Here is a 69,645-nt window from a genome sequence, read left to right as displayed (position 1 = left end):
AGAGTTTGAGTGATTATGGAGCCACTGAGGAGAGGTTCTATGCAGGAAATATGCCGAGAAAGAACTTCATTTTAATGGCTTTTTGATTTGTTAGTCCCTTTAGGCCCTATATTGATCCTCTTTCGCTTTTGTAATTATTTTGTTGTGCTTTTCGGTTTAAAATTCGTGGAAATGTTTTCATAATTATTTAATAGATTCAGAACAGCGTCCAATGCGGGACGGATAGGATCGGGATCGGGTTTGTTGCCTTTTTTGGATCTCATTAGCATAACAAACACTCGGCGAGGACACACTTTTGTCGGTGTCTGTGCCGCAGATTGTTTCTGTTTGCTGTTCGTTGAATTACAAATGTTATTTGCACAAAGGCCCAGAAATATTGCATAAATTCACTTTTATTACAGAGGGATATATGTACAGTGAGAGAGGGAGAGAGAGGGCGAGAGAGGGTTACACATACACGGATAGCAATGGCATTTATTGCGCGTCGACGCCATTTTGTTTGAACCTTTTGAAATATTTATGCGTTGAAATCAACACGCAGCACATACTCAGGAGAAGGAGGAGGAGCAGGAGGCACCGAACAGAGAAAGCTCCCAATCCTCAACCTCAACCCACTCAAAGACCCATACCCAGACCCCACATAGCCCATCTGTAGAGCCCCAGAACCCCCCCGACCAGTGGCAGTGGCAGCAACGAACCAACCAACCGACATGTTGGTTATCGTTATCCTTTCGTTCCTTGACGTTGGCGCTACGAAATGCGCGCTCTGTTGGGTACTTCAGTCCTTCGCAACACAACATTCCCTCAACCTCAGCCCCAGTCACCGTCCCGCCGTCCTGCCGGCCTGCCGGCCTGCCTGCCTGCCAACCTGCCACATACCCTGCCCGTCGCGTCGACTGCCAGCGCTTTCGTTGTAATTACAATGCAGTTTAGGGTGTTGAAAGCTTTTGTGAAAATGTGCTTTATGAAATTATGATTATAGCTCAACAGCACACACACACATACTCTCGTACACAGAGCCATGCAAAGGGGCTTTAGAGGGAGCCTCGTGGCGGGGGCCGGACGGGGGGGGGTGGGGGGGATTGGGGGGACGGACTGGCATTTAAATGTGTGGCAGCTTGTGCAAATAATGAAAATGAAACAACACTTTGGCGCATTAAAAGCATTAAAAACAGTTTGCCATATAAATGTGTCGCATCCTCTCTTTCTATCAAGACCGACCTCTCTTTGTGGCGCTCTCTCTCTCTCTCTCTCTCTCTCTACCTCTCTTTCTGTCCGCCTCCCTCTATGGGTGTGCATCAGTGCGTATACATAATGCGGACTCAGAACATACGCATACGCCGCATAGGCCGTCGCCCGCTTTGCCTTTGCCTCTGGGGGCCATTGTCCAAAAGCAGAAGCTAAGAGTTTACAAACAACAAACAAAAAAATATGTATGTATTTATAGGATATATTTTTTTTAAGGGTGCCTAAGAGAAATTTCCTGCAGGGGAAACAGAATTAAATATAGAATTAAATATTTAATCCCTTAAGCATTTTTTATATTAAATCAACATTTTTTTCAAGAGGCTTGTAATTAATGGATATTCTTTAGATATACTTGGTAGATTCAATCGGAAATTTAAAGAACATTTTGGTCTCAATAAAACATAAAGTAAAGGTAGAATTCATGACTATAAATCACTCTTATCCGTTTAGGCATTTTGTAGCCCCTTATCGTACAGTAAATACTCGTTGAGATGGAGCCCTGAATCGGGTATCGCCTAGTCGGAATGGTAGCTATAGCTTTCGTTGCAGTTAAAGCTGATGTATGCTTTTATTGTTGGTTTGACCTCACACTAAGCTACAGACCACACAGTCCGTGGGGAGGTGGCCCCTTTATGGCATTTACTCCTCCCTCCAGCCACAACATCTAACATCCAACATCCAACGGTTCCCATTTGCCCCTCTGTTTACCCCTTTAGGACCTACCCACAGACGGGGCAAATTGCATTTTCAACACTTTTGTTTATGCAAAAAAAATATTTATGCATGAGTTTCTGTACTTTTATACCCCTCCCGCTACCCTCTTTCCCGCTTTCCCCCTCTCTTTGTGTGTATGCTGAGGGGCTTAAAGCCGTGCCACATGCCTCTCCAGAACCCTCTCTCTCTCGCTCTCTCTCTCTCTCCTGCTATATGCTGCTGCATAATGCAATGCAAACATGATTAATGCAAATGTTTTGCGTGGTGGGCGTGGCAAAGAGGTGCTGCTGGTGGGGCTGCTGCTGGTACTGTGTGTGGATGAGGTGTTGCTTTACATTTACATTTTGGCTTACGATGTTGCAAGGATGCACAAATGCGGATGCCGCATCCCGCATGCCACCACAAGCACCACGGCAACCAACCAACGAGCCACACTTAGTTGCTATCTAAGCAGCAGGCGAAATTTCATTTCTCCCCTCAGTATTTTTGCATTTTTGTCGCATATTTCATGCACTTTACGATCCTGCCTATAACTTGGTAAATTTATGACAAATTGCACGGCCTCTTTCATTCGATAAGAAAGTGAAAGGCTTCCCTCACGGCATGGCCTATGGACCAGGGACCAGGGACTGGCTGGCATAGCTCAAATGATTTTATGCCTTGCCAGTGTCTGAGATGCCTCTCCCTCTGCCGCCATTCAAATGATCCTTTGCTCTGGCAAAACCCGTTCCTCCAAGCGGGAACGGGGGGGGGTTGGGCCAGGAGGAGGAGGCGGATGCCCTCGTACTCCCCATCAACATAAAGATGGCGTCGCTTTCATTGCACACAAAAGTGTAAAATGTTTACGCTTCGCTTAGGTTTCCTTTTGCCGCTTTTCCTTTTGGCTTCTTGCACTGGGCTTTGGACCTAAACAGAAGAGGCACGGAAGCGGGACCAGGACCAGGACTGGGACCGGGACCGGGACCGGGGACCTGGCTGTTCATTCGTGCGGAATGAACCGTTTTATGCTCTATTTCTTGCGGTGGGGTACATCAGCTTGGTAGCCACCCAGGCCTGGGGAAGAGCCTTGTTTGTGATTGGATAAAGCAGAAAATACATATGAAAAGGGGCAACAGACTTTGAGCTGTAATAGAGTTGTGTTTACTGAAGTTCTCTGGAAAATCTGATGAGTGTAGAGGTACAAAATACCCCATATAATACCATATAATAGCGATTTATATAGAGTTACTGTAGATCCTTTCCTTTACTTTACTTTCGATTCTTTCTTCTTCGATTAGAAGTTATTGCAATCTCTCTCTGATATTAAATACAGTTTTATATCATCTGTTGGAGCAAAGCGAGTGAGCCCGGGGTTGGCCGTAGGCTCTAGGCCTCTTCTATTAGAGAATCTCCTAGGAAATTTCTAAGATATTTCTGATCTGCTAGGGATTACCTTTATTTTGTTGCTGAAGCAGCTTGTAGTCTAATCTCCTGCGGAATACATTTCTATATATATTCTTTCAGTCTTCGGATGAACAAATTCCTGGTTTCCCCAAGTGTACCCCAAAAACTTGTTCTAATATCCTTCGAAACTTCTTATTCAACCAAAAGTACGAGGAGTTTCTGGCAAACTTCTACACTTTCGGGAAACTTGTAACTCCCTCTAATGCGCCGCAAACTTCATTGCTTCCACATACGTTTTCTATTGCTCGATCCCCGCCCGTGTGTCCCCGCCACTTGAGTGAGTGTATGGCAAAGTTCTGCTATGCCCTGTCCTGTCCCCATCATTTAGAACTTTCCCCAGAGCTCTCTGCGCCGGCATTCATTCGGTTCTCACATTCTCGAGTTGAGCTTTTCATTTGTCTGGCTATTGACTTTGTTTGCCATTGGCGTGTCTGGCAGTGCTTAAGCTGCTGCAAAGTGTCTGCCAGCTGGAGCTGGAGCTCTAGATGGTAGCTGGTGGCTGCTCGAAGGTGTCGCCGGTGCCCTCCACACATATGGATTCTCAGCTTCTCAGACTAAACGGCAGATTTGTTGCGTGTTCGTTTGCCCTTTGCCAGATTCTGATTTTTCTTCATCAAGAGTTTTTCCCACACAGTCCAGGGTTTGGTTCTCTCTCTTTGCTTCTTCCGGTTAGAAAGAGGAACTGACTGGAAGAACACTCGTCTCGTAGTATTATCCAACGAAAATGCTCAATTTCCTTATCTCCGAACCGAACCAATTGAAAATTTCTCTTCTTTTTCCTCCGCTGCACAGCAAAGAAAAGAATAGTCTGTGGTAAGTGGTTCGGTTCGGGCCCGTTCAAGTGTTTAATTTATGGCGTAAAATATGGAAAACACAAAACGCCGACAATGAGACAACATTTCTCATCTGTGACTCACTCGATGACTCTCCCCTTGAACTTCCCATTTCCAGGGACATACATAGATGGAGCTTCCCTTCGCCGAGAGATAGATAGATGGAGCTGATCACCGCACACGCAGATTTTTATTGATTTTCATGTAGAAACAACACTGGGATCTAGGGATATATAAGTAGAGGAGATATATGGGATATATGTTGTGTTAATGGAAGGGCGCGGCATGACAAACGGGAGGGGCTACCGTTGCCACTGCCACACGACGCTAATGGAACCAAAACGATGACGTCTTCTTCTGCTCCGCTGTTTTGCTGTTGTGCTGCATCTCCACTCACCTCTCACCTTGGGCCAACAACGGGCCAGACATCAGGCATCAGACATCAGAACAGAACGTCGGCGATCAGCCGCCTAATTTATGCCCCCGACTGCGCCCCTTCTCCTTTGAAGTTTCAATTATGCGCCTCATATGTCATTTTGTGCAAGCTGCCTCTGTTGCTGCCACCTCTGCCAGTGCCTCTGTCTCTGCCTCTGCCTCAGCTCCAGTCTCAGAGAGGAGACGCTAAAAGCCGCGACATGTTAATTGTGCCGCTTGGCCCATAAACACGCCAACTTGATGATGGCGAGCGCCAGGCTCTGCCTCTGCCTCTGCCACAGACTCAAGCACTGGCATTGGCACTGGCACCCTCTCGCCATAGGCATCTCCGTCTTCGTCTCCGTTTGGCCAGTTCCAGTTGCCAGTTGTCAGTTTTGTGGCATTGCCAAAACCGGGCTTTGCACACCATCATCGACCATCATCGAAGAATGTGCGTCTGTGGCACATTAGAGCGACATAGAGCAGGCAGCCTTCGAGCATTAGAGAGGGGTTCGGGCAGCACTTGGGAGGGGGAACCATTTCGATTATCATGCTAAACGATTCAATGGATACACCATCAGCCATATCTACTTAACTCCGCTAAACAAAAATCTCTTAAATGCTGCCTGGGAAATGGAAAATGGAGGGGAGCCATAAACCCAAGGGAATATTTTTGGTGTTTTATGGTACATTTTTATACAGATTTTTGATCATTTTCATAATGCAACATTTATGGTTATAGATTTTTGTCGGGTTTGTGTAAGAAATATTACAAAATGATCAATTTGTGATAGAAGAAAATGAAGCCCAGGCTTTACTTTCAATAAATTGCATAGGCCAGGTCATAGAAAAATCCTCGATACAGAACGGAAAGAACGCTGAACCTTTTAGAAGTAGAAAATATAGTCCATAAAGTTCCGCAAACGAACAAGACAAATCGAATGCCAAAACTTCCTAGGAAGAACAGCCAACAGAAGGAGCAACAGATCACCCATAAAGACAGGCCTTAAAAGGTCTAATCAGACATTAGTTGAAACCATTTCCTGCCTCTCCAAGAACAGCCTTTACCTCACCATTCCAAAAATCAATCCTTGGACATGATTTTCTTTTCTTTTTGATTTCTTAATCGGAGCACCCACCTCCCTTGATCCCTTTCAACCCAAACAAACGCTAAGCTCCATAACAATTTCAATTTTCTAATGAGCATACTTTCAGTTGGCTGCGAGGATTGTATCCCCCATGCCATGTCCAGGGACATGTGCGTTGACCAATTTCGTGCATTTGAGCCATTTAAGCCACTGGATGGTCGTGTGTCTGGCATTTGAGGGGGTCTCCGAAGGGGGTCCTGGGATAAGCGGTGACCTTACAAAGGTGTGAAAATTAAACAGGCAGCGTTTCGGGATTACAAATTATGACACCCCCACGATGCCATCAGGGAAATGAGGATGGAGGGTGGGGTTCTCGCACTCCTGATGGATGGGAGAGACTGGTGTTCCGGGAGAGAGTGCTTGACCTGCACGCTGGTCAACTGGTCAAGTGTCAAAAGGGGATTTGCATGCACCAGGGACGAGGCTAGCGATAGCAGCGAGTGTAAAGCTGGTAATCTTCTGGCCGAACTGGACAAAGGACCTCGAAAAGTGCGGAGAGAGGGGGACGGGGAAATGTGTAGTGGATTGGATTGCAGAGGCGGCGGCGTTGACAGCTCAGTTTTGGTTATGTTCCGAGCTCTCGACAGGGGGGGGGCTTACTGTGCGGCTCTCTTGCCGGCTGATTGGCGGATTGGCTGACATTTGCTTTGAAATGCACCGCAAACTGCGAGCCAGAAGAAGAGTTGATTAAAGTGGCTTTGGAAATGGCCCGGACCCCCGACCCCCCTACCGAATGGATCTCCTGCATGTTGCACACATATACATTATTTATGCCTCGCAGAACCACCCCGCAATGCATGTACTATCCGCCGCACAGCCTTGCCCCCGTGGCCCACGGATTCTGCTGCATATTTGCATTATGAATGAGCCAATGCTTTTTGCATTTTTAATGTTTTTCATTCTTCTTCTCGTTAATGTTGGAAAATCACTTGCAAATTATTTTATGCCCATGTACCGGACAAATAGTTGGAAAAAGTCTGCTTTCTGCTACCCCCCCCCCCCACCAGTTGCCACAAATCCTGCAAAAAAAAAAAAGAACCGGTGGCAGCAAAAAACATACAAGTCAAACAAAGGCAGAGTCGCACAACAAATGGACATCCGAAGTGGGGGTTGGGCAGGTAAAAATAAGGGGTAAAAAGGGGGGGTACAGTTGATTCAAATGGGCAAAGGCATAAGGTGGTTGAAGGGAAGGTAAAGGGTAGTGGTTCTAGTGGTTTGTTTTTTCCTGTCCGCTCCTAGAACAAACAATGCTCGCGTTAAATCAACAACAAAGTACAGTCTCCACCCTCCTTTTACACACACACACACACACATACATCACACGCCTACACCTGACACGCCCCCACATGCACGAGTATGTGTGTGTGTGTGTGTATGTGCAACCAGGCATTCAGCCATGGCCAATAACAATGCAAAATGCAAATATGCAATAAAAGCAAATGGCACAACAAAACCAAGAGGAACCACAAAAGAAGAGAATCAGAGACTGAAACCGACGCAGAAACAGAAACAAAAGTTAGGGAATAAATTTATAAAGCCAGCACACAGGGCAAGGAATGCTCTCTCCAGAGATCAGCAGGTACAAAGATCAAAGCCTGTAGCCACGTTGAAAAGCCACTCTGAAGCCACCGTGTACCACAAAAATGTATGGGCGTTACTATATATTGGCTTTGGCTTGATTGAACGATAAAACAAAGGTAAGACAACACCGTCTGTTTCTGCAAATCGATTAACGAAACTAAGTACTTAAAAAATTCAATCAGATATAGCTATAGATTCTACCCTGATCGTATCCTACCTCTCAAGACACTTTCTCACCCTTGAGGCATCCAATAGGTAAAGGAAACCCCTCGGAAAATGCCAATAAGAATATTGGCAAGGTGTGCCAAAGGGATGTAAGATGATGCAGGATGTAAAAGCTAATACCCAGTACCTATGCAACACAAATCGTTCTCAAATATCATCATTTTCATTAACTAAATTCAAACCATGAATCGAGAGACTTCCATGGTCATTCCAAGAAAGGTTTTCACTCAATCTTCACACCATTTAAAGATCTCTCTGTTCTCTATCATCCCAAGCAAATCTGCAACCCGGACTGCAGTTCCACAAGACCCTCTCTCCCTCATAGGGCATCGAAATAGTTAAAAAGGAGCGCTCGGAAAATGCGAATTCAAATTCCAAATGCGTTCCCCATAGCGCAGCGCTGCAGCACAACAATAACCATGACCAGAACCAGCAACAGCAACGGCAACAGCAACACAAAAGCCAACAACAAATGCAGTGGCAACAATGGATGATGGCCAACAATGTAAAAGCCAAGTTTAATCAAAATACAGCATGGTCTGGTGGACAAGGGGCAGGCGACGACACAGGCCGCAGTTGCTGGCATGTGGATGGGGGATCAGGGGGGTGTGGGGGTGGGGTGTGGCATTGTGTGGTTTTTTTCCCCAACGAGGACACAAGGCAGAGATTTTTATTTTTAATTTTTTATAAACACGCAAAAATGTTGGAACTATTTGCGGTGCGGCAAAGGATCAGGCTCTGTTCTGTATCTGTATCTGTATCTCTGTGTGTCCTCTGTGTGTTCATTTCCAATTCCAATGAATGATTATTCCACTCTTTCCGAGCGTTGGCCAGCATATGGAATACGGGATTTACTGTCATTACTATCTGTCCCTCCATCTATCTATCTATCAGAATGCCCTACACCCGAATCGTGCCTTTGGCCCATAAAATTAAATCAAAATCATATTGTGCTGACACTGAACATGATAACTAATTGACAGACTTGTCGTTTTCATTGTGTTGCCTCGATTTCGAGTGCTCTAAAGGATTTCCTGGTTTATTGATGGAGTTGTTTTCGGTTGCGATGGGTTGCTCCACCGATAAGCCCTGTTGATTACCAAAGCATCTGCACAATTGGCCAGCAAACAGACTACAAACTGTACGAGTTTTATGTCAACTGGCAATTATGGTGGGAGAGTTTTTACCAGGGAAACCCCTTCTAAATTCCAATCGAAATATTCAAGATCTATACTATGTAGGAGACCCTTTTAGGATTATCCCAATACTTGTGGCTACTGTCTTTCAGTTTTTTGCAACGAAGGGGAGGGAGAGAGGAATAACTTCCAGCAAATGCAAATAACGCAAGAGTTGAGTGGAGCAACGGCTTGGGGTTGGTATTGGGGATTGGTGTGGGGGTGGGGGTGGTGGTGCGGTTCTGGCTGTTTCCCCCTCTCCCTCAGAAATAGGGGCGTGGCATACTGCATGGCTTTCGATGATTAAATGCAAACACGCAAATATGACGAGCGCTGACTGACGGACACAGAGCCCCCCCTCCCCCACCCAACTGTATATCCCCCACTCACACGAGTGTGTGTGCCGACTGCCAACTGTCTTCAAATATGTAAAAATATCTTTATGTATGGGGGAGGGGGGAGGGTAAAAAAGAAGGAAAATATGGGAATAAATAAAAGTTGGCATTAATAATTTATGCAATATTGTACAATGTACATATCCGAACCGAACCGAACCGAACGAACGCATATTTGCATGAGAGACCAAAAATATTTCCGAGAAACGAGGGGCACCAGAAAGCCGGCACACAGAGATGGGGATATGATGAAAATTGAATGCCTTACAACATTCCCGGCCCCCTCCACTCCGACTACAGAATATGGCATTTGGAATCGCATCTCATCTTCAGGCAATTGCCGAGCATTTTGCAATTTCCACAAAAAGCTGTCAACGCTTTTGCCTGGAGCTCTTGCCAGAAAATAATAAAAAGAAAACATAATAAAAATGTTGTCTTGGTGGCTCGTTTGTGCTCTCGGAGAAAGGTATTACAATCCTGCGGAGATCACAGAACACATAAATGTTCGTGGTTTTAATAAATCTTTTAAAATGTTATATGCATATTTTATATCACGAGAAATATGATCCAAACAAATTGAAATGGTTTTCAGAATCCTTTTTACTTTTCTTTTATTTTCAGAAAATATTTATACTATGGAATCCAAAAGAAAACCACCTTTCAGTGTCCCCTTTCGTACCTTGTGAGTATTTTATTATGCTATCCAGCAGCTCATAGAACAGACCTTGCGGGAGTAGTGCGGTTTTTTCGATATGATCTTCCTATGAGAACATTTCCCTAGACTAAGCCCTGATTCCGCTATCCATAGTGTTGGCCAACCAAAGCAGATTTTCCTGTTTATGTTGCACTTTGTGAGTGTCGCCCCAAATGCCTGCCACTCGAACTGGAATTTGTATCTGTTTCTATCTTATCGGATGCGCCCCGCAACATATGCTATAATTCGTGAGTGCGGGTAAAACGCGTTTAATTAACCACTTACATGGTTTTAATTTATCTTTTTCTCTCGCAGAAAATTCCACAAAACAAAAAAAAAACAAAAAAAAAGTGCACGAGAATGAGCTGATAACAATTTAGTTACAACAAATTGTTGTTATCGCCTCTAGGGGCCTTATCGGGACAGCAGCAGCAACGGCAGCGCCGGAGGCAGAGATACCTAGCCACATGGCACATGGCATTGATTTATGCCCAGAAAACTGTCATGATTTTTCCCCCAGAGTCCCCCCAGTCCCCAGTCCCAACAGTCCCCGGGCCCCCCATCATGACCTCAAACTAGTTTTTGGCTGTGTGGCATTTTGGCATCAAACAAACATTTTCGCTGTTCATTTGTCGAGTTGATATTTATTTATGCATATTTAATGTTTATCGAATTGAACTATGCACGTACGTTCTATGGCTATACTATGTACATATGGATAAATATGTAGATATATCGTAGACGGGGGGACAATTGCGTAGCTGGGCTTCCTTCTGTTGCTGTTGCTGTTACGAGTATCTGTCTCTGCCCTGCCCTGCCCTGCCCTGCTCTGGCTAGTTATTAAAACAAAAGAGAGTGGCAAAATTTATAGCCATATTATTTGTTATTTATTTAAGCTATAAATATGCATACGAAATGAATGAATGCTAGCAGCAGGTTTTTTCACCATACCCTAGAGGCTCTTGAGTGACAGCGTCGACGGGGTATGATGGAACTGCTGGTTGTATATGTTCTAGGGGTTTTTTAAGGATTTATATTAGTACTTGTTCTAAAGAAAAAGAGTTGATGGATTCGTTAATAGATTATAGCATTTATTTCTAAAAATTTCAACATTTTCTTTGAATAATAATTTAGCGTATTTTCTATCAGCGGCTTTGAGGTTCCAAATTGCCTATTTAGTGATATTGTGTCCCCACAATTAAGGGATAAAGACCAGCTGCGAGTGCTGTAGTTCTGGTCTGTTTATGATTATAATTCTCATGTGATTTTAATGCGGTTTGCTTTCATATTTCCAGATGAAGGTAAATTCTATAAAATTAAAGTATATTTCGGGGGATATAGTAAGGTAATTGGCCTTAATAGCTGATATCACAAACTGTGAAGTTTTGACCACTTTCCTTGAAGTTTTGGTGCTTTTTTAGGAATTTTTCCTAAAGAGTATATGCATTTATTCCCTTTGATATCTTGAAAAAAGGTAAATGTCCTCTAAAAAGTCAGTAAATTTCAAATCCAGAGAATGCGCAGGAGCTAGTCCCATTATTAAATGGCTACTGCAATCCTGTTGAAGATCTCTTCTTTAAATACTTTTTGATAGTACAAAAGAAGTATCCTGATGTCGAAAATTGCTGCTGGTTTAAGAGGCTCTTAAGAACTCGGACTCTTTGTAACCCTTTATATTATATACATAGTGTACTCAAAGTTATCCAAGAATCTCTGCATAATATAAAGCCTACAAAAATTCGTTTTCCGAAATACTTCAGAGCCATGACCAGACCGTACCTACGTTGTCCGTTCTCCACCAAATACCGTGCTTTTTCCAGAGTATTTTCCAGGTTTATCTCCGTGTTTTATCTGGTCTCGTTGCTCTTGGGGGTTTTTCGGGTTTCCCTGCTCCAACCGCCTGCCCCCTCGCCCACTCTGTGCCGCACTCTTTCTGGCGGCCCTGTCTGCCACTGGTTTTTCTGTTATGTTATTTATGTGGTCATAAATTTGCAGCTGAAAGCAAAGCTCCGAGAAATTGTTCGGCTCGGTTCGGTTCGGGGACAAATAGTTGCACACAGAGAACCAACAAACACCCATAAATATATGTACAAACACATGAATGTACGAGTGTGGATAGTCACAGTCACAGTTCCACTCGCTCCAGTTCCAGTTCCATTCCCATTCACAGTCACAGTCACAGGCTTGGGCCATAAGCCTTGACGCTTCGCTGCCTATGGGATGCGAGACCGAGACCGAGTCCGAGTCCGAGTCGAGTCCTGTTTGAGTCTCTCTCGACTTACGTGCAAATGAGCATTCGGCCCAAAGCCGCTTAAGGACATTTGGCCATGAGACATGGACGTGGGACAAGGGGCTTAGCAACTGCGCTCCGCTGATTTTCAATGAGAAACTGCCACAACCCTCGGCCACCGTCCACTGTCCACCGTCCAGCGTTGTGCCTCGTCCTGCCTCGTCCTGCGTGTGTTACATAATTTACCGTTGCTTGCAAACATTTCCGCTGAATTTGAGTCGAACACGCCACCACACTGGGCATCAGGATATTTCTTTATAATCAGCTGGGTGTCATCATAAGGTCATCACGCAATGCCACATCATATCCAGTCCCGTTCGGAAAAAGTCGGTAAGTCAACCACCCCCCCCACCCCCCATCACGCGGCTCCCGATTCCCATGTCCAGCTGGCGGCCCGGCCTTATCGTACGCCCTCCATCGTGCATAATGTCCATGCGGCACGTCAGCGTTTCCAACACCGAGGAGCAAACGCCGAACGCCGTCGAACGCCGGAGCGCTTGTAAACAAATTAGGAGCGTATCCTGGCCGGAAGTCGAAGCGCCCAAAAAGAGACACAACAAAAAAACTGGACAGTCAGGAGCGTCAACTTTCCCTTTTTTTTTTTTTTTTTTTGTTGCCTTTCGAACGTCCGTGTCTCTCTGTGGGTGCTCGAGCCCTGCTTTGGGTCAACATTTTGTGTGGTCGCCGAAATTTGTTTGTCCAGGACCGCACCTTGAAATCAGTTTGGCTTTCTGCTCCTCTTTAAGTTGCAATTAACTTTTTTATGCTCTCGAAAATGGGTATTATAATTATGCTCAAGTGTTTGCCATGCAGAGAAGGTGGTGTTCAGGGCAGGATAGTGTATTTAGAGGTGGATTGCAAATCGAAATCCACAGCAGAGTCGATATATTATTCGGTTTTTGGACAAACCCCGTTCGAGTGGCCTCAATTTTTGGAATACCGCAGTATCTGGGTGTCAAGGCACGTGTGCTTTTGGCCTGTTTTTGAAGTGAATGCAACCCACACTCCACACTTTGGAGTCTTATATCTATTTACAGCTGTGCAAAGTTATCTCCTCTAATGCCTATCCATAGGGTATCCCAAACTTCAGCTATCGAACTACCATTCCTTCCTTGTTGAGCCTTAAAGCTGGCCACAAGGATACCCAACCCCTGTCTGCCTTCTGATCCCCCTCCCCCTCCCCTCCCCTCCGGGCCGTAGTTCTTCCTGAACCTTATGCGTTCATTGCACGCAATGCTCTGTTCCCCAACACTTTTTCATTTTAATTGCCCTGCTGTGGGCATACTTATTTGAGAGACTATGCTAAACTAATCTACACAAAACGCACCTCCCTCGGGGGTTGCAGCTTGCTGTTGCTTTTGTTGCTTTGTCATAATTTTGATTGAGAAGGTAAAATTGGTATTTTGTGATATATTGACATAGCCGTTCAACGATGTCGTCTGCTTAGTCACTTGCTCGATGGCTGGACAGCCACCCACGACTGTCCAGCAATTAGTGGAGTGGACGGGAGTCGCATCTACATGGCTATTATGACTTTTTTGTGGATAGTCACTGGAAGGGTTGATTGACGCACTTTCATTTGCGGCAAGTATCCCACTCCACTTCCTTTTTCCGCCCCCCTTCCTGCTCGTGCTCCCCCCGCACACCGAAAAATGTCCTATTCTTTGTGCTCAAGCACTTGGCTTCTGCTAACACCAATTTGTTCATTGCTTTTCCGGGCTTCAAATTAAAAATAATGTTTAACAAAACAATACAAAACAGGAGATGTTGAGCGACAAAGGAATGTAGGAATGGAGTATACCCTGGAAAGGAAAAGAAGCCAAAAGAAACCTTTTTCTAGTAGATAAATATATGAAACACATATACAAATTATACAAACCAATACTTTATGGAACGATGTCTTCATTTTCGAACTTTACTTTCTTCAAAAATTACATAAACTCATAGCTTCCTTCTTCATTCAGTTGGCTTTAGAACATTCCACCTCGAATGTCGCGTTTACCTTCCTGTTTTTTTTTCATTTGGGATATTCCAGGATATCCCTTGCATATTGTCCCCATTTGATTGTGCAACTGTTCAACGCTGTCGCATTTTATTTCAAGTTGAGTGACTTCAATCTGTCGCCGGCGAGAGAAAGAGTCTTGAGGCCTTTTATTATTATTATCCATGTTGTCGTTGTTCGAGTTCTTTCAATTTGGAAACCCTCTTCGTCCAGGCCAGGGGTTGTGCATATGGCAGCATTAAAAAACCCACACGTACAATGTCCAAAGAAATTAGATGTCGTCGTTGCTGCTGTTGCCTCTCCGTCTGTGCCACATCGTGTGACATACATAATACTGAGGCTAGGTGCAACGACGAGGACAATCGAGACAATGGACAGCCCGACACATGCCCAGGTCCACGCCCACGTCCACTGCTCCCGGGGGCAGGACAAAAGACGCTCGGCTCGGCGATGTCTCCGTCTCGACGAAGCCGTCACTGATGAGTTTTGCTTTTGTTTTCGGTTCTCCACTCTGTTTGTCAGCGATCCCCCCCCACGCCCACTGGAACACGCCCACAAATGATTAAGGCACATTATTTTTGTCGTTTTTAATTTGAGTTTTGGTTGGGCGGAAGGCAAAGAAATTGCCAGGTCTCCGTGTCTCCCTGTGTCTGCTCTCCATTGTTTGCAGCACTTCAAACGTAAGAGTTTTCTCTGAAAGGTGGAACTGGGCTTTTTCTCAGTGATTATAATATATTACATGTTATTTATCTGAATTATGGAATGCCAAAGTGCCGATGGAAGACAATTAAGTGTACAAGAGGTGGCAGAGAGGGGATATTTACTGGAGGAGGCTGAGAGAAGATATATAGTGTGCCCTAGAACTATGTAGATATACCACAAGAAAGGCTATTCCGTTTAGTGTTTAGAAATATCTATGCGACCTCCTCTAGGATGGTTCGGTATATATACCACCACCATTCATTAAACAGAAATCAATCCCATTAATCCCTTGCTACCAAAGGGTGCTTGGTCCAGTGTCCTGTTACACTCCAATCTATTCGAGACCTGGCTCTTAGCGCGTTGCCCTTTATAGAACAGCTTTTGCGTTACATTTTGTGATGGGAAGTAGCCTTTGAACTCTCTTACCCTTTTAGTCCCTGTAGAAGTCATCTTCTTGGAACCCAAAAACCACCTTAGAAAACCCCAAACATTCTAGACAAATTTTCATTGCATTTTTTCACTTCTTTATTTCATTTATATGATTTATGATAATTGTTTCAGCAACAAAAGGTCGACGTCTATAAAAAATACATTAGGTTGTCTTAATTCCTGCCATTTCATGCGCGTGTGTGTGTGTGTGTGTGTGTGTGAGTTCTTTTGATAACCGAGAATTTTGGAAGATTGTTTGTCGTGTGGTTCTGATGCAGGCGATGCAGGTGGTGGTGAGAGTGTTAATACTTAGCAGGGAACGTCATACAGACTACAATGAGTATTTCATAAATATATATGTGGGCTATATGTGAATGTGTATGCGAATGTATGAGTGTGAGATGAGTGTTTTATTAGTAGTTTAGTTTAAGTTATCCTTTAAGATTACATAAAATATATTTAGAATATTTTGTGATCTCAATTATTAAGTATTCCTTGTGTTTCCCCTTCGTTTGTTCATCTCTTTGCGAATGTTTCGAGTTGTTTGCTCAGCGCTTGCTTTTTTTTCTAATTTTCTATGAAAATTATATCACGTTGCTCCCTTGGGCAATGCTTGAGAATGAGTAGTGTTCGTGTTTAAGGATAGTCTATATATATAGATATATATAGGATGTGTAGTGAGAGAAAGCACAGACTTAACCTCCTTTGAACGGCAGCTGTGGCGGAATGACTTTGTCTTTGCTCCATATGTTGATGAGCTTGATCAAGCGATTGCGCTTGGCCACATCCGACCGGCTGTACTCATCGAGGAACTGAAAATACAAAGCCCCTATAGTAAAGATCAAAGGGGTAACTCGAACAACTTACTTGCAAGTCGAAATGTTTGCCAATGAGCTCTCGGGCTGCCGGATAATTGAAGCTTGCGGTGACCAATAATGGATAGATCACTGGATTGAACTGCGTGGAGAGTTTGCCGAGATTCTTGAAGATCGCGGAATATGGCTCGGATATCAAGAGCTCCTGATGCCGACGGTTGTTCAGTGCGAAGAAGGCTAGCGAGGCAACCAAATCAATTAGCATTGTTGTCCGCTCACTGGTCCTAATCCATGGGGTGTTTGTCACACAATTGTCCAATATTATCATTATCACATCCAGCAGCTTCAGCGACAAAGGACCCTCCACCGACAGAGCCTCCTGTGGGACAGCACACAGCACACAGCACACAAAAGGAAAAAGAAAAGAAAAACACATTTAATTGGCAACACAATTGAAGGGAGGATAACGATGGCACAAAAAAAATCACTGTGCAAATGTTTTAATTAAGTCAAAGCAAATATCAAAGAGTGGCACTTGTTTAGGGCAGGATATGAAGGGGCCGGCACGTCCGTTTCGACTTCTGTCCGACTCTTCACTCGATGGTTTATAGCCATATACGAGTATACATTTATTTGCATAAAGGAATGAGAGGACAGCGAGAGGACGCTTCTAATTTGTTTGCCCTGCCCGACCAGGCCAAACCAATCCCAAAACCCAATCCCAAAACCAAACCCAAACCCAAGCCCAAGCCCGAACCAAAACTCAACTCAATTCAACAACTGAAACTGGCAACTTGTACGAGCACTAAGCAAATATTTAGCCAAACAATTGACATGCCTGGCTGGCTAGAACAACGCCAGTTCTGGCAGGATATGAGCGAGCAAGGATTTTCAAGCCGGCCAGCAGCAAAACCCAAAAAACCCAGTACCAGTAAGAGTGTAAACGACTATGGGATATCCATTAGAAATATGTTTTTTGATGGCTAAAAGGAAATTAGCTTTCAATTACCCTGGAATCTCTCTCAAAAGAAAGATTATGGCACTATTGTGGTTTGAATAATACTCAAATTGGAATGATTTTCTATAGATCGGAAGACAATAACTTTATTTTTCATTACAAACTTCCGTACAACGAAGTTTTCTATATAACGAGTTACTTTCCAGAACACTGCAATGCTAAAATTCTGCAAAAATTAATTCTATATTACGAATGTTTCGTATAACGAATTCCCTTTGAGACTCGCTATATGGACTGTATATCCGAAAAGAGTTCTGCATCTTTAAGGGTGTTCATCTAAAACATTATCGGATCTGTTTTATCGGAACTCTAGGCTAATGTTTCCGTCCCTTAGTTCTCTTCCGATTATTGCTTGAATTTATGAAGCCAGGGGTTTCTCTAGCATTAGAAGCTCTCCAAATCTAGGACTTCCAACTATGCCAAATAGTTCTACTATAGTTTAAAGATTAAAGCCCCCTCTTTGCGCCTCATATATCAGACTGTCTCATACGCCTCAGCCAACCCAACATACCCCTGAACTTTCAACAAGTGAGGGTCATCAGAAAGCAATGAAAATTGCGTGGCCTGGCATTGGCTTGGGTTAAACTTGAAAATTTCATTTTACAAAGTCAATATTTACGCAAAAACAAGCAGCAGCAGAAGCGACGGCAGCGGCGGCCCAGCGAAGAGCAGCGGCACTCGAAAATTGAGTTTGCTGATTAAAACCGAATCAAATTATTTGCCAAAAGTTGTGCCAGCAGCAGAGTTAAAAAACAAACTCCCCTCGTTTGTTGGAAGAAAACCTTTATCTATTTTTGTGGTAATTTAAAACAAATAGAACTGTTCAACCCACTAATCCCAGATGCAATCGGGGATGGGATGACGGTGGAGAGAGATGCTCGTGCTGAGCCCGGGTTTGCGGCAAAGTTTGTCTAACAAATTAGTTTGTCAAGTGCGTAGACTTGGGCAGGCTGCACGGCTAAATATTGACACGTGCAACAAACACACACACACACTCGCACACACACACACGCACAACACAGGAAATGAAATGCAGATGACAGATGGATGGATGGAAGCGATGCGATGCTATGCGATGCGATGGTTGTCTGAGAGATTCTCGATGGCTCTCCACTTCGATATTCCGTTTCATTTGCGCGGTTTTTGGCTGCCAGGACAAATCAGGCAGACTCTTCAGCAGCTCCTGCCAGCCATAAATATTTCAGAAGGAATGGGGCCAAGACGACACTCGGCAATCGGTGGCACAGAAGCAGCTGTGGCTGTGGCTGTGACTGACATTTGCCCAAAGTAAAGTGTCAAAATATTTGCGTACTGCCACCCATCTTCTATTTTATCATGGCCCTGTGTAGAGTAGCGCCGCCTCTTCCACTATTCCCCATGACTTTTCACACAGGTACCAGAGCCAAATGTCATCGCGGTTCAATGGCGTTTGCCTCGTGTTCTGTTTGTCATTTGGCGCTGTGTTGTCTGTTAAGCAAATGTCACTCTGCCTGATGCGTATATGTATCTGTATCCGTATCCGTATCTGTATCTGTATCTGTTCCTCTGTGTCTCTTACCCACAAAAACCCCCCACACAAAATATACTATTCTCGTGGCTGTCACGACATTTGGCAATATGCAAATCAGACTGCTGAAATTTCGTAGCAAATTGCAGGCCGCAGCAGCAGCATTTGCGAAAAGTTTTAAACGTCTGCACTAACTTTTGTTCTTGGGTTTTCTCAATTTTCGACGGGCGATTTCACGTTCGACAAAGTTTACAAGTGCAAAGCAAAGAAAAGCCAAAACGCACACACAACGCCGCCCCAACAACAACAACAACAACAGCAACAACAGCAGAAAAAACAAAACCAAAAAGGAAAAATTCTAATGAAATTTTCGCTGCGCTTCGCTGCTCGAGCAGGAAAGACACAAGGCACAGACAGCGGGCACAGTGGTTCGGGAATGGCCAGAAATGTCTATACAGAAAGGTTAGTCAAAGATTGTAGACTGCAGCAGGGGGACAGCTAAGAAGGCAGGGAGGGTATTTTGCAGAAGCAGAAGGATCTAGCTGGAACGTGTCTCTGGGAGAAGGAACGCTAAACGAGATGGATCTGATGTCAATCTACGAAATATGTCTATGGGAAACCATAAAAATAGCAATCTGTCAATTGAAAACCATCAAAGGGGTTCCTTAAGATCGATCTAAGTTGCTTGTAGGAACACTGACTGAATTTTGGGAGAAGGTTTGTTACAATTTTGAAATATTTCATGGTCTATAGGTTTTGTATTTAAGAGAAGTGTATGTCCTATATCGAGTTTGTATTGAGGAAGAGTTATGAACCACTCAAATTATTCCTCGAATATATTTTCATCTTTTCAAAATGGTTTTAAAGAAACCAATAGGAACTCCTTAATTCTTAAATTCTAAACATCAAATTATGTGTTTATCTCCCTCTCGCAACCCTAATCTCCCTCTCTAAGAGTCGAGAGAGTCTCCACATCCATGTTCTACTTGTCTCAAACCACTGTGCGGCAGGGCAGGGCCGCTTTGGGTTAAGGGCTGACTGACTTTTTGATTTGTTTAAACGACGACGTACGACGCGTCGTACTCCGTCGTAGTTCGACGTTTGCCGTTCAAAGTCCTCCAACTCCATCTCCAGCACCGATGCTGGCCGGGTGGAAAGGTAAACTCTCGACTCACCTGAAAAGTGTTCACATCCAGTGCGGCCAGGGACACGTAAAGATTAAACGTAGCTGCCGCCAGGGCGGTCGTGCGCTGTGGAATGCAATCACCTGCAAAAATGGGAAAATACAACAACAACAAAATTGAAAAACGGATAAAAGATTGTAAAAGAAAAGTGGTTGGGCGACGGATGAGCAGAGATAGCGGATATTCCCTCATAAAACATTCGAGTTTCTGAGCAACTGGAAGAAAATCAAAACTAATTTCCGCTCTGGCCTGGAAATCACGTTGCGTGGGATGTTGTGTCCATGTAAAGTGTATTGAAATGTAATTAGTACTTTCCAGAGTGCCCTTTCAGAGTGCCCTTCCGTTTGGGATATACAGCTACTGTTTGGTAGGGTTTCAACATCTTACCAATTGGCACAATGCTGCCACTAAGCATGGTCAATGTTCCGAAGAGTTCCGTGCTCTTGACCGCGCTCAGCAGGCGTGTCGGATCGGCAGGACCTACAGGAAGCGAAAGGAAGAGAGTGCGTTATTTACCATCAACCAGGTGCGAACTTCCGTGCATGACTCACCCGGCTTGCAGATATCAATGAAGCGACTGATGAAGCCGATCGACGTCAGCAGGTCCAGCATCATGCTGTTGTTCTGCTCGATGGACTCGCGTACCTTCTGGTTGCGACGCGACAGGAGATCTATGAGGCCCGTGATCACCGCATAGCTGGAAGCGATACAAGAATGATACAATCTTCATTAGTTTTGAATCAATCAGTTTCAATTAATTTTTAAACTTTAAATTAAAATCTGGAATATTCTTTCACAATTCGGAGCAGAAAAAACCCTTTACGGAATTGTCTTCTAGAACAATCTCTTTATAAAGCAAATTATAGAAGATTATTTCTCTACAATGCTTGTTGATTTTCAAGAGATACATAGATAGATACAGATAGAGATTATACAAGTTTTCGATAGCCGAGTAAATCTTTTGAAAGATCTCCAAAGAGTCATAGCTCTCACAACATTTTGGGCCTTTTGTTTCTTAAGAAATGTCCTCATTTAATAATAAATGTTCCATGAAAGTTTTATTCAATGAAGCTATGGTTTAGGATGGTTTCAATTGTTATCCAACAAATTGAATGCAATAATATTCTATAATAACTTTTTGAAGCCAACCCATTAATATTCTTCGCAACATTCTGCACAACTCAAAACCGAAAGCCATAAAAAAGCACACACTTCAGAATCTTTGCACATTTGTTTCAGCCGCAGGAGAAGGCCGATTGAAAATTGTGTTTTAAGCCCCCGAGAGAGGCGACACCCCACCACCCCGACAATGGCCATATAATTCTTTCATATGCTAATCAGGAGCACGCTTCTAGCATTAAAAACCGATTAGCAAAAGATTTTGTTCGTTCATAAAATGCTGCTAAATGTTTGTAAGCAAATACGAGTGCGAATCCCCCTCATGGCAGAGAAATGTGATTTAAAATGAGAGAATTTCGATGTGGAACGGAATAAAGAAGCTTTCGAATGAAGGAGAACTGTGACATGGCATACATTGAAGAGATTTTTGTTTTAGCTTCAATAGTCCTTCTGACCTTTCGCTTTCATTCTTGTGTTTTCGATAGAGAGAAAGAGGGAGAGAGTATGAGTGGGGAAAATTGTTGTGCAAATATATTTGAAATTGTTTTGATTTCAATTAAGCGAATTCTGATTACAAACACTAAAAATATCACACACACAAATGGGACAAACAATTGGGACTCCCATTCGGTCTCCCATTCGTGTGTGATTTATCATAATAAATGAAGGAGTCCAGTGCCAGTCCATGGCCAGTCCAGGCCAGTGCCAGTCCATGGCCAACCATGTTTACAATATAAATGAATGGCATACAGATTTCTGCTATTTAAGTGGGAGTCCAGCCAGTCCCATAAACATATACGGATCTTGAAATGAGTGATTGATGTGCCAGGACAATGTGCCTCCCTCGAAGGAGCGAGCAGCGTCAAAAGGCAAACAAGAGCAGAGCAAAAATTTTTATATGGCCGAAAAATCCATTTTGACCCCTTTTGACACAGCCAAAAGTCCTGTTCACAAATAAAAGCGTCCATTACTCAAACGCAGACGCACACACAGATATACAGAGAGGACAGGACACACAGGACGCAAGCTGAAGAGCAGAGCAGAGCAGAGCAGACCCCATATCACACATGGGAGCAGGACAAACAAAGCCCGGGAAGGACTACGTGCCTTTGCCCGGATGAGTCGCAACCCCGGGCCCCCGGATCCCCGCCCTGATCCGGATGGACTCTGGCATTTCTGGCGTTGTCAACTGTAAACATACTTGAGCTTCCTGTTTTGCTATTTGTGCTCCACATCGCACACAGGACACTTAGCGGCGACACAGGACGAGAGGAGAGCACAACCCACATGATGTTTGCTCTCCTGTCCTGGTTGGTCAAAACTGTGGCCGGGGTGGACAAAAAGTACTCGGCAAACTCATCAGCACCACAAAAATATCCTTAATAATTTTCTTAAACCAACAAGCACCAAAGCTAGCAGCGCCATGAAGGATGCTTTTACCCCGACCGCCCCCCGAACCCACCGAACCCTCAGCTGTCCTGTCCACATCTCGCTGTGTGTGTCTTTCCCCCACCCGCCTCTGAACTGTCATCGTTTGTCATGTGTCCTGGCTGTAGCTGTGGCTGTGGCTGCGACTCCTCTCTGGCAGGACGTAGGACGCTTGTGCCAAGTATTTAGTTCGTTGGTCGCATCAATCCAAACACAAAATGGCCAACACCCCGGCCGGCGAGCGTATCGGATGTGGCTGAGGTTTCCTCTCCATCTCTATCTCTCTCTCTCTCTCTCCCTCCCTCTGTCGCTGTCCGGGAACCCTGGTCCGGGCTTGGGACATAATCGTCAGTGCCGTAAAATAAACAGCAGCCAAAAGCAGCAGCAGTAGCGCCAACGATGGCGACGAAATAAAAATAAAACACAAAATGATATATAGCCAAGAGCCGAGGGTGTAGATACCCTTTACAAGAGCCTTGATTCGAAGAAAGATTTTGATTTAACAGTATGGAAATACAGGAATCAGAGTTTTGTTGGATTATCTTTTAAAAAGAAGCTATTTTTTGCTACTCAAACTTGATTTTCCAGGGCTTTTTCGTATGATAAATTCATGATATGGTGGTATAATTTCGACAACATTTGAATTGAGTTATGTAAAAATATTTTATACTAAAATTTGTATAGTTTCAATAATCTTTTGATGCACAAAAGTTTTTATTACAAAAAGTTCTTAAACGACCAAGTTTTCAAATGAAACTTAAGGAATATAATCTTCCGATTAGGATCAAACTTAGAAATGTATAATTTGAGTAGATTTTTCATATAAAAGTCTTCGGATTTCAATGAAATTTCACGGAAATATCAAGATATCAGCAATTCCTGAAGGTTTGCTCTGGATTTCTATACTAAACCATGTTTTACCACAGACTGTTCCCATAGTTATAGGATACAGAGGTCTGATGTGTATAGTTTTTAGGTACAAATTCTGTAATCATATATATCTGTCGGATATTTACTATGAAACAACTCTTTTTTCTCTGCATTTTCCACCTTTGCAACAAAATCAAAGTACACTCTCTTTGAGGGTAAAATAAAATACAGACATGGACGAGGTTTTTGGGTGTGAAAAGGCATTTGGTGGAAAGCTGGAAATAAAAATAAGGACGCAAAAAAAGAATTAACATCCTTGTTAGTTGTGAAAACACGTTCGCTAAATACGCGACAGTTGCAACATTCTACCCCCCAAAGGACCTCCCTCGAGTGGACTGCTGTTTTGTGTGTCTCTGTCTCTGGGTGTGTGTGTGTGTGTGTTTGAGGCAGGCGCAAATATTTTAACAAGTGTCAAATGCACACGCTACTTAACTCGTCCTCGTCCCCGTCCTCATCCTCGTCCTGGGGGCACACAGCATCGCATCGCATCGCAGCCGTGCTCTCCTTCACACAATTGTTTAATAAACAAAATAGTTACAATTGCTAGAAGGAAGTAAACAAAAAATCCACCACTTTCCGGGCCTTACCGTACTGCAGAAAAATGTCCTTTGCCTTTGCTTGTAATTTGGGCATTTGTGTGCATTGATTTCGGCACTTAAGGCGCATAATCAGGATGCTGGGACACGGGAACAAGAACATGGACAGTCGCTGGAACAGGAGCCATATCGACATCAGCGGATTTGCGTGTGTTCCGACAACAAGGAGCACAGTTCGCTGAACAACAATAGAGATAGAGACGGAGAGACAGAGAGAGAGTGAGAGGGAGGGAGAGAGTCGGGCAGGGAGGACCCCCTCAAGGACCAATGGCATGCATTTCGGGTTCGCCTCGCATAAGCAGGATTAAAATCAAAACAGATTTACGTTGACAATGACGACACGGGCAGCGCGGCAGTGGCAGTGGCAGCGGCAGCAGCAAGGACATGGACACGGACACGGCCCCGGAGACGGGCAGGACATGTTAATGTTCATGCCACGGCAGAGGTTAAACAGGACACTAAGCCCCCCTTCCTCCTGCTCCGGACCTATCTCTAGCTACAACTGTTCCCTCCGTGCCCTGTGCTGTGTGTCCTGTTGATATGTGAAATGAAACACCTTGCCACGAGAGCAAATGAAATGTCATTTGGCTGTTGATTACTCGAGCCACCGAGTCCAGGCTCCAGGCTCCAGGCTCAAGGGTCGCGGGTCCAGGGGGTGGGAGTACACTAAGGATATCTCCTGGAGAGGGTTCATGAATTTAAATCGTTTTCAAATGATGTGACACATGGTATGGTTCTGCTGCTGGTTCTGCCATTGTCCGTCCCCTGATTTACCCCGTTTTGGCCGGAGCGGAATTTCGGTTTGCCTTTGACCGCTCCGGGCGCTTAACAAGTGTGGGTTGTCTCTGGAGCACAAAAGGAAGGCAAGGGAAAGGGCTGGAGGCAACAAAGGTAGGAGGATACACCCAAACAGACAACATATGGACACTAACGACAAGAAAATGGGCGAATGATTGAGGCTTATTGGCAGTCAGCAATGGGGGAAGAGGAAGGGGAAGGGGAGAGGGAAAGGGATACTTCAAGGAATCAGAATCGGCCCTGGAGGCAATGAAGGGCCCTTAACGGATTGAAGAGTTACTATGGTTCCTTAATGAAATTCCGTGAATAAAGCAAATGATAGATAAATAGTAGTAAAAGATATATGGAGTATAGATATAGAAATAGCTCCAGTAATGGATACAATCTTCTATAAGCAGAAGATTTTTGAATCTTGTTTGGAGAGATCTATATAAAGAATACTCTAAGTACTCCTTAAGTCCTGTGGAATTATATACACAATAGATGTACACCTTTTAAGTATTTTTGCATTATTTTATATATTTATTTCCAGACCTACAAACGATCCTAAAAGTTTCTGTAGGTTTCAGTACATAAATCTCTTCGATAAGTTTTCAAGTTTTCCAACTTTTAAGAATCATCAAGAATCTACATACTATATATGTTATTCTCATAATATTCCAATCAAAACTGTTTCGAAATAAGCTTAAAAATTCAAAGTCGTTGAAAATAGGCACCTAAATAATGTACAATTATTAAGACTTTTGAAAAGATTCTTATACAATCCCCCCAAACCTTTTTCCTCACTTTTCAAAAACGAAAATATTCTCCAACTATTTGAGTTTTCATTGTCCTATCAAAAAACTACATCCCAGCACACATTCTACCGGAAACCATGTCCTGTATGGGGACACTATTTAACCCTAACATTCATGTGTTTTCTCAGCATCAAATCTGCTTAGCAGCTTTTCCAGCAGTAATTCAATTTGAACACGACGAAATCATTGAAATGCATCAAATTCAAATTCATTCAATCAAAATAAAGTCAACAACTGAGGCTGGAACTGAGGCGGAGGCTGGAAAAATGCCAGCTGGCAGTCGGCAACCCATTCATACGGCAATACGAGTGCAGAAACCTGAACGGAACGGAACGGAACGGATTTCAGGTCAGGGAAATACAGCCTTGCGGTGGGCCTAAAACAACATTAGGAGATTTCGATTGTAGCGCACGGAAAGCAAAACAATCGCCAGGCAGACGACAGACAGGCAGAAAGGTGTTAAATGTGAAACTAAACCAGGAATAAAAGATATGCATATATATATATGTGTATTCAGGGGTTCAGGGAATCCCCTAGCACGAGCCGCGGGAATGGAAAGTTGATTAAAATGCAATTGGAAATTGTTTTCTCTGCTGGTTGTCAGCACTTGATTAAGAGCAACTGTTTCCTTTGGTGGAGGGCTGAATGGCTGTCGGGCCATGGCTCCTCGCACGCTACTACCCTCTAGCCTCCCGTGGTGTCATGTCAAAACAATGCAGACCGAGTCGAGGAGGATTTTTAGGGGTAGTCCAAGAGTCGAGAGCGCACTGATTGCCCACAAGTGGCAGCAGGCAACCCTCTGCTCGACTGGAATGCAATTTGAATAGGATATGGGGTGGCGTAGGGTAGGGTAGGGTATGGTCTGGTCTGGGGAGGAGAGGAGAGGTGTATCCCATTGATGATACTCACACACACCTGGTGCTGGCGAGGCCAGAGCCAACTTTGTTGGCCATGTTTATGCATTAGACCGCGTGTAAAATAATTTCATGCTGCAAGTTTTTCGACTGCTTCCTTTATGGCCCTAAAGGGAGACACCGAACCGGGGGAGGGTGCCCTCGAACTTTTAATGTTTCGACTCGGAAAAATGTTGGCATGTGGAGTTAAGTAACATTATCAGTGGGTACAGCGGCAGCAGCAGCAGTGCCATCGTTATCATTAACAGCCAGTGTGACATCATCATCATTATCATTTTATCATCATAATTATTGGGTTTATTAGGGCAGCACGTACAGCAGCTGCTGTCACCAGACGAGCAGGGAGGAGGAGAATGGGTAGTATCATATAAATCTCTGGCAGGACTAAGACAATCCGTCATGCTGTACAGATTCTCCACAGAGAGATCTCAATTCGAGACGGCTAATGGGGCTAAGACCTCCGCAGTAATGTCCTTCTGATGAATTTCAATTGCTGCTGCCGCCCCCTCCTACGGGAGGATGTTTACATTACTAATATGAAACGCCTCCTTCACATCCACGGCAGCACAGAACAACATTCTCATTGAATCGCGTACGTGACTCTCTAATGCCCAGCAAGGAGCCCTTTTCGGATTGCTTTCCGCCCGGCAGGCGGTCCTCCCGGTCCGCTCTGTGTCCTTTTGCCACTCTGGACATCCTGCGGTGCTAATAACCCACTTACTTAGACTTATCCTTTTGTTGCTCTCCCCCTGCGCTCTCCTCTGACCATCAATTCTGGACTCTGGAGGAGTCCAACGGAACTGCCAGCCAAATGCAATTCCAAATTGATATAGAAATTGAAATCGGAATTGAATCTGACCGCATTCGGGTGCAGTTTTTTTTCGTGGATTTCTGTTGTACAGCAAAACGAAATGGTCAATGGTTAAACCCCTATATTTTGATTAGATTTATGGTTTCCTATGATGGTCGGAATGCTTGAATGCTTTAATTGCATTTGTAAATGTTTTGGTTGAGGCTTCGATTTGGTTATGGTTCCCTGCTGGGGTCTGGACAGGAGGTTGTTATGCTTCAAGAAGGGATATGCGAATTGTTGAGGGTTTTGGCACAGGAATATGACTTATATATGTAGTACTTGTAGGATGTAATAGATGTGGTATTGCAAAAAGAAGTTCTTATCATACATGAAAGATATTTTCTGCAGACATATACGATAGAAATCTTTGAGGAAAATGGTTTATATATCAGGACAATAAATGACGAATACTACGAAAAATATTCCTGGTGGTAAATCATTAAAAAGATTCAGTCTTAAATATATATAACTTTCTATAAAATCGTTCATTAGAAGATGGAATACACATAGAAATCATACAGCACATGGATTATCCATAAGAAATGGTTCAACAGAAATTTGTATCCATTAAACTGATCCCTAGCCCAATAAGTATTCCCTCCCCAGATATTTCTTACATTCATTACTCCACCAACCACAAATCAAACTCATTTATAGAGTATTCCCTATTCTACACCCAATAACCACACTTTTTCCTGGGTCAAGCCTCTGCCTGAAGTTCACTTTCCAACATTTTTTAAAGGATTTTCTTTATATAGTTTTTCAGAATTTATTTTAAGCCAGTTCAATTCAATTGGTCATGCCCAGGGGACACAATGCCGTGTGGCTCGACAGGACCTCAGATACGGTCACGCCCTGTCCATTGGGTCCACCCCAGCCCACATTTTCGGTGGACGGTGGGTTACACAGCTGTCACGCAAAACCCTTGAAAATCTTCGCGGAAATGTAACTAATTTGTGGGTGATTTTATTGTAATTAAGCGTTAAATTTAAAAAACATAAAACTTTAAATAAAAAATAAAAAAACAGAAACACAAATCAAATGACAAGCGGAGAGAAGAGAGGACGAGTAAAGGGGTGGAGGAGTGAGGGGACAAGGCAGCTGTGCGCCGCAGGGCCGCACCTTGGTCTGATAAGAGTTCCAGTTGTGATCGTAATTAATTTCGGATTCAACTTTTGTATACCCCGTGAAAGTGGTGGGAAAAAGGGTGTATTGTTTTCATGGAAATGTATGGAGCGGGTAAAGGGAGAAGTCTCCTTTCTGATAAGCACCAAAAGGCATGATATTTCTTCTATTATAATCCCACTTCATGTCTAGAAAACGTTGGGGTATTCCAATTTTGAAGATATTGATTCCATAGACTTGTCTATCAATCCTGAAAATCCATCATGATCGGATCGAGTGGACTCTTTGGTATTATTTAATTACCTATAAATTAAATGATTCCCATTTCTCTTTTTGCTATTCACAGGGTATCCTCTGGTCGAAATACTTATCCCCCCATAAAATTTCCATCTTGTTTCATTTTTCGATGAATGCAAATGAATTTTTACGTATCGTATAAGCAACAACAGCGATTTTAATTCATTTAGCTCGCGACTGTCGCTCCTCACTCGATGATGATGATGATGATTCAGTTGTGGATGTGGACTGTGGATGAGGATGGTCTCGGCTCCCAGACATTGACGTAAATTGATTTTCACGCAGCGTCCCCGACAGAGGGAGGGAGAAAGAAGTAGCGCCAGTGAGGGAGACAGATAGCGAGAGAGGCGCCGGAATATACCGCAACCGCAAGGCAGAGATCAAGGCCCAGCGCATAGCGAAAAACCGCAGCGAAAGGATTCCACCATGCACGAGTATCCGTGAGATACACGCGTATTTGTATCTGCGAGCATGGGAGAGTGTGTGTATCGGCCTTTGTGCTCATCATAAATAATGCGCAAAGTGGCAAAAAGGCGAGACCCAAGCCAAACCGAGTGGGGGAATGCTGCCCTCCCCAGCAGCCGCTTATCAGAAAGAAGCTCCATGGAACCTAAGCAGAAAGTAAAGCGTGTAATAAATGAGCGCGAAAGATGCCTCGCAATAAAGATGGCAGAATGCAATGAAATAAAAGGCGATGAAATGGCCGAGATCCATAATACTGAAAGAGTGTAGAGTGAAAATCCTCTTAAGATCAAGCAAAACTCAGGAAAAATGCATGAATCAGCATGAAAGAAAGCGGTAAGTCATAATGTGGTTTAGAAAACCAAGAATTTAATTTCTTTACATTAAGAGAGTAAATATGATAGCATTCAGGATGGAATATCATTGTTTCACTAGCTTGTCATTGTAGCTTTCGAATAAATTATAGAAGCTTTGCAGCATCTATTACTTTCTAGTACTTATTACGAATACTAATTTATTTATTCCCGATAATCAGTTCGTGGCAATTACATTAAGATCTGATGATATCATTCCGTCTCTAGAAATTCTCCATTATTTATGACCCCAAAAGTCGTGATTTTCTATGAGTAAACATCTTGTCATAGTCCAACAAGTATATTTATTGACTTATTTAAATACTATACCACCCATTCACCAACCCCCGGCTCACTTGCTTCGTTCGCTCGCACCGATATGAGTAAAATATGGGGCCACGACGGCGATGGAAAAACTTTTGATATAAGAGAAAGATATAACTATATTTAGCCATGAAAATCTCTGAGATGGTTATAGTTTCCTCTTTATTATCCCCTTCTATCACCTTTTGAGTAATAACATTTCTATTAAACATTTCAGGATACCTTCTTGTATGATTTTAGAAATATGTAGTTTTTTATATGTATATATTCCCTTGGCTTTTCCAGTAATGAGGAGCTGTTAAAGATTATTGAGCCCTTTAACGAATATATCCATTTCATATCCATTTAATTCCGCCAAACCCTTCGAAACCCCTTTCTATAGTACCCCCGAATCGTATAGCCTCTGCCAATACCTTTTCCCCTTTAACGAAGGTTATTGCCTTTTTTTTTATTAGTTATTGACGTATAGCCTTGTGGCACGCCCACAATCGAATACCCTTTTTTTGCGACAGTTGCGAGTTTTTTTTTTTTAAATCTGTTAAACTTTTTATTAGGTTGCGCCTCATTTAAGCGGCCAAAATTCAGTGGCCAGAACCTTCGGCCCATTACCACGCCCATTAATGCAAATTAAACGCAATGCAGACATATGCCAAAATCAAGTCCCTGCCTGGATTATCCTGTTTCTGCTGCTGTTCGGTTTATTTCGGTTGCGTTGCGCTGCGTTTCGTTTCGTTTCGGGATGTGTCACAGCGCATTATCATTCATAAATCAAAACATGGAAATTGTTTTGCATAGCGAGGGGTGAGTGGAAGCAGCCACAGCAGCAGGAGCAGAGAGGGGTTGCATTCGGCAAACAATATCCCTAACCCCTAACCTCTAACCCCCCTCCCCGGACTCTGTACAGTCTAATAAACATGTATAAAAAGTTATGAATAAATTAAGACATTTGGTTGTCAGTTCGGTTTAAAGGGGAAGAGGCACAGGCAGACTGTGCCCCCAGGCCTCCGGGGTTGTTGCTCACTTTTTTTATACGAATATGCATCATTGATTAAACTCACATTAAACAAGGGGTTTGCGAGAGAGGGCTTGAGGGCCTGCAGAGTGGCCGTGGCAAGTGCCGAGATTGAGCTGTCAAGTGTGCCCAGAGAAAGTGTGCAAAAAAGTATACCAAAAGGGGAAGCGAAATGTATCTCCAACTGAAATTCAAGTAAATTCCAGACATAGATATGCGATGATGTGGTGCCATGCGGTAGGCCATAAAGCAAAGACAAACACGGATGTGGCAATCACACATGGGATATATAATCTCCAATCCTGTCTAGAGAAGTTTTTAAAATGAAAATTCATCAACACGTCAGCCATCAGTCTATCCATCCATCCATCCATCCTATCTATACCATATACCATACCGTCTGCCCATTCCCCAGTTCTTGTCTTGTGTCTCCTGTGTTTTCTTAGTAACGAACGCCACCCAAAGCGTTTTCCATTTACCCCAAAACAAAGGACAGACAGACAGACAACGGGGTAAACGTTTGGTCTGATATTATATATATAAATATATGTACATGTTTTGACAGACAGGGTAACGCACAGGGTGGCGGTGGAGAAAGAGTTTTGGTGCGTCTTCAATTACGACACGCGCGTTGAAAATAAAATTTCAGCAGTTTTTGCCCGCCGTACCGCCGACTGCTTTCCATATGGGGCCTGTCACAGCGCACAAATACAAAACCACAAGGCAGATACGTATGAACGTACTCGCAGATGCTCCATCCTGGGGACTGGGGGCTGGGGACAAATGGACAACACACGTGGGGGCTAGAACCGCCAGCGATGACGGGTGGGACCCTGGGCTGACTGACTCCCAGGGCAACCTTTTCGAGGCTGTTAAAAAGCCAGAGAGCCAGCGCCAAAATAGCTGCGAGAAAGTAAAGCCGCTCGTAAAACTCAAACGAGGCGCGAAGATGGAGCAGAAGGCAGCAGCAGCAGCACAACCACCAACAACACAAGGACTTCCCCACAAACCCGCATGGCAGGGGCAAAAACATGGCGCCAAATAACCGCAACCATAACGATGTTCTCCCTCCGCTCCTCAAACTCCTGAAAATCCCTCACCGAGACCCTGAACAGGACCGTGAGGCGACGTTTGCCGCCATTTTGTAAAAGAAAAGTGCATATAATAAAATAAAATAGCAACAAGAACAACAAAAGCCAGTGGCACAAAACATACAGCGAAACACACGGGGAAGGAGCAATATCCATGGCGTACACAAAAAACGGCATTAAAACGAGGAAAAGAAAACGTGGAAAAAACGAAGACTGCAATACCCTTTTCATTGGGCCAAAGATCACATCGGGGTCACCAAATAGAGGAGAATGCTTCGTTTAAGAAAGTTCATGTTTTAAAGGGATATTTAAGCATAGATGTATTCAAATATATCTACAAAAAAGTTATTATAAAGAAAGATAAGATTTCTATGGATATTTAAAGAAAGATGCAATCGGGGCCACCAAAAATTAAAAGTATAGCCAGTTAAGCTGAAATAATTAAGCCACAGAACGAAACACATTCTTCACTAAATTATTTAATGATGTTAAAGACCTATTTAAAACATAAATTTTGTGAATAATTCGACTTGGAATATATTCTTTAATATATATTGTTATATTCTTTTGGAGGTAAGAAGTATAATTTGGGGTCACCCTTCTCGCATATCTATCCTTACAGAATAGTCCATATACCCCCCTATTCGAGTAGAGACCTCTACGATTCTGGAGGCTAAGTCAGAAGGCACTGAAAATGGACGCCTGTGATTTGGCTTTCTTTGTGGATATGTGTATGTGCGTGTGTGTGTGTGTGTGTGTGTGTTGGGGGAAAAGTGGAAAATGGAAAATGGCGAACGAATGAAAATGTCGCCGAGCGAGCATCGTAAAAAATTATGCCCAAAGTAAAGGTTCCCATCTCCCTTCCATATGTGTGTGTGTCTGCGTGTGTGTGGTGGGGCCCAACCAAATTGCGTTCTTATGGCACTTTAGTGGCAAAATCAAATTAGAATTTATGGAAAGTCGTTGTCCAATCATAAATGTGGCGCCCCGTCATATAGTAGGAATAGCAATGGCCTCCCCTAGCCCACTGTCCCATTGAATAGCCATAACCAAGGGAGAGACGACTTTCTTTTTTTTCCTTTAGTGCTAAATGACCTTTACTATGGTGGCCAAGTCGCACTAGTACTTTTGCAAAAGATTTTTAGTTTGCATCGTAAATTTTTACAGCCATTTATAGGCAGGCGGCTCAGTGGAGGTCGGGGGAGTGGATTAGTGGCTTGTAATGTGCGCCATCTGTTGGAACGATGCGAGGCGATGCCACTTGAGGGCATTACTCATGCCACATTTGGCCGGATTCAAGTGCTTAGCGTGTTAATTTGCACCAGTTCTAGATCCGACTTGAGGGGGGATGCGACCAACCGACCGACCGACTATCTTCTGCACGAATATAACTATAATACGAGGGTTGCTCGAGTCTCCTTTGCCTGCGGCACCGTGTTAAGCCCTCGCAATTGCCATTTGATTGAGTGATGCGTCAGTTGGTTGTTCCATTCAGCGATGCGCATTAACTAACAACAACGAAAACATCGGGGGAGGATGAGACTTATAGAGAGGATGGTGGTGCATTATCACTCGTACTTCAGCGTGTCTCTCTCCTCTCTCTGACGAGCATTAAATTAACTGTAACTGGCACTGCACTTTACACATTTTACATATGTCGCCTACAACCCACACAGAACTTCATCTTGGTGGGTGGTGGTTCGCTCCCCCCCACTCTTAATATTCCCCTAGAGAGGTAGCATGCCCGAAAACTGGGAAACGGGGAACGAAAAAAACAACAAGGCAAAAATCAAAGCGAATGCACTCAAACGAATGCCTCAGCCTCGAGCCTGTGTGTAGGTAATTCAATAGCCAAAAGGCCTTCCCAGTACCCATCACCCAGTTTCCAGTCCCCCAGTCCCATCTCCCGTTTGGGTCTTTGACATGCGGCAATGGCTGGACAGGCACTCATCAAACTTTTGACATGCAGCTCATCCAGAAACAAGGGACTGGGGCTGCAAACCAAGAGAGGGAGAGAGCTGTTGAGGCTGTCGCTGCTGCTGCTGCTGCTGCTTCTGCTGCGCCTTTTTGCATGCAAAATGTCAGCGCATATGTCAGACTTTTGCATATGACCTCTTCGGGTTATGTTCGGCGAGGGTCTGCACCAAAGTTTGGACAGAAATTACAAGAAAGTGGTAGGTGCGGGAGATTGGCCTTCACCTATATTAAAGATTATAGAACACTTTGAAGAACCTGCTCGGCTTCAGAACCGAATGCAGTCTCTGGCCGCGGCTACTCTCTCACAAAGAGACGCTTCTGAGTACCCTCTTCAGCTTACCCTCTCATTCTCTTCGTCAAACATCCTTGCTTTCGTACTTCCTCCTTCACTTATCTGCTCAGCTATACATTATTATAGTTCCCTATAGCCTTGTACACTTTCTATCATCCCTAAAACTTCTCGTTCAGCCGTCGCAAATCTATTTTTTTCCGGAAAAATCCTGCCCTGTATGACCAAATGCATTTTGATGCAAATCTACAGCGAAGTTTTGGGCTACACTTCTTTTGAGGCTACCACTCTCTGACCCTTGCCCTGTCCATAGGCACACCCCCTCTCCTCTCACCACTGCAGCACTCTCAGTGTGCCCAAATCTGGGTGTGTGCGGGGGTTGGGTTCCTGCTGCTCTGATGTCTTTGTAACTGTAATTGATGCTGACTTTTTGACAGTTTGAATGTCGAAGCGAGCGAACAGATGAGCAACGAAAACTGAAAACGAAACGAAACGAAAAACTGAAGCTCCAGTTGACTGCAGGACCTCTTCTCACTCGAAGGCAAATGACAGCTCTGATTAGTTGTGTGACAGTTTTGTGATTTGAATTCAATTATGACATGCAAAGGACTGCAGGTGGTTGTTGTCTCTGGGGCTGCAATTGGGACAGCAAAAATTTATAGGAAAAACGAAAGGAAATTCGAGGCAGCCCCTGCCTGCCCTAAAATCAATAAAAACACACCGTTAAGAGTCAATATTTTGATTTTGAACGTCGAACGGCGTTGGGGGTTAAACAAAAGGAGCGTCGCACTAAGCAAATAGGAAACTTTTCTCCGACCGAACAACAAAAGCCTGAACACAAGAGACAGAGCCGTATAGCCGTTGTATTCCCTCTATGACGCTCCGGTCCTTTGTGGAAAAGAATCAACAGAAAGCAGGGAAAAGGAGCAAACAGTGGGGAGGAGGGGGAGATGGAGATGGAAAAGTGACGGGGGAAATACTGAAATCGGATATTAAATGCCGCACAGAAAAAACAAAAAGAAAAACAAACAAAGGGAAAAGGGAATGAGCAAAAAGGGTGGGATAACTAAATAGGGAATGGGGATGCACTGGAAGAAAATTCATACATAATGGTGCTATTGAATGGGATTCTGGATTGGTTAAGATTTTCTTTAGATGTTCCCTCAAGTGAGGTGGAAACGCAGAAAACTCGCCCTCAACTGCTAAGCCCCACTGGGAGAGGAAAAGAGAAACATAGCGTGAGAGAGAATTAAGAGAGTCACGGGAAACTTATTCTCTTTATTATTCACTACCAAAATGTTGCAAAGAGAAATTTTGAAAATTTTTTTATATTTTATTCGATTATTTAATTTAACTTTTCTTTAATGTTGATTTAATTTTTAATTTTTTTTTAATAATAGTTTGATTTGAGAATATCAGGAATTTTAAATAATTATATTTTTTTATATTTAAAATTAATTTTTTTTTTAATTTTTTAAAACCAGTTATTACTCATTTTGTCCCTGTGTAATGAACGCCAAGGCTAGTAAGAGAGTCGAGAAACAGATACTGCTACAGCAGGAGAGGACTATCGATAGAATAGTGGAATAAGGACATGACTATAGTCAGAATAGGAGATAGTTATCCTTCAGAGCAGCAGGGGAAGAGACAGAGAGAGCAGGCCAACAAAGGCTTTGGCATGAAATTAATACATTTGACCAGATGATAGGAGAGTCCGACAGGGCAGGCCTTGGGAGGAGATGGTTGCTTGACTGTCATGTTTTAAGGTCTAAATAGTTTCACTAATATGTCGATGGTAAAATAAAACCCACAGACACGTTTGGGAGGCAGTGGCCTCGTAATTGAGCCCAAAGTTTTATCCACAACCACACAATGTCAATTGTAAAGTGCACACACAAACAGGATGTGGATGTGCATGTGGCTGTGGCTGTAGCTGTAGCTGTAGCTGTAGCTGTGGACTGGGGATGTGGCTGCCAAGGATATGTAAGCCCCAAAGTCTTCTACTTGGCCATAACTCCAAATTGGCCATTCGATATGGTTACTTAAAGGGTAATTAAATTAACTGCCGCACAGCAGTGTCCCAGAGTACGAAAACACAGGCAGTAAATGCAGCAGTAACAGCAGCAGCAGCCGCCTCGCCAGGGTGTCCTCGTTGACATCCTTCCAAACAGGAGGCAAGGCACAGCAGACAAACAAAAGGAACACGCGGCAGGATAAAATATATCTAGATTTCTTTTCCATATATTGTACGTGGAATATGCATATTTCATTATGACTGGAAACATTAGGGGTTGCGCATAGAAGGGGTTCCGGTTTTGGGTTTCGGTTTTTGGTTTGGGTTTGGGTTTGGATTCTCCTCGGGGTGTTTGCTTTATCGCGTGCCAAATCATCGTTATGATTGCAGGGCTCTCTCCTCAGACGACAGCGTTGCCTTTTTTTATGGGATTGATGATCACATCATGATTAAAATATATTTACTGCTCATTTTTTATGCGCCAAGAGGGGGTCTAATGATTGTGTTGATTAATTATGAATCAATTACATTGTAAAAAGATAGCCTCAGATAGATACTCCTATCTGTTTCTCCGATGGGAAGGTGGCAAAAAGTGTAGCAAATCAAATTTGTTATGGTCTGAGGGTACCATTTACATGAGCATGAATTATGGTTTGAAAGGAATTTTGAATTATATGTGATATCATTTGATTAATGATTGCCAAGACCATGAAAAAATTTCTTTGCTGTGCGATAATTTTTATAGAAAACAAATTATGGAACGAAAATCGTAGATCTTACATGATTAAATGACAATCTTCTGGTGTTTCAAATTAATAAATTTTTTCTAAATGTATTAAAAATTTACCTAAAGGATATCTTAGTTGATTAAACCTTTTGGATATCCCCAATAAAAAGTGTTTTCTTTAATAAATACATTTTTTTTAAATCGTTCTAAAATGTGGATCGTAAGCTTAAAAAATTAATAAAGATTAAAAGGAAAAAATTTTGGATTATTTTTAAAATTAATTTGTCATCTTTAAAAACAATAAAAACTCGTTCTTATTCAAAAGTTCGAAAAAAGAGGAAAATTAAAATTTAAAAATAAATTATATGTTTCTATGCCATATAAATGGTAAAAACCTTCCTTTCTTACCCTACCTTTCTGTGCTTCATTAATTAATGAATATATTCCTAAACAATTGTTTAGTAAAAATATGAAAAATCAAAGTTGTACCCTCAAAAGTTGCAGTACCATTATTCCCTATGGTAAGAAACCCAACAAAAAGAAATAGCTTTTCCCCGAAAGCAAGAAGTTCCCTTGAAGTTCCTCTATCCCAACTGTTTGATTCGATTACACAGCGCTCTTCCAGAGCAAAACTTTATTCAAATAAAAAACAAAAATTGGGAAGCAACTCCCAAGGTCCAAGGAGGGCCCTAGTCCTGTGGCTCTCCCAAGAAACCTGACCAATTAAAAGTAAACAAAAATTTAATTATGCATCTCACAAAAAGCTGCACGTAGAAGAGGCAGAACAGGAACAAGAAAAGAAAACTGCAATTGAATTAGGGAGTGGAAGAAGCCGGAGATGGAGATGGAGAAAGCTACAAAACATTTCACCAATGTGGCCAGACTTCTAAAAAGAAAATGGAAGTGGAGCAGAGAGCGGGGAGCGGGGAGAAGATGGCGGACCATTCAAGTGCGGCGAATTGAATTTCTCATTCAACCAAAGCCAAAAAATGAAGGTGCCACAGAGACAGAGACGGAGAGCGAGTGAGACAGCCGGTAGATGAATGTGCGGGGGTGGTTTTGCCCAGCCCCCACCACCCCCTCCACACCCAAAAAATTATAGTCAAAAGGAAATTTGATTTTGCAAACTCATGGACACAGACACACACCCACACAGCTGCAGTGTTGTGCTCTTGTAATTGAATTGAGCGCCGAAAAGCGCGCTACGAAAAATGGCACAAGGAGCAGAAGCAGGACGAAAAGGAGCAGGAGAACGGGGGGAGCATCAGAACCACAAAAGGCTGTAAAGAACAGAAGCACACACACACACACACACACACACACACACACATAAAAAACCAACAATGGCCAGGGCTAATAAAATAAACGAAAAGCCTTTGTAAGCAAATTGAAAATATAAACAAACGAAAATTGATCAAGAACAGCAGAAAAAAAGGCAGAACACAAAACGTAACCAACATAAAAAAAAAATGGAATAAAGGCATACAAAAAAAAGTAACCAACAAAAAAAAATGAAAGAATAAACAACTGCAGAGAGAAAAGCTAGAAAAAGGCAAAAAATTGGTCAGAGCTACAGCACAAACACACCCACACCCACACCCACACAAACACACAACAAAAGCATAAACAAAAGCCTCGGACACACATACACTTATAGAGCGGAAAAAAGACAACACAAAATGGTCGAAAAAACCAAACAACAAACAAAAGCCAATTCACAATTGAAAAATGCATAACAACAAAGTTCTCTTCTTCTATATGCGAGTATAACAATGAAAGGAGAACGAACACACACACACACCCACATAGAAACCAATTTATACGAAAATAAACAAAATGGCTGCTATAAAGGGGGGTGCCAGGAGGTGGGCGGTGGTGTGGATAGGGACTACAATCACAACAATTCGATTAAAACTTTTGCCCACTGAAATGAGCGCAAATTAAAGAAAAACAAGAATGGTTGTGCTAGAGGATGGGGAGTAACAGATAAGGATACCCTTTTGCAGATATAATCATATGGTACAGAAAATATATAGAAATAGGGGTATGATATCGAACAGATAGAGGAGAATGCTTAAGAAATAGTTTTGAATCATGACAGGTTTTTAAACATTTCGTGGAATTAGGTATTAAATTAAATTAACAGTTTTTGGCACTCGTTAAGACAAGACCTAGAGTTCCCATTCTTGATATACCATATAGTGATCAGATATTATTAAAAATATAGAAAAAAACTATAGGTTGCAAAATGTAATTAAAATATTTGTAAGAAAATATTTTCTTGATAAATTATTAATTGCATTATGGATACTTTTCGTTAATTTTCGCTGTTAGGTTAGGTTAGGTTGAGGCGGCTGCCGGGCTCGCTCGGAGGAAACACTTAGGCCGGTTTCGGCCCGTTGTGATTTTCGCTGTTAATTTGGCTTGAAATATATTCAAAAACAACCATGTTTTCTTCGACTACCTCCGACTTGTGTTCACTTTAGAACCCCCTGATGTACTTCTCTAATCTTCAGAATTATGACTTGCATTCAGAGTAAATCAAAAATAAGATCCAAGGGAAAGTTTCAGGCGGATAGCTTTAAAATTTATGGAGAAGTTTTCATCTTCCAAATTCAAAAGTACATACGTATAATAAAGCGAGAAAGCAGCGCAACAGAAATAACTGGGAGTTCAATATTAAAGTTTCATTTTGAAATTAAAGCCAGCAAAAAGCAGCAGTAGAAGCAGCAGCAGAAGCAACCGAAAGGCAGTCCCATAAAAAGTGTTTCCGAGTGTTGAAAGCACAACAACAATCGTTACTGGCTACACGGCCATACATATATCCTCTAGATGTGTGTATCCTTCGGAGTGTATATCCTTTTTCGGTCCGACTTTCCTGGCCGTTACGTTTGACGTAGCGACAACGATTAACGTTGCGGCTAAACGCAAAGGGAGGCGGCAGCGCAGCGCAGCGCACGCTCTGCCGCGACAGCGTGGCGTGTGTCTGTGTGTGTGTGTGTGTGCGCGTGCCATCCCACTCGCACAGCGGCTGTGACACGCCCCTCGCACGCTGGAAGGCAAGCGAGAGTGGGATGGCACCATGGCACACACCCCCCGTATAGCTAGCCCTCTCTAGCCCGCACACATTTTCGAACTGGATTTTCGAAATGGTGAATTTTCCCCTCTTTTTCCAGAAGTTACTGTTTTGTGTGGCTCTTGTTGTTGTTGCACTCACTTGATGAGGTCCGGTAGGCGTTCCTTCACTTTGGGGTGGGAGTCCTTCTTCAGATAGGTCGAGGAGAGCGCCTCCGTGCAGGCCAGCATTAGCTCGGTGGATAACTCGACCGGATGTTGTCGTGATTTTTCTTCGGGAAACTGCGGGCAAAAGGCGAAAGAAAATCGAAAAGAAAAAAAAGATAAAAGAGAGATTCGAACAAATTAAAAATAAATTCGAGTACACAATTGTTGCATGCTTTTTTCGGTTGACCGAAAGGGGAGTCAAAGACGAGGAAGAGGAGGAGCAGCAGAGCACGGGCGGATGTCAAGTGAAATCTCTCGTTTCGTGTTTAAATTAATTAACAATTTAAACAGCAACAAACAACATTCAAAAAGAAAGACGAAAAGACAGAGAGAGAGGGAGAGACATCCCACATCCATCAAAATGTTAATTGATGTTTCTACTTCGCGCTATCTCTCTCTCTCTCTCTCTCTCTCTCTGCATTTATCGCGACTCCTCCCTCCTCACTCACGCATTCTCCACCAACAGAACAGTTACTGTTAACTTTTTCATTCTGTTGCGCCTTCTTCTTGCTCTTCATCCTCTTATTCTTCATTACATGACAAGCGGCGCGCGCGCTGATCCATCAAACAAAAGGTGAGAGGCATGAGGCAGGAGGTGGGCACGGTGGGAAGAGGATTGTGATTGTTCAGAGAAGAGAAGGGGACGTGGAGTGCGGGAGAGAGGGGTAGGAGGAGGCACAGAGGTGAGCGACAATAAACACGAGCCAAAAAGGAACTCCACAAAGTGCGATGCGCAGTAAAAATTTTGATACCCTCTATGCAGGCGGTATGACGATTTTCCAGAGAAGTTTTAAAATGGATAAGATCGAAAAATCCTATACAATTTTAAAGAATTATTTGTGCCCTCAAAGAATATTCTAGCAATGCACAGAGGGAAGCAAATAGAATATGGAATGTTCTGAATAATCACAGAAGCCGAACCTAATTCTTCAGTTCTAAGAAATACTTTTGCAGGGATCCCTAGTTATTCTACAGAAAGCAGCCACTGTGATTGGAAAACTATATCATATAAAGGTCTTGGAAACAGTCTCTCAAGAGATAGCTTTTTAAGAAAATAATATTAATAATCATCTACAGTTATCACCAAAACCTGTGAAAATCGCATCACTATCTATAAACAAATTTGATCAAAATCTACTGATTGCATCAGAAACATTCGTATTTTCAAGGGTATGTAATCTTCGAAACGCCAAATTCTACACTTCACTTCTTGTTATAGAATAAAATATACAACAAAAATTAAAGAAAAAATATACGATAAATAAGCAGAGGTGAAGAGCAACGTTTATTGGGTGGGAGAGTGGTTTTTTATGCCATTTAACGATTGATTTAACAGCAGCCGCAAAATATATAAACATTTTACACGCTGACAAATTGGCCAGGAAGGGAACACCAGAGAGAGCCAGAGATAGAGAGAGAGAATGAGATGGTACATGGCTGGGGAGAGAGGTCCACAGGGTACACAGACCTAGTGCTTAAAAATTGATAGGCCAAGCCGACAGCCCCAAGGCCCGAATCGTGCCGCACCGTCCCGGCGGCCAGTAAATAAAATTCAAATAAAAATGCCAAACAAACAAAAGGCAGCGCCAAATAAAAGCGTCAAAGAAATGGCAAATAAACAACACGATCCAAACGAGCCAGCGGACAGAAGAGCGGCAGAGAGCGGACAGGGGACGGGGGACGGGCAGCGGGAAACGGGGCAAAAACAAAAGTCGAAATAAAACATAAACTTTAAACAAATGGTAGGGGCATACGACAGACAAGCAGGAAGGGAAGCGATGACTAGGGAATGCCCTAACTTTAATATAATACATCCCAAGAACACAAACCAGGACGGACAAACCACTCTTAAAATTCTAAAACCAATTGCTAACTATAAACAGGTTCTTAATCTGACTTATTATTATTTCTCAATTATTATTAATAATCTTATTGCACTCCGGACATATACAGATCTTCTAGGCCAGTAGGATTATGTGGAAGTTCTAAGTATTAACTATAGTTCCAATCAATCCAGCTACTATCCGTGAAGATGGTCTTTGGAGATAACCTGAAAGTAGATTTTCTGATGATCTGCATAATCACCATTTGAAAATATTCTACTCAGGGAGTATTATTAAAATGCTATTAAATCAAAAAAGATTAATATTGTAGGAAACCGAAATGGTTACCATAGTATAAAAGAGAAGTAGTAGAGTGGAGCACCAAGGCCTTTAAGCATTACGTTTTTATAATGTTTCATTATTCCTACAAAAACTACAAAATGAAGCCTTAGGTGACGACAGCACAAAGTCAAATCCGAAATTAGTTCAAAATAAATTGCCAAAATGTTGTATTCTAATTAAAATAACTAATTATTTTACATGCCACAAATCTTGAACCACTATAATACGCGAAAACCCATCACAAGCTGGCTTAAAATTCCTCGAGACCCTTTGCTATACCGGGTTATGGCGCTTTCCATAGGTTAAAGACAGACAGACAGAGAGACATAAACGCGGCCAAGTGTTAAGTGGCTCCTGGGAAGGACTATAACGCGAGCCAAGTACGAGGATATATACATATATGTATATGTATATACGATATGTATGGGGTATATGGGCGGACTCATGACGAGGCCTGGGGAATTGCCAGTTGCCAACTTCTTGCCTGTCTCCGACTCCTCCCTGCAACAGCGACTGTCTGGCGACACGTTTATTGGTGTGGAGCGGCACCAACTCTCGAAAAGTTTCTTTTGTAGTGTGTGGGGGATTACCTGCAGGCTCTTGTTGATGGCATCGAGCAGAGCTGTTATGGAATTACCCATCAGACCGTGACGGGCTATCTGGGGACACAAGGAGCAGGAAGTCCTATAGAGCTGCACCGCCAGATGGACGGATCTGAAAGGGAACAAAGGATTATTCTCTGCCAAAGGAAGTGTTTCGGAGGGACACTGACTTGATGGAGACCTCTGAGTTTGGCTTGAGGCCCTCGGTAATCACATGGTTGGTCAATATGCCCAGGGCATCCATGCAGAGGAAGGCCTGAAAATCGAATGTCTGTGCCTTGGGCAGGATGCGCAGCAGGTTGCCCAGGGCCCTGTCCATTCCCTGAGGTCCACCGCCCTTGACGATCATATTCAGAATCTTTGGCACTGCGCTGTCGCGCCTGACGAAGGCTGGTGTGGGTTCCATGCTGTCCAAATATTCAGCGGCACTGAAAGCACAAAAGACAGAGCTATTATCCGTTGAGTCCCTTGGAAAAATGCGTTATAGAACTCACTTTTGACTCATTCTCTGCTTTAACTTTTTCATTTTCTTCTTGTAGCTGCGTGAATGACCCCCTGTTCCGCCCACATCCGAACGACTGGAGGACATATCCCCATCCTCGGTGTTGCTGGTATGGCTGAGTGCCTCATCCGTTCCCTCGTGGTCGCCACGCCCATCCTCTGGCTGCCGCGTGGGCATGGTTAGCTCCTGGGCCCTCTGGCGTATATGCTCAATGTTCTCCTCGTGACGGCGGGCCGACTCGACCTGTTTCTGTTGTATTTTCCTCTGCAACTCCTCTGTGGTCTGCTGCTGCTGGACCTGAAGCGCCAACAGCCGCTCCTCCCGATCGCGGGCCTTCTCGCGAGCCAACGCCTGACGCTGGCGCTCTTTTTGCTCCTGCATTTTACCAATACGCTGCTCCTTCTCCAGTCGCGTTTCGTTCATCTTCTCCAGCTTCAGCAGGCGCTCTTTTTCCAGCGCCTGACGACGTCTTTCGACGGCCGCTTCTTTGGCCAGCTTCTCGTCCACCCGCTTCTGGCGTTCCTGTTCGAGCTCTTGGAGTCTGCCTTCGATTTCCTTGGAGGATTCGAGCAAGTCCAGTCGCTTGTTCTGGGCTTCCATGTTCTTGATAAAGTTGATCTCCTTCAGCTTCTTGTCCTCGTCGTGCGCTTTGACGATGATTTGCTTGAGATAGTTCTCTCGATTCTCGGCTGCACGCTGCAGGCGGCCCTGCATCTTCAGGCGCTTGTCCTCGATCAGCTGCTTCTTGGCCGCCTTCACATCCTCGACGCGATCGAAGAGCTGCTGCAGCTTGGCCGCCTTTTCCTGCTGCAGGACAACCCGCTTCTGATGGGCTCGAGCCTGCTTGGCCTGGTACTTCTTGAGGGTCTCCTGCAGGGAGCGACGGCGCGAAGGCGAGGACAGCTTCTGGTGCAGCTCCTGGGCACGGCCCGGGTGACGGGCCACATAGGCCTGCAAGGTGGCCAGGGCCTCGGCGCGCTCGTTCCACGACATGTCCGAAAGCAGGGCCTGATAGCGCAGCTCCAGACTGGCATTCTCATCATCGCTCATTGTCACAAAGACTGCAGCGTCATCGGGGCCCATGAAATCCTCCTGTTCCAGATCCAACTGCACCTCGCAGTCCGTCTCATCTGTTTCTGTGTCCACATCGATCTCTGTTTGCTCCAGTTCCCGTATCTGCCGCTCTAGAGACTCCTGCTCTTCCACCAGGATGCGCTCGTCGCGCTCCTCTTCGTTGTCGTCCGTGTTCTGCTCATCGTTCTCATCGCAGGCACTCAGCGTATTGGCCTCCGGCTTGAGGCAGCCATTGGGCAGCTTACAGCGGGCAATGCTCTCGTACAGCTCCCCAATGGTCTTGGAAAACTCGCAGTTTGTCTGTATCTTGATGTCGATTTTGTGGTGTTCATCGTTGGAGACTGCAAAGGAAAAAGAGGCAACTTTTAATATACCCTAAAACTCTCTCCAAGACTCTGATCTGCTCACGTTCCACAACGGTCTCCACGGATGTGCTGGAGCCATCGTCCTGGTCATGCTCCTTTTGCTGCTGCTTCCGCAGCGCATTCTTCTCGCTGCGCATGTACTCCTTGTGCAGCGATGTCATCTTGAGTCCCGTGAGATCCGACTTCTGTCTTTTAATGGTGGAGGTGCGTGCGGCCACATAGATGGTGGCCGTTGCCGGGAGGCTGCTGCCCGCGCCACATGCAGAGGCGGCCTTCTCCAGGTGCTTCTCCGGCTTTTCTGGTCTCCTTGCGGGCGCTTTCAGAAGCGAAAAAGAGTTTACTTTCGCCTTGGCATTCTTGATTTCTGGTCGCGTGCCTCCTGCTGCAGTCATACTCGTTTTGACTGCTGCTCCCTTGCCCTTGGATGCCTCTGTGGTGGCAGTTGCTGTCTTTGCGGTTTGCGGAATGGGTTTTCTTGCTTTTGCCTTCTGCTGTTGCTGCTGCTGCTGTTGCTGCTTCTCCATGTCCTCCTTTTCGCGTTGCTGCTCGTTAAGAAGCGCCAGCGTGGGCAGGCTCGCATAGCCCGTGGGCTGATTGAATCGATTCGACCAGTGCATGCTGCTCCTTCGGCGATTCTTCACCGTCAGCCACCCATCGTCGGCATCGGCCTTCTGCTGCAGCTGCTTGGGCTCGGAATGCCTATCCTCTATCTTAAGAGTGCTACGCGAGCTACTGAGCTGCTCATTGCTGGCCTTGAGGGTCGACGTGGAGCTGCCTATGTACTCGCGGCTGCTCACCTTCGAGCTCCCCGCATTCCGTCGCTGGTTTGCGACCAGTGTGATGGTCGACCGCTTGGGCAGGGCCTTGGAGAGCGGAGCACCCACATGTGCATTGCCATTTGCCTTTCCATTCATATCCAGCATCGTGCTGGAACGTGCCGACAGCCTGGAGGCCACATTGTTGGGCGGACCATAGCATTCGGTTTTGCTAGAGGGTCGTGGCGGTGGCTGGACCGCACTGCGTCCAGTTTTAGCTGCGATCGGAGATGCTTTGACTCCCCGACGAAGGCCATTTACGCCGGGAGCGGGAGCGGGAGCAGAAGCAGGAGCAGGTGCTGCTTTTGTGGCACTGTTTATAGGCTTCGCTGGCACCGCAGCAGCCTTGGCATTCAGTGTTCCAGCTGCCGGAGCACTCACCCCCTTCTTCACCGGGCGATTAAGCACACTAGAATACTTCAGGGGACTGTTCTGGACCGTGTGTCCACCCGTGGCGGTGGCTGGCCCCGGGGGCTGGGGTTTCTTGAACAGCTCCGACACTGGCTTTACCACTGTGCTGGGCGGTGTGGGCTCTTTGTTGGCCTGCTCGGCTAGGAGTGCATTCTCCATAAGCTCCAGCGAGGCCACTGTCATCTGCAGGGCTGTGGGTTCCACCACTTTTGGTGGGGCTTGTGGCTGAGCCTCTTCTGTTCTCTGTGTTGGTGGCTGCACTGGTTCTGGTTCTGTTTTGGCAGCTTCTGCTGGAATGGCTTGTTCTTTTGCGGCTGCTTCTTCGATTTCAGTGGCGGCTGCTCCTTCGATTTCAGTGGCGGCTGCTCCTTCGATTTCAATGGCGGCTGCTTCTTCAATATCAGTGGCGGCTGCTGCTTCGATTTCAGTGGCTATTCCTTCGATTTGAATGGCGGCTGCTTCTTCGATTTCAGCGGCGACTGCTTCTTCGATTTCAGTGGCGGCTGCTTCCTCGATTTCAGCGGCGGCTGCTTCTTCGATTTCAGCTGCTTCTGCCTCCGCTTTGGCTGCCGCTTCACGTTCCGCTGCCTCATGCTGCTCTGCGTCCAGGCGCATCTTTTCGCGCACATCGGCCAACGTGAGATGCGGGTCCTCCAGATCCGTCTGTGAGTATTGATTGTTTAGCTGCAGATATGTTTTGTCGCCGCTCAAATCCAAAGGTCCCTCCGCTGGCGCCTCCATGGGGTCCGACTGTGCCGATCCCTGGGTGGCGCGCTTGTTGCTGGCAAACAGCTCGCGGACATTCAGACGCATGGCACCTCGTGGCATTTGATCGTAGGCGCGCAGCAGTTTCTTAGGCGACACATGGCCATCGTAGCAGGGCGACGTCTTGCCCGACTGGCAGCCGCCAAACAAAGCCGGACTCGATTTGCCCGAATTATTCGGACTGCATAGGCTTTTGGTGCGCACTCGCGGTAAGGGATTGCTTTTGCGCACCTCCCAGGCCAGACTTTGAGGGCGCTGCTGCAGCGGACGCGAGTCGTAGTCCCAGGAGACCTTGAACCACTCGCTGAGGGCCTTGAAATCCCGCACATAGTTCTCCAGCACCAGGATCGTCTCCTGGCAGCTGGATATATTCTCGTAGCATTCGACGGTCTGGTAGATCTCGTTAACAGCCCGCTGCAGATTGCCGAAAAGCAATGCCCAGTAGCGGGCCTGCAGCTCAGACTTTTTGTCTCGCCCAGTGGAGGCGCTACGCACGCGTGGTCCCGAAACGCTGTGCTCTGCGGTCTTCATTCGCACCGATGGCGATGTGGGCGACTGGCAGCTCTTGGGGGTTCCAAGGGGCGACTTTGTTGGGGCCATCGGTGGCTTACGGTAGCCTGAAAGAGAGAACATTTAGTTTTCAAGAGTACAAATCGAAAAGATTCCACCTACAGTCACCGTTTATAATGACGCCTCCGCTTGTTGTGTCGCCGCCTACGCTGGCCAGTGAATTTGTAGATGTCTCGTCGCAAAACTGGTAGACTAGCAGATTCTTAGCCTCGCGCCCCTCGCGGCTCAATACCTCTCTCATTTCCATTGTGTTTTCGTCGAGTTCTGTTGCCAAAAGCAGCGGACCTGCAGCTGTTCACACAAATTTTCGTTTCGTCTACCCCAACAGGTTAGAGGCGCCTCTGCGCGGTGGCTGCCAGTGCTGTACGCCTGAAACACTGGCGTGCAAAGAGTTTTTAATTGATTATTCCTTACTTTTTGTTGCAGAATTTGTTATGTCTTTCTGTTGTAGTTTTTCCTGTTCTCGCCGTGTGCTGCTGCAATATTTCGCAATGACAGCAGCAAGTAGCATCTTTGTTTCACAGGCGGCGGCCGACAACGAGGCTGTTAAACGGAACGTTTTTTGTCAATATATCGAATTACACACAGTCCCCACGCACAACACAGTGTTTTCTAGATTTACAGTGAGTTTTAATTTTAAAATCTAAAATTTACAGCCAGCGACAGCTGAGCCTCAGAGTCGCATTGTAATCATTGGACTTATCGATAAAATATACCGTCCGACCGTCAGAAATATACCAAAACATACCGTCTCATTCAAAAAAATACCGTAAATATACTGACGAATTCAAGTTCAAGTTCGAAGATCAAATAAATAAAACGTAAAAGAAAAATCGTTCCAATTGCTCAATTTTCCGTTGAATAATGCTGTTGAAAAATGACAAACATTTTCTTAGTTCTATAACATCCATTTCCCCAGGGTATGCAAAGTGTTGATCAATCCGCGCAATGTTAAGGGATAATGCTGCTCGATTTCTCGGCACATAAGTCTGGCCCATACAAATTAATGTTGCCAGCAACATAAAACGTATGAAAACGTAAGTGAGTATGGAATGTAAGGGACATTGTTGAGGGGAAAAATCCCAAAGAAAATCCCAAAAAGTCCCACCAAACTTGAGCGCCAAAAAGAAATTGTTTGAATGAGAATCATCGATTTTTGGCTCCCAAAAAATATTTACTACTTTTAAGTACTTGCATGTTTTTTGTTTTGACAAAAACACGGTTTCAACAAAAATGTTCAATAGTCGCAGGTTGTGACGTCAATGTTGCTGGTATTTGCAGAATCATTTGTTGTCGACCAGGGTATGGGCATTTGTATACCCTATTTCGTTAATATTATTAAAATACTGTTTTCCAAGCTGCTTTCAAACGTAATCAATAAAGACCTTTTGTTAGATTGCATTTCTAAGGCCTATTCATGCGTTTGATTAGGTGTTTGTATATAAATCCTGATCCCAGTACCAGTTCTTGGTCTCTGTAGACAGACGATGAGCTGCAAAATATCGTTTAAAACAGAGACTGACTAGTTTCTGCATTAATTAGAGCCTGGGATGACACACATTTCCGCAAGGGGTATGTGATCATGGAATTAGCAATATTGTGTATGGAATGAGTCTCATTGTTTTCAACCGGGTGAAAGAGGTCCTTACCGAATTCAAGTTCTGTTTTCGATACTATCGACTGGACACGAGGGGTGCGCGCCAAATATACATTTTTTGAATGGGAACGATGTGCTTAAATTTGCCGATACATTTGAGCGGTTTTTCCGTAAACATACACGACACAGTCTTTTGCGCCCTAGATTTCGAGATGAGTGATTTTAAAATGGTTTGCGGAAAGTTGTTCGCTCCAAAAAAGTTCTAGGAAAATGGAAATCTCAGTAGGCTCTCATTTTTAATTCAAAAAAACAACAGCTCCGCTCCGCTCCAAAGTATTGTAAGTAAATTTCCAAATTTCATTGAAAATCCCCGCTACTCCTTCATGATGCAGCAGGACGAAAGCATGGACGTCTACTCCCACTCCAATGAAGATGTCTGCACCACGACTGAAGATGATTCGTGGCGCAACAGTTGGAAGAAGCAGAGGAATTCGAGCTGCGATTCAGGATTCGGCACAGACACAGGGGACTGGAGGAAGGAACTCACTGGCTGCTTACCTGGATGGCCGACTACGTGGCAGAAAGTACCTGAAAGTTCCATGGCGCAGGAGCGCCACCAGATGAAGAAAGTCTGGCCCGCTCATGTGATAGAAGCGGAGCTGCTGGCCCAAAGCATGCTTCACCCCAGGAAGCCCCAAAGACCCGTCTCGACCTATCGCGCGTTTGATGATATTCCTTTCCAGTGGGTGGAGATCACTGGCTTTCCATGGGATGCCACCGAGCAGATCCTCAAGGCGTTCCACTCCGTAGGAACCATCTTGAAGAAGCGTCCAATTCGGCACGGCATCCAGCTGCAGTACGCCTTTACAGTGGAGGCCTGCCGAGCTCTGGATTTCAATTTCGTTACCATCTGCAGCTACAAAGTGCGGGTGAACCGCTTGCTCGACGATCCAGAGGAGCGGGGTATGCAGCGGGCTATGCCGCTGTATTCCCATTGCTGGCAGAATCCGCAGTATCCGAAGTTCTGCTTCAGTGAGCGGCTACGCTGCTATCAACAGCAGACCAACAGGAACTGCAGACCGTACAAGGACACCTATCAGGGCAGCCGATTGTGGGGCTGTGTCGCTTACTGCTTCACGATTTTGATATGCTTTCTCTTCTACTGCCTGGGGTACTTGTGGCGCTCCTTCGATAACTTCATGTCGCGGAACGCTGTCCGAAACGACGCCCACCCCGGCGCCGGCTACCACTGTGAGCTAGTGAACAACAGCGTCAGTTTCTTCGAGAGAGCGGCCAATACATAAAATGATCTAGACCATTGCATTTCCAAGACCAATTACTCCTGGGTAAACTAATATTTTTTCAATCTGCAAAATATTATTTTATTATTTGATTCCGAAAAGGTAATTTATGTGTTAGATCCTCTCTTAATTATGAAAATAGCGAGGTCTCTGGATCCATCTGATCACCCGCGCAAGAGCTTTTCGGCCCACTATTACCTGTACACAACAGCTGGCGAGGGAGACGGCTGCCGGCTGCAACAACCTTCGGGCCACCTCTACTTTTGACCCATTCGTACCGTGGGGGCTGCTGCTGAACTGCGCAGTCAGCGCTCAGACCCACTCCGATGGAGCGTTTCCATTCTCCCAATTAATAGAATGGTTTTCTCTTCCAAGTGAACATACATTTTGCTTTATATTTAGTTGTTGCAGTATTAGCATTAGTTGACTGCATTTGCACTCACTGTTTTGAGTACTTGTATTCACGTTGTCTGTTTTATATTTTAGCATACGTTTTATTTGCGACTTTGAATGAGTACAATACTCGAGTTAGCCAACACTCATCTCGGTTTCGAATTCAACTGTTCACCGAAAACCCCATTGGAGAATCGCCAATCAGAAAACTCACTTGAGCTACACAATTTCGATTCATGGACTCTAAATAACAGGCTCGCAGCAAAAGCAGAGCGGCGCTCTTTGAGATTTCGTTTTCGTTTCGTTGCGTTCCGTTTCGCCTGAGTGTGAATTTCATTTCATCGTGCATGTGTTTGTGTGTGTGTTTGTTTTTGGTTTTGTATGAGTCGGCGCTCTCTTTGCTCATTTGTTTCGTTGTTGCTTTTGCTGGTGGTGGTGCTGGTGCCTGTGTGTGTGTGAGGGAGAGGGAAAAGTTTGTTTCGAAAGAGCTTTGCCTCCACACTCTTTGCACTGAAGGAAATTTGATATTACTTGGCGATCAAAAAAAAAAAAAACAATAAAATAAATACTTGATTTAGCGAAAGGTATATTTACATGTACTTTACATAGATATTATTATTGCATTGTGTATTGAGGGTAGGTGAGCAATTTCGAACAGTGCATAACCAATGAGCATGCATATCATATTTTTGAGCTATTAAATTGCGACCTGTAGATACACACTACATATGTATGTATGTATGAGCTTTTGAGCTTCATACTGGTATCCCTCATTTCCAGCCTATTCATAGAGTGGGTTTGTTTGCTTTGAGTGGAGCACCATTTAGACAATTGAGTGGTTTAAGTGGCGAGTGGTGGCAATCCACAGACTCCACTTGACCCCGTTCGAGTGCATTTTTTGTTACCTTCGTGGAGTTCAGGCGACAGGATAGCAGCAACTCAGACAGAGCCAAGCGGAACTGCCAAAAATTCAACTCGTCATGACCTCTCTCTGGCATTAGCTCTACCTCTCTCTCTCTATCTGCATCTCTCTCACATACAATGGGCTTCTCCGAGTGAGTGCGAGATGGCAAGACCTTATGGGGTTCAGTGAGTGAGACGCCTGGAAGCATGAAAAAATCCTTGAACATATTGATGAACCAGGAGTGCAGTAGTCAGAGCTGCATCATGAGTTTCAAATAACTGGAATAACTGCTGCCAAGTCAAAGTCAATGGCACATTATCCGCAATCGGAGCAGGGGAACCACTGCAGAGCAGAGCAGAGGAACGGAACGGAACGGATGGGCCATGGACCGACCATTAGAAGAGGTGGATGAGGGAGGCACCGCAGCGGAGGAAGTGGCTCGAGTTGAGTCTGGCCTCTGCTTAGACATTCCTTGCAGCTCCCTCAAGGCCGCACAGTAGGCCTTGCAATTGAGCTTACTCAAATGTATGTACATATGTTGTTTTGATTTTGTTAATGTTCCCGTTAAAAGTGTTGCAAAATCAAACAAAAATATATACAATGTCGTAAGATCTTAGATTATTTTAAAGTTCGCGTTGAAGGTACTTTCCCTTCTTTCCAAAAATGATTGGTTTCTATGACCTGCGAACGCTCTTTGCTCCGCTGGAATATGGCGTGAGAATAGCCTCGAGTCTGGTGTCGGCCGTTGGAAACTTTCTGCAGTGCATGTGGCTGCCACCTTTGAGGCACACATAGTTCATGTCTGTGGCATCCATCTGCTCTTCTTCAATCAAATCACCAGCAAACATATTTGAAAAACTAAATTTTAAAATCCATGTTGCTAATTTTGACGCAGTTTAGGTCATTAGATCACACAATTCCAAATCAACATCTGATCGTACAACTCCTAGAATAACGTAAGTGGAGAATATTATCGTCTCAGTTATGGTGGAATATATTCTCTTTTTCTTAAGAAGACAGATAATTAGAGTCAATTATAGTAGAAGAATCTCAAAAATTATCTCTGGTTCATTCAATATATATTTTGATTTACGTTCAATATACCATCTCGTACCATCTCTATACATATTTGATCAGTTTTTCCTTATGACATCCACGGTGCCCGTGAAGAAACCTTACTAAGGAGAGGCCAAGTGTTGGCCAGGTTGCAGATGAAGCCAGACCTGGCCAAAGGAATGCGAAGCCAACAGACGGACGACCGAATGAAGAAGATGTTAACCCACAGGCGGCGGATGTGTCCAAGAAGCAGGGACCACGACCACGACCAGGACCCGGACCAGTCGTCCCCCCGAGGGTAGGGGTCTTTGGCTGGGGCTGAGACTGAAGCCCAGAAGAAGCGTAAAGAGCAACAACAGCAGCATAAGCAAAACGACCAACAACTAAGAGATGAAGGAACGGAAGAGTACCAACGACAACGACCCTGGGAGCAAATTCAATGCAATAATAAAAAAAAAACTTTCAGAAAATATAACTTGGACGCGCCGATTTATATATACTCTTGCAGTGTGATGAATAATAAAAGCCTGGCTTTCTTTCTGTAAATACAATTATTTACTAAAAAAGTCTGGTGGAAATCGGTGTATGCAATAGGCTGAGTGTGAAACGATTGTATGTAATTAGCTGTGTGACTTCTCGGTGTATGTAATAAGCAGAGTGAGCATAGGTTGTATGTAATTAGCTGTGTATGTGCATAGGAAAAGTTTAGCAAACAGAAATTGACACATGGTTATAAATATAAATAGATGAAGGCAGACGGCTTATAGCAACTTGTTTAAATGCAGATTTGTTCAGAAATGCATTGCAATAATATTAATATAATATGTACTCTGAAAGTGTATCAGAAATGTGTCTGTGTTGTGGACAACTTGTGGTATGTGTTTATGCTCATCTCATCTCTTCTCTGCTGTGTGCTCTGTGTCTGTCTGTCCTCGGCCTGTCCTCTCTTCATCCTCCTCCTCCTCCGCTGCTTCTTTCGTCGACTGTGTGGGAAAATTCAGGCCGTGGGAATTACATGTGAAATTTCGATGGTGTGTCTGAACAGGCGAGCAGGAACGAATGCCAGCAACAAGAGCAAAGAACATGCAGAAAAAGAACGACACCACAGCAGACATACACCCTGACCACTCTGTCCCATTCCATCCCGTGTCATTCCCCAGCGGACAGAATTCTAAGCAGCGGGAGAGACAGACAGACCGACAGACGGACAGAGAGGGAGAGCGAGAATTCTGGGAGAGAGAAAAAGAGTGCATTGAAGGGCTCCATAGTGGATGGAGCTGATTATGCTCTCTCTCTCTCTGTCTCAGTCCCTTATGTTGATGGCGGCCTCCACGCGGTGTTTGTGCAACATTTTGCGGCAACCGCAGCCAGCGCGCACAGATTTTAACGGAACAATTTTGAATAGGCGAACAGGCCAAGGAGCAGTACGATCCTGGTGCAGCATGTTGCATGAGATGTCTCTGGTGGCAGCACACACACTACTCGAAATTGATTATCCGCCGAGTCTCAGAATGGAGTGGAGAGAGCCAAGAGCCACGAGGAGTATGCCATTTCAGAGTTTTTTTCAGCTAACAAAGGGCCCGCCCTGACAAAGCACAGCCAAAAAGTAGCAGCCAGGGCCCGCCTGCGGCCATCATTAGGGTAGAAGGTTTCGTTTCGATTAGAAATTGCAGCAGGAACGCAGCAAGCTGCAGCAGGTAGCCCTCCGTTCTCCTCCGTTTAGCCATTGTCTGTCGTTCCCCATTCCTTGTGCCCATTCCCATTCCCATTCCCATTCCCAACTGCACTTGGCCCAATCCAATCCGTAAAGGGAACACACAGCAGAAACAGCAGAATGAAAAAAGAACAAAAGAGAATCAGGGAACACGAAGATGAGGAGCACCGAAGTCGAGTATACTCTTAAGGAAGTTGTTGCATTGTGGATATACCTATGTACAAAGGGTTTTTCTTTCACTCCACGATATGTTTTACCATTTGAGGTTTCGCTCTATGGTGGGTGCATGGATGTATGTAAAAGACTCTCCTAAAAAGAAGAGTATAACGAGCCAGATTATGTTGGGGCCCTTTCTGCTGAAACAGAAGAACCAGCGGCAACAAGAACTTCTTTATTTATAGCCAACCCAGACATGGGGAGTAAAGGGAAATGGGGTTTGTTTCGGGAATAACATCGGGAATGGCAGAACCCGAAAGAAGATGTCAAAGCTTCACATGTATGTATGAATCATGAGTTTTTTTGATACCCCTTAAAGTATGGGAGAGAATAAATTCCAAAAACTAAGCAACATTTTCTGAAAATCATACTAACAAGCGACAGAACACATTACAAACATGGAAGCGAACACTATAGAAGAACAGGATACACAAATGCAGGACGAGAGGACTTTAGATTTGGAGGACGAGGAGCAGGCAGCTGAGAGATGTGCAGGCGGAGTGGAGTATCCTTTGGACGGTGGAGTTGAAATGGAATCCGTGTACAATATAAAATTTCCATTGCCAGAACAAACGGATCCAGAGCTATGCCGCGATGAGTTTCTCAAGAACGTACTGGAGCAGTACAAGACGAAGGTGGAGAAGAAAACGCGATCACAAAGATCGCGAGAGTTGACATTCATCGGGCTTGATGGACCCGAGAAGACTCTCGAGGCATTGGCCATCAAAGAGATGATTCGACGCTCCAGAATGTCATCAAGGGGCACAACAGTCGTGAGCATCATTCAGCGGCGTACCACGAGGCTTTACGAGATAACGCTGGAGTGTCAGAAGGCCTCCGTCGACTTTATGTTGCCACGCCTGCGCAAGCAACTCGGACTCTTCAGTAATCCCTGGCCCGGGGAGATAAACAACATGCCAAATAAGCTGTTTCATTGGTCGGTGGACCACTTCATGCAGCGTTTGCACATCAATCAATTGTATCTGGATGTCATCCAGCGGGAGCGAACCAAAAGCGACTTGGATTGCATCAAGTTTCGCACGGATCTGCACGAGATAATATCGCTGTTGCAAGAGGTCCGAGACGACTTCATCGAGGGACGAGACATATGCGACTATTCCATGAAATTGATACAGTAAGCGCACCATTCAATTAGCCACGTTTTCTAGTCATTTGTGTTATTTTCCTTCGCTTAGTGCTGCCAAATACACTACGAACCCAAAGTGGGTTCATAATTTCAACATGGCCCGCCAATTGCAGGAGGAGCTGAAGTACAACTCCTTTACTAATCGAGGCTCGAAAAACTACAGAAGGAGCTCCGATAACCGACAGTCGGGCATGAAGATTGACTTCGAGCACCAACAGGGTAAGTCGCAGTAGATCATCGTAGGAGCAGTGTTCTCATGCAACTTTTATCTGCTTAGCTGTTGGACCCATTGATCTGCGGTATCGCATCAATTGGATGCGCAGCTGCAGTGATCAGGTACTGATGCGACTGCAGGGCAGAGAGGAGCTCCTGCAGACCGAATTGACCGACATCAGAACCCATATGAGACAGGACGCACTGGTCCACAATAATTCAGAGTACGTGTACGCATATCTGATTGATTCCTTTAAGAATAAGATCAAGGACTGGGAGGAGAAGCTGGAGACTGATATGGAGAAGGCCGAACTGATGTGCAATCAAACCAGCAACATGCTGCAAAAGGTCAAGGATGATTTCGTTTTCTACAGGGATCAGCAGGAAATGTTCAAGCGACGAATAATCGAGGTCAGGGCTCAAATCGAGCAGGAGGAAAGGGACCGCATAGAGGAGGCGGTATGTTGTCTACAACTAACTTTAGTCGATCCATAACTATGGTAATTTCTGTCTTCATGTAGGAAATACGGGCAACCGCCATGTCTCTGAAATTGTTGAATAAGCAAAACAAACGTCGCGGCAAGGACAAGAAAAAGAAATTCTAAAGTTCTCTCGACTGAAAACAGTTTCGTCATTCAATCAATCAATTTATTTATGTTGGCAACCCAAACAAAATAATCAACAAATAATAATAGAAAATTCATAAACTTAACCCTCAACAAAAGTCGACCTCAAAGAAGGGGTTTTTGTGGGGGGACCATACCAAACTTACTTCAAACATTTACCATCATATTCCGCCGAGGAGACAAATGAAATTACAGGCAAAACGATTTGCGTGTTTCGGCATTGAAATTGCAGTTCTACAGAATCGAATTATGTGCAATTTAGTCACCCTAGTAACCCCCGCTCTAACCCCCACATTGGGGTCTCGATGTATAGTTATTTTATGCACCTGGCAACCGTGAAACCGTGAAAGTTGCCGCATAACTTTGCTGTTGTACGAGTAGTTGTTGCCAGGTTGAGCATACTGTTTACGCTTAGAAAATAGAGAATAGAAATTTTTAGCCGCCCAACACAACGCAGCCAGCAGTCGGATTAAGTTTTCCCTACATAATGCCAACAAATCCGCGCCCCACTACAAATGGCAATACCACCGAGGATTGGCAAGTGTTTGAGCTCCTATGTGGAAACGGAAACGGATCTGTCCCAGGGCAGATGTCTACGATGTCGCCACCTGCACACAGAACATTACCTTCTTACCAGGTGAGCTTTTTTTTTGTTCCAGCCTGTCGCTAAAATTAGTCCCTGGAAAATCGTGTGCCAAATTGCCGTATAACTGCAGAGATTTATGTGCTTTACTTTAATGCGAATTCGCAATTGAATGACAATTTTACCCGCAACTGTTGTTTTCTGTGTGAAATTTATGCGGTTGTTAGGCGAAATCGTTGTGTTCTTTTGGGGTAACTAATGATAACATTTGGGGGGGTGGGATTTGCATAAAAGCAGGTTGATCTGACGGGTTACAGTGGTTGAGGACTCATTGGGGTACATAATGAGAAAGATATCACGAGAATTCCTCTTGAGAATATATAAAAAATACGCTTTAAAGCATGTTTTGTTGGAGAATTGAGATGAATAAACCCATTCGATCGATATTCAATATTCAAACGTATAATAGACGATCCTCATTATATTCTACGTTGTCCTGGCCATTATACAAATTTCTGGAATATATTAAACACTTTGAATTCTCTGAAGAATAACCAACCCTCTACCACAGATATCCCCTCACAATCAAGAAACTTTATATGAAAGTTTCCTCTGTAATTCCCTTGCCTGCACAATAGCCAATCTTATCGGACATTAAACACATTTTCAGTTCCCATTTGTCTCCACCCCGCCCTCGGAAAGTGCAGACAATTGGCCAAAAGTTGCACACCTCATTTTCCGTTTCCGGCCAAAAGCGAAAATTTCAACACTGTGCAATCCCAAAGCCTTCCGCGGCTCCATGGCGTGTGCGTGAGTCCGTTCTGTGCATTGCATTTGACTCCACCACTTGGCGCCATGAATACCATGTGAATGACCCAAATAACAGCAAACAAACTGCAAAGTTTTTCTCCAATGTGTAAACGTGGCTACCAGGAGTGGAGCCCTGCTACTGCTCCCGCTTCTGCCATTGAGCTCGTTTTCACTTACGACCCGTGCCCATGCCATGCCCATACCACATCCACTTCCATCCCCGACTATGGAGCATAAATTTAAGTATTGTGTGATGTTATGTTGAGGTAAATTCCTCGGTGCCTGCCCATCAGTTGTTAGGCAGAAGGTTGTTAGGCTCCCACTAAAACCCAAAGGCTTTCCCAGCACAAAGTTTAGTTGGTCCGCGGCTCTGGGAACGAATGGTTCGCACTGGATTGAAAGAGGAATATATAGCAGAACAGATAGATTGAAGAATGCCCAGTGACAATCATTTGCATCACCATCATTTGGGATTGAGTGGGGGCTTGTCGCCGCATCATCATCATTTGGTAGGCTTTCATGGTTGGAAGGATAGCACAAAAGGGAACCTTATCGATTGATATCTTTCCCCAGTTGGATACATCATGCGGCAGTGCGGGAATTACAGTCACAGAGCACCATCATGGCTTGGATATGACCACCACCCTGCGGAGCGAGCTGGCAGCCCTTTCTTACAAGAAAGAGCGGCTTGCAGGAGAGGTAAAGAACACAAAGGATCGGTAGAACTGACAAATTAAAGTATATTCTCAATACAGCTTGCTGAAACCCGCAGTGCCTTGTGTTCCAAGGAGGTGGATATCGAGAACCTTCGCTCACAGGCTGCTCGACAGACAGCCCTCATTGGATCCCTCCAGAGTCGCCTGCAGAATGCCGAATCCAGAGAGCAGGCGGTCCAGGCGCGTTGCGATTCCACCATAAACACAGTGCAAAGGGAGAAACGCAGCTCGGATGAGCGCAACAAGGAGCTGATCTGCAAGATCCAGCACCTGGAGACGCATGTGGCCAACGAGGAGTCGCAGAAGGAGCAGGCCAAGGCCCAGCTCCACGATCTGCTGCGTCGCCTGAGCATCAGCCTGGGGATGGATGTGTGCGAGAGCAATCAGAATGCCCATGCCACACCCGAGTGTGTCGTCTCCCGGGCCGAGGAGGTGATGATCGAGCTGCAGCGGGCCAAGGCGAAGATCAGCTCCACCTGTGACACGCTCAGCTCCTGCGAGAATGAGCTGCTGAATCTTAAATCCCTGGCCAACATCGAGAAGCAGCGACTGTCCGCCCAGCTGGATGGGGCTGGGAATCACAATCACGAGCTGGAGGGCCGCTGCCGGCAGTACGAAAGGGATCTGCAGATCCAGAGGGATCGCTTAACGGAGTCGGAGATCAATGGGGAGAAGCTCAAGGAGGAGCTGCGTGGCTTCGAGTCGCGCTGCCATCGTTTGCAGAACAATCTGGACAGGATTCAGGGAGATCGCCTGCAGTTCTTGCGGGGCTTGAGCAATCTGCTGAATGTCCCCGAACCCTGCGAGACTTTGATCAAGGAGAAGCTGAGGGAGACTCTAAGCGAGAACCAGGCCATGCATGCGGTGCGTTTGGATACTCTAATCCCTGACAAATCCCTGACAAATCCCTGACCAACCCTGACCAATCTTTCTCCAACAGCAAATGCATTCGCTTAGGGATCAGCTGACCAGCGAACACGAGAAGCTCAAGGAGACCCAGCAGTCCACAGAGTGTCGCCTCCGTTCGGGCGAGGCCCAGAAATGTGAGCTGTCCGAGCGGCTCGAAAAGTGCCATGCAGAGATTCATACACTCCGGAAGGACCACATGGGCCTGTCGGAGTTCCTGCAGCGCCTGGCCAGCGCCATGAACTGGAGCGAGTGCTCGGCACCTCCTGCCTTGGGGGCAGACACCAATCTGATGGCCGACAATCTCCTGGAGAGAGCTGAGCGTCTGACAGCGCATTGTGAGCACGAGGTATCCCACCATCATGGACATCATCATGGACATTCGCCCGATAAGGGCTGCTGCGGCGGAGACCCACATCATGGGCATGGCCATGGAAAGCTGAGGCGGGAGCGATCCTGCCATGATATTCCTCTCAAGGAGAGCAGCAGTGTCTACAATCTGCAGCGTCGTGTGCGCGTTCTTCGGGAGCAGGTGCAGCGCCGGGATCTCCATCTGGAGTTGCTGCGCCGCAAGCTGGCCATCATCGAGGATGGGGCCAGGGGCAAGTGCATGCTGCAGGGCGAGCGCGATGATGCCGTGTGCCGGGCCAAGAAGGCGGCCAAGCAAGTGGACAAATTGAGTGCCCAATTGGGTGATGCCCGATCCCAGATAGCCGAGGTCAAGGCCCAGCTGGCGGAGGCAGTGGAGTACAAGATCACATCGCTGGAGCGGGCGCGAAAGATCGATGAGCTGTCCACACAGCTCTGCGATTTGGAGGACGAGAAGACGAGGCTGCTCTCCCAGCTGAATGCCATGAAGGAGCGGATGAAGGCCGCCTGCGAGTCCAACCAGAATCGCAGATGTCGCGATGAGGCTCTGATCAATGTGAGTGGAAAGAGATCAACTCTATTCCAAGAGCCCTATATCCTTTTACTCTTTCCTTTCCAGTCCATGCGTGACGATGTCAATCGCTTGAGCTCTCAGCTCTCCGATGCCAATCAGCGGCTCTCGCATCTGCAATCGTTCCGCACATCCGTGGCTCGCACTCTCCACCTCAGGGATCTGCCCGAGACAGATCTGCTGCATCGTCTGCAGGCCCTGTGCTCCGCCCATCAGGAGTTCACGCTGCTCTCGAAGCGCTATGAGACTGCTTCCCCGGTGGGCGAACATCCTTGTCCACGCTACGATGATCCTGTGCCGCCCTCCAACCACTGTCGACCGCCTCGGGACCTCAGCTCTCCGACGCCCTACCACCACAAGACCACACTCCATCCACATCCCCATGCCAGCGGGGAGCATCATCATAGTTCGAGTAGTCATGTCCACAATCATCATGGATCCCATGGATCTCATGGTCATCGAAGACAGCGCAGCAAGAGCCGCGACAAACGTCTCCACGATGAGTGCTTCGACACGGATGTGCATCGGAGGCATCATGGCTGCAAGGATGAGCTGCTGGCCACGGGATCCGGCGGTAGCTGTGATGATGATTTCGACTTTAAGAGCAAATACTGCTAGGAATCCAACCATTCAATCCACTCAACGGATTATACATACGAATCATTCAATGCATTTAATGAGCCCTTGGAGAGGGGACTATCTTTTCTTTAATAAATGGAAGATTTTCTTGAAGCGGTGAGGATTTGAGGTGTAATTTGGAAAGAGGAAGTACTTTGGATATACACATCCTCTGTAAAATTCTCATCGTAGGAATTTTACTGAAATCTTTATTGAAAGCTCTTCGAAGAATTTAGTAACATTGGAAGCTGCTTAAGAAGATTTTTCTTCAGGATGTTTATGTGCATACAAGCAAACATTGCACAATCCATTCTATTGGTATTTTCATACTACAATCATAGTCGACTTTTCTTCTAGAGTTTCGGAGCTTCGAACAAATATAATTGAAATTATATTCAAGAAAGATATCTCCTACCTCAGTTTTGATGTGCACCCCCAATATAAGGAATCAACGAAGGAATTACAATCCATCCGCCCGAAAGTGAAAGAAAAATCAGTACATCTCAACAAATTACTTCAAAATTCTGTTCGTAATATTCCTTGGTGTGTTACTAAGTGTAATGGCTTTATATGTTTTATACTTTTATGGATGGAAGTCATATGGAAAATGATGACAAGGATCCACAGCATTCTTGGAAGGTCTCTTAAAGTAATTATACATCAAACGTTTCTTAAAAAAGTTTTAATATGGCGATCTAACAGCCATTTGATGATATATTTTGTTCTGCTGAAATTTTAAATCTTCAACGTTTATTTTTTTATTAGCGGCTCAGTGGAGCTACGGGAAGTCTGGGAAGCTACCGCAAGCTAGCAAAAGCTGGCAGCTATGACACAAAAGTTACCAAAAATGCCCGCAAACTGATACAGGGCGCTACCAACGAAACGGAAATTTGAAATTGGCGCCACTGGTGAATGCAGGTTTTGTGAAATCTCCAGAGAAAATTGGTTTTTGTGCCTGACCACATAATAATTTGAAGAGATCTATAAAGATAGAAGCCCCCTTGGGCATTCCTGTTCTCTTCAAAGTCCCAAGAAATTTATGGAAGACACTTCTGATAGCAAGTATGTAAATGGATTGGATGCAACTTTGTTGCAACCAAATCGCACCGAGATCGAGTCGCTCAACTGCTAAAGTCCATCCTCCATGAGGCTAAGCCTTGGTTGATTGACTCCTCTTGTTATTAAACCGCCCAACCCCCGTGCCTCTGGACAGACCGCCTTCCCCCCCTCAATTTTCTCATGGAAATTATGCAAATAGGAAAAGTGTCAAACACATTGTGGTGCTGGGTGATGCCCCATCATGGAGGCCCGTCAAATAAATCAAATTTGACTACATCCAACCCGGTTTTTCCACCCCATTCCAAGTTCAGTGGCGCCTTGTAGGAGGAGGAAGGGTGGCGGGTGATGGCCAGAAATGGGCGATTAATCAAAAGTTCAGTAAACGCTTTTCAGTATATCCGACTGAAACCGAAGAGTCACTGCCAATCAAGATACATATTTTTGCATGTGGAATTACACAACACGTGAGTTGTAAGTACTTCCATCATTTACCATATGAAGATTGCCGCACAGACGTTCCACAGACGACGACGAAGACGACAGCGATTGTCAGAGCAATGAACTTGGACTCCTCCAGAGATCGGCCGGCACGCTTGACTGGGGACAGACACAGAGACCTCTGCGTTGTGAGCAGGAGCAGTCAGAACAATCCAAAGAAAGGCAACAGAGAAGGCAACGTCTCCAGCAAACATGTTTGGTCTGGTGGGGTGGCAGTGGCAGCCCCACAACTGATTGCCACATGTGTGTTGTTGCCCCTGGTTCTGCCACATGTGCTGGTTGATCTTGCTGGTGGAAGCAGCGGGGAGCATATTCGTTTCGCAATTGAGTTCCTTCTGCCTCCAACAGGTTTACGTATGCCTCTTTGATCTGCACCTTCGCCTGGTACCTCCTTTTCTTCTGAGTCGTCTCTCTCTCTTTCTCTGGCGACTTTTGATCTTTCGCACAAGTCGGAGGAGGAATTGGAGAAGGCATCCAAAGAGGTGGAGCTGCAGACGGAGGAGTAGCTGGCCCCACAGTGGAGGAGATGCGCCCATTAGAGCTGCGGAGTCACTCAGGTGTGGCATAAGCTCCAGGAGAAGCCAGACTGGAGCAGCAGAGAGGATGAAATAGACGAGTAGGCAGAAACTGCCGGAGTCGGAGCCTAGCCCATAATTAATATTGTTGTAAATTTGATTTAACACTTCATGGCCGAAACCAGTTGGCCATAAGTCAAAGAACTTCATTCTGGTCGCTCTAAAGAATGTCTTATCGAAGAGGAATCTATTTTCTGCCCCTCAAAACATAGAACCATGCATCACAGTCATTAATTAATTCACACACGTTTAATTTGCATTTTTTTGTGTTTTAAATAATGTAAAAAAAGAACAAATTAAACATTGTTTGCGTGGTAATTCATTTAAGAGTTTAAATATACCCCAATCCACACACATTCCACATCTGGTTATGCATTAAAATAATAATATTTTCAGTTAACCCAATGGAATATGGAATAAATTATTTCCCTTACCACAGCCAGAAACGTTAATTATGGAATAGATACATTTTATTTTATTGCAATTTCGTTTTTGCTGGCAAGAGCACGAATACATTTTCTACCATGTATGCCCTGCATTTCCAACTCATCCCATCTTCTGCCTCATTCGATTTTAGAGTCTAATCAAAACAGTTCGGCAATCAAAGTGAGCACCAAAAGCAAATTCACTAAAATTAACAACCAGATTGATTAAAAATGTGGATTAACATTTTGGTCAATTCAAATGAAATTGGCATTTGTATGGCCATCACTGCTATTGCTATTGCCACGGAGAGTGTCTCTCATTCGTGGATGTCACAGAGATCAAATTGGAGTCCTAAATGATTGAAAGGATAGGTTTTACGGGGCTTCTTGGTGCTTCGTTTTGGCTGTGCTTTAAAGAACAGAAAGACAACCAGATTAATGTTACCTTAGCAAAATGTTGCGTCCTTTTTGAACGCAGAGTTGTCTATTCGAAATATTCGAACCAGTTCTCAAGACGCAACAACGTGCGTGTGCCAATGCCGCTATAATATGGTCTGAATTGAGAATGAGTATATTTAAGTTTAAAGCAGTATTTTATTAAGCTCGATGATTGTCACAGGCATCGATATTTCTCACGATGTATCGATGAACGTTGTCTCATCTCTTAATAAGTGCTTCCCCCATACCTAGTTTCCGTGGTTCTTCCTTTCCTCAAAACTTTTCTACGAATCATCATCTATCCTTCAAATCGCAGTAGTCGTAGAACAATACATCGTAGGACAGCTACGCATCGAATTTACTTTTCCAAGAAAAGGTTGCACTTGTAAGTTGTCGAATTTATTGTAAACCACAATACAAGCCAATAAAATTTGGAATTCCAGTTAAGTTACTTCGCAAAATGGATACCAAGGGTCGGCACATAATTGTCTGTGATAATGGCACAGGATCTGTAAAGTGCGGACTTGCCGGCAGCAATTTTCCCGCGCACATCTTTCCCTCGATAGTGGGGCGTCCTATTCTCCGGGCGATGAATACTTGCGATGTGAATGGCGTGCAGGTGGATGATGTGATGGTCGGCGATGAGGCACTCAAGCTGCGGTCATTGCTAGCGGTTTCCCATCCCATGGAGAATGGTATAATCCTTAACTGGGAGGACATGTGCCATGTGTGGGACTATACATTCGGCCCAAAGAAGATGGACATCGAACCGGCAAACTCGAAGATACTGCTGGCCGAGCCGCCTATGATCCCCCCGAGGTATCGGGAGAAGATGATGGAGGTGATGTTTGAGCAGTACGGCTTCGATGCCACGTTTTTGGCCTCACAGGCGGTGCTCACGCTGTACGGCCAGGGTCTGACTACGGGCGTGGTGATCGATGCCGGGGATGGTGTGACGAACATTTGTGCTGTCTACGAGGAGGCTACCCTGCCACAGTTGACGAAGCGATTGAATGTTTGCGGCCGTGATATCACGCGGCATCTTGTCAAGCTGCTTATGCAACGCGGCTACGCGTTGAATAATTCGGCGGACTTTGAAACGGTGCGACTGATAAAGGAAAAACTCTGCTACGTTGGCTACGACATCGAGCAGGAGAAACGGCTGGCCGAGGAGACCACAGCACTGGTGGAGTCCTATACGTTGCCCGATGGTCGAGTGATCAAGATCGGCGGCGAGCGTTTCGAGGCGCCCGAGGCTTTCTTCCAACCGCATTTGATCGATGTCGAGGCCGCCGGCCTTGCTGAAATGGCCTTCAATGTGATTCAAGCTGCGGACATCGACATACGTCCGAAGCTGTTCCAGTATATCGTGTTGTCTGGGGGATCCACCATGTTTCCGGGATTTCCCAGTCGACTGGAGAACGACTTGAAGAAATTGTTCTTAGAGCGAGTGCTCCAATGCGATGCGGTAAATATGCCGAAAATTAAGATACGAATTTGGGATCCACCCACACGCAAGAATAATGTCTTCACTGGTGGCTCTGTTCTGGCCAATGTCACTAAGGATCGGGATGACTTTTGGATGTCCAAGGAGGAGTACGAGGAGCAGGGTCTTAAAGTGCTGGACAAGCTAAAGCAGAAATCCAAAAAGGAGGAGAAATGTTAAACAGATGAGGGGTAGCCATAATAAATGTTCATTGCTTCATTTCAATTCAATAAACAGAATGTGAATGATAGCTAAAGTACGTACTGATGTAAAGGTGAAGCAAAGTAGATATGTACATCATTTATTTGAGTCTGAGACAAGGCGTAAGGAAAAGTTTCTGCCAGCCAGAGGTAGATTTTGATCTAGAATATATAATCTTTATGGGTCAAAATCACAGCACCCTCTGCCACAGAGCGCCTACAATGTCTCAACCAAAGGCATAGTTCTTTTTCTAGCAAAAACTAGGACACAAAATATGGAAATGCCATAGAAATGGTAATGTGGACAAGAAAAATCTCAACTTGACATCACGCGTGTGCAAAGGCCAAAACAAATATATGCCCAAGCGGCAGGAGAGTGAAAGGAGGTAAGAGCACAGAGGAAGGAAGGAAAGGAAAGGTACTAAGGCGGAAGGAAGGAAGGTCACAAGTGCCTTTGGCTGGTGTTGTGTCCAAATTGTTTACAAATACAGAACACGCGTTGAAAAGCAGCCATAAAGAATGGATGTATGCGAACAGAGTCCTCGGGCAGCGCCTTACCTTCGGCCATGTGCATTTTCTTTGGAGCTTAATGGTTTTTTTTCTTCAGCACAAAAGATTTCAGTAGAAACATCATCAGGTGTGGCATAAGCTCCAGGAGAAGCCAGACTGGAGCAGCAGAGAGGATGAAATAGACGAGTAGGCAGAAACTGCCGGAGTCGGAGCCTAGCCCATAATTAATATTGTTGTAAATTTGATTTAACACTTCATGGCCGAAACCAGTTGGCCATAAGTCAAAGAACTTCATTCTGGTCGCTCTAAAGAATGTCTTATCGAAGAGGAATCTATTTTCTGCCCCTCAAAACATAGAACCATGCATCACAGTCATTAATTAATTCACACACGTTTAATTTGCATTTTTTTGTGTTTTAAATAATGTAAAAAAAGAACAAATTAAACATTGTTTGCGTGGTAATTCATTTAAGAGTTTAAATATACCCCAATCCACACACATTCCACATCTGGTTATGCATTAAAATAATAATATTTTCAGTTAACCCAATGGAATATGGAATAAATTATTTCCCTTACCACAGCCAGAAACGTTAATTATGGAATAGATACATTTTATTTTATTGCAATTTCGTTTTTGCTGGCAAGAGCACGAATACATTTTCTACCATGTATGCCCTGCATTTCCAACTCATCCCATCTTCTGCCTCATTCGATTTTAGAGTCTAATCAAAACAGTTCGGCAATCAAAGTGAGCACCAAAAGCAAATTCACTAAAATTAACAACCAGATTGATTAAAAATGTGGATTAACATTTTGGTCAATTCAAATGAAATTGGCATTTGTATGGCCATCACTGCTATTGCTATTGCCACGGAGAGTGTCTCTCATTCGTGGATGTCACAGAGATCAAATTGGAGTCCTAAATGATTGAAAGGATAGGTTTTACGGGGCTTCTTGGTGCTTCGTTTTGGCTGTGCTTTAAAGAACAGAAAGACAACCAGATTAATGTTACCTTAGCAAAATGTTGCGTCCTTTTTGAACGCAGAGTTGTCTATTCGAAATATTCGAACCAGTTCTCAAGACGCAACAACGTGCGTGTGCCAATGCCGCTATAATATGGTCTGAATTGAGAATGAGTATATTTAAGTTTAAAGCAGTATTTTATTAAGCTCGATGATTGTCACAGGCATCGATATTTCTCACGATGTATCGATGAACGTTGTCTCATCTCTTAATAAGTGCTTCCCCCATACCTAGTTTCCGTGGTTCTTCCTTTCCTCAAAACTTTTCTACGAATCATCATCTATCCTTCAAATCGCAGTAGTCGTAGAACAATACATCGTAGGACAGCTACGCATCGAATTTACTTTTCCAAGAAAAGGTTGCACTTGTAAGTTGTCGAATTTATTGTAAACCACAATACAAGCCAATAAAATTTGGAATTCCAGTTAAGTTACTTCGCAAAATGGATACCAAGGGTCGGCACATAATTGTCTGTGATAATGGCACAGAATCTGTAAAGTGCGGACTTGCCGGCAGCAATTTGCCCGCGCACATCTTTCCCTCGATAGTGGGGCGTCCTATTCTCCGGGCGATGAATACTTGCGATGTGAATGGCGTGCAGGTGGATGATGTGATGGTCGGCGATGAGGCACTCAAGCTGCGGTCATTGCTAGCGGTTTCCCATCCCATGGAGAATGGTATAATCCTTAACTGGGAGGACATGTGCCATGTGTGGGACTATACATTCGGCCCAAAGAAGATGGACATCGAACCGGCAAACTCGAAGATACTGCTGGCCGAGCCGCCTATGATCCCCCCGAGGTATCGGGAGAAGATGATGGAGGTGATGTTTGAGCAGTACGGCTTCGATGCCACGTTTTTGGCCTCACAGGCGGTGCTCACGCTGTACGGCCAGGGTCTGACTACGGGCGTGGTGATCGATGCCGGGGATGGTGTGACGAACATTTGTGCTGTCTACGAGGAGGCTACCCTGCCACAGTTGACGAAGCGATTGAATGTTTGCGGCCGTGATATCACGCGGCATCTTGTCAAGTTGCTTGTGCAACGCGGCTACGCGTTGAATAATTCGGCGGACTTTGAAACGGTGCGACTGATAAAGGAAAAACTCTGCTACGTTGGCTACGACATCGAGCAGGAGAAACGGCTGGCCGAGGAGACCACAGCACTGGTGGAGTCCTATACGTTGCCCGATGGTCGAGTGATCAAGATCGGCGGCGAGCGTTTCGAGGCGCCCGAGGCTTTCTTCCAACCGCATTTGATCGATGTCGAGGCCGCCGGCCTTGCTGAAATGGCCTTCAATGTGATTCAAGCTGCGGACATCGACATACGTCCGAAGCTGTTCCAGTATATCGTGTTGTCTGGGGGATCCACCATGTTTCCGGGATTTCCCAGTCGACTGGAGAACGACTTGAAGAAATTGTTCTTAGAGCGAGTGCTCCAATGCGATGCGGTAAATATGCCGAAAATGAAGATACGAATTTGGGATCCACCCACACGCAAGAATAATGTCTTCACTGGTGGCTCTGTTCTGGCCAATGTCACTAAGGATCGGGATGACTTTTGGATGTCCAAGGAGGAGTACGAGGAGCAGGGTCTTAAAGTGCTGGACAAGCTAAAGCAGAAATCCAAAAAGGAGGAGAAATGTTAAACAGATGAGGGGTAGCCATAATAAATGTTCATTGCTTCATTTCAATTCAATAAACAGAATGTGAATGATAGCTAAAGTACGTACTGATGTAAAGGTGAAGCAAAGTAGATATGTACATCATTTATTTGAGTCTGAGACAAGGCGTAAGGAAAAGTTTCTGCCAGCCAGAGGTAGATTTTGATCTAGAATATATAATCTTTATGGGTCAAAATCACAGCACCCTCTGCCACAGAGCGCCTACAATGTCTCAACCAAAGGCATAGTTCTTTTTCTAGCAAAAACTAGGACACAAAATATGGAAATGCCATAGAAATGGTAATGTGGACAAGAAAAATCTCAACTTGACATCACGCGTGTGCAAAGGCCAAAACAAATATATGCCCAAGCGGCAGGAGAGTGAAAGGAGGTAAGAGCACAGAGGAAGGAAGGAAAGGAAAGGTACTAAGGCGGAAGGAAGGAAGGTCACAAGTGCCTTTGGCTGGTGTTGTGTCCAAATTGTTTACAAATACAGAACACGCGTTGAAAAGCAGCCATAAAGAATGGATGTATGCGAACAGAGTCCTCGG

At 44.7% G+C, this 69,645-nt stretch overlaps 6 protein-coding genes and 1 long non-coding RNA gene across 12 annotated transcripts; 6 read left to right on the top strand and 1 right to left on the bottom strand.

Moving 5' to 3' along the window:
• Window positions 1–15,371: 15,371 nt before the first annotated feature.
• LOC108162733 (S phase cyclin A-associated protein in the endoplasmic reticulum) lies at window positions 15,372–48,164 on the bottom strand. 2 transcript variants are annotated; one of them, XM_017297606.2, is made up of 11 exons: window positions 47,577–48,164; window positions 44,957–47,521; window positions 43,467–44,889; window positions 43,143–43,400; window positions 42,961–43,084; window positions 40,141–40,280; window positions 20,369–20,514; window positions 20,133–20,297; window positions 19,809–19,900; window positions 16,161–16,487; window positions 15,372–16,105 (listed from the first exon to the last, which is right to left on the bottom strand). In XM_017297606.2, exons 1-11 carry the CDS (start codon window positions 47,719–47,721, stop codon window positions 15,989–15,991), a joined length of 5,502 nt encoding a protein of 1,833 aa, XP_017153095.1. In that variant the 5' UTR covers window positions 47,722–48,164; the 3' UTR covers window positions 15,372–15,988. The 2 variants fall into 2 exon arrangements, with proteins under 2 accessions (XP_017153095.1, XP_017153098.1); XM_017297609.2 differs by having other exon boundaries at window positions 20,205–20,297; window positions 47,577–48,163.
• Window positions 48,165–49,310: 1,146 nt separating this feature from the next.
• LOC108162735 lies at window positions 49,311–50,467 on the top strand. Of its 2 annotated transcripts, none has more exons than XM_017297610.2 (2): window positions 49,311–49,409; window positions 49,464–50,467. In XM_017297610.2, the coding sequence occupies exon 2, from the start codon at window positions 49,476–49,478 to the stop codon at window positions 50,373–50,375; it is 900 nt and encodes a 299-aa protein (XP_017153099.1). In that variant the 5' UTR covers window positions 49,311–49,409; window positions 49,464–49,475; the 3' UTR covers window positions 50,376–50,467. The 2 variants fall into 2 exon arrangements, with proteins under 2 accessions (XP_017153099.1, XP_033250037.1); XM_033394146.1 differs by having other exon boundaries at window positions 49,315–49,409; window positions 49,467–50,467.
• Window positions 50,468–52,459: 1,992 nt separating this feature from the next.
• On the top strand, window positions 52,460–53,276 carry LOC117189152. 3 transcript variants are annotated; one of them, XR_004473218.1, is made up of 2 exons: window positions 52,460–52,625; window positions 52,690–53,276. It is a non-coding gene; the product is annotated as an uncharacterized LOC117189152 (long non-coding RNA). The 3 variants fall into 3 exon arrangements; XR_004473216.1 differs by having other exon boundaries at window positions 52,686–53,276; XR_004473217.1 differs by having other exon boundaries at window positions 52,683–53,276.
• Window positions 53,277–54,998: 1,722 nt separating this feature from the next.
• On the top strand, window positions 54,999–56,727 carry LOC108164296. The gene is made up of 4 exons (XM_017299943.2): window positions 54,999–55,790; window positions 55,852–56,021; window positions 56,080–56,474; window positions 56,537–56,727. Exons 1-4 carry the CDS (start codon window positions 55,054–55,056, stop codon window positions 56,618–56,620), a joined length of 1,386 nt encoding a protein of 461 aa, XP_017155432.1. The 5' UTR covers window positions 54,999–55,053; the 3' UTR covers window positions 56,621–56,727.
• Window positions 56,728–56,828: 101 nt separating this feature from the next.
• Window positions 56,829–61,636, top strand: LOC108161480 (coiled-coil domain-containing protein 170). 2 transcript variants are annotated; one of them, XM_017295750.2, is made up of 5 exons: window positions 56,829–57,278; window positions 58,608–58,733; window positions 58,790–59,614; window positions 59,691–60,581; window positions 60,645–61,636. In XM_017295750.2, the coding sequence occupies exons 1-5, from the start codon at window positions 57,129–57,131 to the stop codon at window positions 61,212–61,214; spliced, it is 2,562 nt and encodes an 853-aa protein (XP_017151239.1). In that variant the 5' UTR covers window positions 56,829–57,128; the 3' UTR covers window positions 61,215–61,636. The 2 variants fall into 2 exon arrangements, with proteins under 2 accessions (XP_017151239.1, XP_017151240.1); XM_017295751.2 differs by lacking the exon at window positions 56,829–57,278 and adding an exon at window positions 58,386–58,543 and having other exon boundaries at window positions 60,645–61,321.
• Window positions 61,637–64,490: 2,854 nt separating this feature from the next.
• On the top strand, window positions 64,491–65,945 carry LOC117189147 (actin-related protein 2-like). Its single transcript, XM_033394216.1, has 2 exons — window positions 64,491–64,594; window positions 64,653–65,945. Exon 2 carries the CDS (start codon window positions 64,670–64,672, stop codon window positions 65,873–65,875), a length of 1,206 nt encoding a protein of 401 aa, XP_033250107.1. The 5' UTR covers window positions 64,491–64,594; window positions 64,653–64,669; the 3' UTR covers window positions 65,876–65,945.
• A 1,749-nt stretch (window positions 65,946–67,694) lies between these two features.
• On the top strand, window positions 67,695–69,149 carry LOC108164284 (actin-related protein 2-like). The gene is made up of 2 exons (XM_017299932.2): window positions 67,695–67,798; window positions 67,857–69,149. Exon 2 carries the CDS (start codon window positions 67,874–67,876, stop codon window positions 69,077–69,079), a length of 1,206 nt encoding a protein of 401 aa, XP_017155421.2. The 5' UTR covers window positions 67,695–67,798; window positions 67,857–67,873; the 3' UTR covers window positions 69,080–69,149.
• Window positions 69,150–69,645: the final 496 nt, after the last annotated feature.

Source organism: Drosophila miranda, chromosome 4 (assembly GCF_003369915.1).
Source record: "Drosophila miranda strain MSH22 chromosome 4, D.miranda_PacBio2.1, whole genome shotgun sequence".
Classification (NCBI taxonomy): domain Eukaryota; kingdom Metazoa; phylum Arthropoda; class Insecta; order Diptera; family Drosophilidae; genus Drosophila; species Drosophila miranda.
This window is presented reverse-complemented; position numbering and strand designations above follow the sequence as displayed.

Coding starts and splice junctions, on each gene's coding strand:
- LOC117189147 (XM_033394216.1), top strand. CDS start 64,670: ATGGATACCAAGGGTCGGCACATAATTGTCTGTGATAATGGCACAGGA.
- LOC108164284 (XM_017299932.2), top strand. CDS start 67,874: ATGGATACCAAGGGTCGGCACATAATTGTCTGTGATAATGGCACAGAA.
- LOC108162735 (XM_017297610.2), top strand. CDS start 49,476: ATGGACGTCTACTCCCACTCCAATGAAGATGTCTGCACCACGACTGAA.
- LOC108164296 (XM_017299943.2), top strand. CDS start 55,054: ATGGAAGCGAACACTATAGAAGAACAGGATACACAAATGCAGGACGAG. Junction 55,791..55,851: donor TATTCCATGAAATTGATACA/GTAAGCGCACCA, acceptor TCCTTCGCTTAG/TGCTGCCAAATACACTACGA. Junction 56,475..56,536: donor GGGACCGCATAGAGGAGGCG/GTATGTTGTCTA, acceptor GTCTTCATGTAG/GAAATACGGGCAACCGCCAT.
- LOC108162733 (XM_017297606.2), bottom strand. CDS start 47,721: ATGGAAATGAGAGAGGTATTGAGCCGCGAGGGGCGCGAGGCTAAGAAT. Junction 20,515..40,140: donor CGCCTACCGGACCTCATCAA/GTGAGTGCAACA, acceptor TATCGCTTCCAG/CTATGCGGTGATCACGGGCC. Junction 16,488..19,808: donor TGGATGTGAACACTTTTCAG/GTGAGTCGAGAG, acceptor GCTGTCCCACAG/GAGGCTCTGTCGGTGGAGGG.
- LOC108161480 (XM_017295750.2), top strand. CDS start 57,129: ATGCCAACAAATCCGCGCCCCACTACAAATGGCAATACCACCGAGGAT. Junction 57,279..58,607: donor GAACATTACCTTCTTACCAG/GTGAGCTTTTTT, acceptor ATCTTTCCCCAG/TTGGATACATCATGCGGCAG. Junction 58,734..58,789: donor AAGAGCGGCTTGCAGGAGAG/GTAAAGAACACA, acceptor TTCTCAATACAG/CTTGCTGAAACCCGCAGTGC.